Raw genomic sequence first — 72089 nt, forward strand, 5'->3', positions numbered from 1 at the left:
TTTTTCAACCATTGTCTTATCCCTAAAATCGCTGAAATGGTTAGTGACTTGTTTTTCTTTCGTATAGAATGTACGCTTCAATAATCTATTTCAAATAATCATAACACGACAAGGACGACAACATCTATGATTAGCGAAGCATAAAAGATAACAGATAGACAAACTAAAGAATATAATAGAGCAGATATTTAGTAAAATAAACAAGGATGACAACATCCATAAGTAGCGAAGCTCAAAATTTATTTATAGACATCAGGAAAAAATAATCTTTTGAGTATGTTAAAAAGACATACATGAAATAAATCACGAAACCTTTTAAAAATGTAGAAAATCTTTTGAAGCATGAAGAAAAACATAAAATCTAGGAATTGATCTAGCACCCCAACCCATGGCAAGTCTTAATCAAACTTGGCAAAAATATGTTTAATATTGACTTATTTAATCCTTAAAAATTCCAGCTGTTTATCCTAAACAGGAGTCGAAAAAATCACGAAAACTTTAAAAACTAGGAATCGATCTAGCACCCCAACCAATTATCATATCTTAAAAAAACTTTATAGAAATGTGTAGAATGTTGACTTAATTAGTCCCTAAATATTCCAGCCGTTTATCTTGAACAGGAGTTGAGATATTCATGAAAACTTGAAAAACTAGGAATCGATCTAGCACCCCAATCAATATACAAATTTTAATGAAACGTAGTAAAAATATGTAGGATGTAAATTTACTAAATCCCTGAAAATTTCAGTCGTCTGTCTTAAAAAAGAGTTGAGAAAATTACAAAAACAAAAAAATCTAGGAATCGATCTAGCACCCTAATTAACAAACACATGGACAAAACAATGTATAGATTAGATGCGCATATGTCATGGGAATCTTCACTAAAAATTTCAGCTGTCTATCTTTAATAGGAGCTGAGAAAATCACGTTTCCCCCACTTTGTCTCAGACAGACGGACGGACAGACGGACGGACGGACATTTCGAATTATAGAGTAGCTTCGCTACTAAAAAGTAAGAAAATCACTAAACCTTTTTCATGAAATATTTCTTAGTCTTTTGTAGCTTAACCTACAGACCAACGGACCAAGGTAATTATATCAGGGAGGAAGGGGAAGGTGTTAATTACACTAGTCCCCAAAGTTATATTAATGTTTTCTTCTTCGTTGGCTCAGGAACTTTGAGGACATTCGTTGAATTTTGATTGGTTCATTAACTTGAGTGTCCAAATGTTTATTCCACAGAAGGGTTAATTTTGTGCATCATCATGGGGGGCGAACATTAATTTATCGGCCATTGTCTTATCCTTTTAGATCTTTAGATTGTCTATATTGATCACAAACCACCGAGAAATTGCTAATATCGTTGCTTACAGGCAGACGGATGGACATTTTTGATTGTATGTATAGTAGCTTTGATATAAACAAGGATGACAACATCCATAAAAGCGAAGCCCTGAAGCGGTAGGACAAACGGACATTACCACTTGTATAGTGTCAAAACTAAAAATTAAAATATAAATGAATAAGAGTCAAAGCAAAATTGTGAGTAAATTTGTTGAAAAACTTTATGATACAGGATAATGTTTATGGACATACTTACATTTTTAGGACTTGATTATAGAGTTGCTTTGCTTATAATATTGTCCTTTGTTGTCCTAGAAATCAGTATACCAAAAATCAGAACTATCGGATAATAAGATCACAAAAAAATTAGTTGTTAAAAATGTAAAAAATCAACATGTTTGAAATGGACGTGAGGTCATTCTGGTAATGATTATAGAGTTGCTACGCTTTCTAAATCGTACCTAACTACTACAGAAATCACCATGCAAAATTTAAAATCGATAGGACAATTCTAACATGCCTAAATTAATGAAAAAAGCTATCCATTTCAGACGTACGGACGGACCAACCCTAATTATAGAAAAGCTTCGCTTTTAATATAGAAAAGCTACGCTTTTAAAAATAATAATTTAACGGCCGTTTGTTCCGGCAAATTATTTCTAGCAGCTACGAACCAAATATTATATGTACGATATTTTTCCATGACTTTGATTTTAAACGCTTTCAACGCTTTGAATTCGAACAACAACAAAATTTGTCGATAAGGAAAAAGATGAATTAGTCCAACATTGGTCGATGTTTAATCAGCTTATCAAAATCCTTTTAAAAAGTAACAGGTTTGTACTAAAGGATCTGTTTACAGGGTAACATCTCATAGGCCCTGGGAAGGTTTATAACTATTTTGGGGGACGGTACCACCACCCTCTTAATAGAAATCGCCGCTAATTTTATTAAATTTAATTTCCACACTCCTCAAGTGCCCCTAGAGGCCTCTAGGGGGCGTAGCCGCTAGTAATGAGTAAATTGTAAAGCTTTTCTGCATTTTAGGACACTCTGTCCGTCCGTCCATCTGTACATATGTAATTTGATAACATTATTGCCTAAAACCAGGGAAATAATTATTATAGGGTAAATTTTTCTTGTAGGGTATTGTTGTATCCTCCTCCAAAGTAGGTATAAACTTTAACTAAACATATAAAAACTTTATTGTAAAGAAGAACCATATCAGTTTAGCAGTTGGTAATACCCTCTCACACACTGATATAAAAAGATTATTAATTGATAATTTTTTTCTTCAAGAAAATAAAAATGCGAAAACGAAATATTATAAATTTTTTGCTTGTAATCCTGGTGCTTAGTGTCTACATGTATTCTTTACATTCAAACAGGTAAACTAAGATTTATATTCATTATAGAAAAATAACAAGATGTTTGTGTGTCTGTCTGTACTGCAAGGATCTCGCTAACCCCTTGACCGATATGGTTAATAGTTATCCTTTACAAAGTAGCCTCTCATAGGTCTTGGGAAGGTGTTTAGGGAGGGTACCATCACACTTCCAAGAGAACTAGTACCCAGAGGTCTCTAGGGGCGTAGCCACTATTTAGAGTTATTGCTAAACAGTCCATGGAATTATTGATTTCTTATATCTAATAGTTCTAATAAATTCCTTATTTCAGCTGTTTTTTTTTGGGCAGTCTTATGAAATATTAAAGAGACACCCCCTAAGCCAGTGAAATCTCAAAATAAATCAATTTGTATGTTGGTTACACCTCTCTCTTCCCCAATTTAAATAATTATTTTATTTTAGTATGCCTGATAATGATGTAGAGTATATGTTAAAGAATCAAGTTAGTCAACAAAAACACTGTAAAAAAGTAAAGAAAATTGGATTTGCTAAGCTACACAAGGTAATTTCTTCATTTCGTTTTTTTTCTGCGGGGCCATTTCCTAACCCTGAGGGGTAATCCTTAACATTTCTTTAATACCTAACCTAACCTAACCTATAATAACCTATGAAAAGCTACTGTGAAAACACGAAGGAACCCGCAACTTCGTTTTCTTTCCATGATCCTAACTTTTTAAATTGTTTTACCAAACAACATATTTAAAACAATTGAACGTTTTTTTAAAATTCCTATACTTAAGTTTTTACAATTTTATACATTTCACACCAAGAAATGAGGGGTTTTACCCCCCCCCCAAAAAAAAAAATAAAATTAAATATTTTAGGCTTTGCCCCTCGCCCCATGTATGCATATTTTGCTGGATAAGCATGTTTGTAAGGGAGGGAGGGGACATTGGGTTGTTTATTCCAATAATCCCAAAAGTTTCATATTAACGATTTCTTATTCATTGGCTAACAACTTTGGGGACTTTTGATTGGAGATTTTTTATTTGTTGACTCATTAAGTTGATTGTTCAAACGTTTCAACCACTACATAAAAGCTACAGAATTGATAATTTTGTGTATAATCATTTGAGTTGTACATCAATTTATTGGCCATTGTCTTATCCTGTTAGATCCCTAAAATTTTGTTTAGTGTGGCAGCTCCTCAATCCAGAATATCCTGCTCAGATTTGCCATGGCAAACAAATTAAATGTTGTTCTACCTGATGATCTATACCCAACAACTGACTTTGGCAAGCCACATCAGCTTTTCACAAGGTAACTAAAATGGGATGTAGTCCCTTTCGTGCCAACGCCCCTTAAGGGGCAATTCGTCGTATTTTCAAAATGGTTATTTTAGGTTAGATTAGGTTACATTGGGTTAGGTGATTGTCCCACAGAGTTAGGCAATTGGCACTGCAGGGTTAGTGCTTCCCATAAGGGGTTAGAAATAGGAGAAAAGCTACTGTGAAAATACGAAGAAACGCCCCTTAAGGTATACCCCTAAAAGGGTATTTTTAATAGGGTTGGGCCGGATACATATTTGGCCGGAAACCGGATGCTGGATATCTGGCTGATTTCTAATACCGGATACTACCATTTGACTTATCTGACTTATTTACTAAGTATATTTGCGATTACTTTTATTTAATGAAATCTTCCAATTTTTAACATGTACAAAACGGCCTGCTTAATTGCTTCAAGATCCATGTCAGATCTATATAGGAAATAAATGTCTATAAACGAGCTCAAGTTTTCCAAGGAATATATGATTAAAACTCATAGTGCTCCAATAATCCATAATAAACTCTCATTGCCCAGAACGATAAGACCCATTATTTTACTTTATTAAAAATAAATTCATTTTTTTCATTTCATGTTGCTATTTACCTTATATTGATGTATTTAATTTCTAATCATAAAAAAGAAAATTTAAATTTATAATATGATAAATTTAAGAAAACTATGTTTTAAAAGAATTCGATTGTGCCGACATTTTGTGTGTTCAAATATTAAACTAAAATTGTAATCATCATCATTAACCCTTTGGTGATGGTAATGTAAAGAAAAAAATATAATTTAAAAAAATCTTTTAAAAATCATTTAAATTATTAAATATTTACTTTCTTTTAGATAGTAATGCCGGGTGAGGAAAATAGATTTATTGAGAAATAGATATGCATATAGAAAACTAGCCAATAGGGAGATAATTATATCGAGCCAACTCTAGTCTATAATATAAATGATGAATGATGTGTTACTTACTTGTTGCTATACAGTACCAAATTTTTAAGAAATAATGCTTGTGACTGTTTGTTAACAGGGATTTTTGCCGGATATCCAGCCAAATCATAAATTTTGTAATTTTAACAAGAATGTCAACATCCACTAAAGCTTCTCGAAACTTATCGTCTGACAAACAATAATAAGGAACCTGAACCAATATTTTGTATGGGTCTATCTCAAAATTACTTACTTAAATAGGGACATATTGACATGTTAAACTTGATTATAGAGATGCTTGGTATTTAATATGGTACTTAATTGTGCTTTGAACTAATTTTCAATAAATCTAATTATCAGGATAATCATATCATTTGTCAAAAAGAAATTGCTGTCAAAAGTTTTTAAAATCATTATTTTTAAAATGGACATAGAGACTTTAGTACTGATTTTAGAATTACTGCACTTACTAAATTGTACATTGTAAACTGTTAAAGGATTAATTATGCCAAGTTTGAAATTGATAGAACAATTAATAGGCCTGACAGTCTTCTTAACAACATGAAAAATAATTCTTATTATTCTTACATCTGAGTAGTTTGTGTTGAGAAATAAGTTGAGTGTTCAAACATTTCAACCAGAAATATTAATCTACAGAAGGGGTAATTATGTGTATCATCATTGGAATGTACATCATTTATCGGCTGTTGTCTTTTCCCTTATAGATTCCCAAAGCTAATGAGCTTCCATCTGCTGCAGTTTATAATTTCAAATATGTCCTGTCACTATACCAGTAATAGTAATTGTTACAAACAAATTAAATAATTTCATAGGCAGTTGATTGCTGAAACTGCCTGGGAACAAGCTGGAGTTGACTATGACATATTTTGTGTACACTCAAGATGGAATCAGGTATGTACAATTATAATTATTTTATTTTTAGTAGTGAAGCTACTATATACTTCACTATGTCAGTTCATTGGTCCATCACTGAGTCAGCCCTCAATGCTGTGATTTCTTGGCTGCTACATAAGATACAAGGCTGAAACTTCTTGTTGATAATCCTATCATTATGGAGCATAATTAACTATAAAACATCCATGGCAATCAGACTCCTTTTTTTAGCAGATTTTTGGCTGCTTTTGTATTTTTTGCACATTTTCCTCCATTTTTTTGGTCAAAATTTTTGTTGATAAGGATTTTAAAATTAAATTTGATATCTGTAGATAAAAGGACATCTGACATCTGACTTATTTTTCATATATCTCTTTATATCTTTATATGTTTTGGTTTCATTTTTAAAATTTTGTGGATACTAGTATCAAAATTTATTTTTCTTACATGTTCTCAGCATCCAGTATTTAGCATATTATTTTTACATTTATCCATTAACATGTAACAATCTTGAAAATGCATGAATGTAAGTTTAAATAGAAAGTTTATGGTTTAAAATAATAATAAAGTGACTTGCAAAAAATTAATAGCTCCTTAAGATAATTTAGGAATGTTAGAATTGGCAAGCTAAACAACTCTATAATCGTTACCAGAAAGTATGTACGTACATTTGAAGCATGTTGCTTTTTAACCTTTTTAACCTTTTTAACCTTTTATGTGATATAATTATCCTATTCATCTAAATTTGGTTATTCCATCAGAAACGTATAGCTCTTATCGATAATTTAGGCATGTTAGAATTTTCCCATCAATGTCAAACTTGGCATGGTGATTCATGTAGTTTTTATGTATAATTTAGAAAGAGCAGCAACTCTAGAATCGTTACCAGAATGTCTGTTCATTTAAAATATTTTTATATTTTTTTTACAATTTTATTTGAAATAATTATCCTATCAATCTGATTTTTGAAATACTGATTCCTTAGACAACAAAATACAATATTATTTATAAGCAAATCATCCCTATTTTAAAGTATGTAATTGAATATCATCTTGCATTTACGCAGTTTTGCAACAAATTTACTTACAATTTTGCTTTGTTCTGCTTATTCAGTTTGACACATATTAACATCGTTTGTCTTGCCATTTCAGAGCTTTGTTTTTATGAATGTTGTCATCCTTGTTTAGAAAGAAATATCTGGATTGCTTGGAGAGGAGACTGTTTACTTCACGATGATGCGGCATCCTGTAGAAGCGGTCATCTCTTTGTATGACAAACATGTGCCTAACAAGATTATGTCTCTGGAAGATTTGCTTCAGAAATTGATGAAACAAGAACAAGATGAGGTATTTCAGTACGGCTTCGAAACTGATTAATATCCGCTGGATAAGAACCGGTTCACAGCCATACTAAAAAATTATCTATAGCAGCGTATTACTGAAAATTTTCCAGGAGTATCAAATAATTAATGCTAGTTTTGTTAGCCCAGGCCCTTAGCCCCTCGTGCTAACAAAACTGATTTCAAACTTTTAATTTTTAATTTTTGTTATCTGCAGAAAGCTAGTCTCTAGTTCTATTAAAATATATATATTTTATTCTAGGGGTGATTTTTCTGGGTAGGGAAGTTGTACCCTCCACTTAAATGGTTGTAAACCTTTTGAGAGGCTACATTGTAAAGGAGAACCATATCAGCGGTTAGCGATATCCTTCAGTACACACAGATAGACACACAGACATCCTGTTATTATTATATAAGGATAGATAGATTTAATAGTAATAGTAGATAGTTTATAGTAATACATTGTACATAACAAAATCTAAATATGCTTTGTCATCCTGTTTATTTTTGCATTGCGTAGGATATTTCAGCACTTTCCTATATCTTATGTCCACAGTATGGTGGGTACACCCCACAAACGTATTTGGGGGAATAATGCACTAGGCTAAAACGTACTAAGGGGAATAATGTACTAGGCTAAAACTACTAGGGGGAATAATGTACTAGGCTAAAACTACTAGGGGGAATAATGTACTAGGCTAAAACTACTAGGGGGAATAATGTACTAGGCTAAAACTACTAGGGGGAATAATGTACTAGGCTAAAACTACTAGGGGGAATAATGTACTAGGCTAAAACTACTAGGGGGAATAATGTACTAGGCTAAAAGTACTAGGGAGAATAATGTACTAGGCTAAAACATACTAAGGGGAATAATGTACTAGGCTAAAATGTACTAAGGGGAATAATGTACTAGGCTAAAACGTACTAAGGGGATTACTAGGGGCAACTCTTAAGTAAAACCAGAGAGACAGATATGGGACATTGAACTGTTTATTTCAATAGTTTTATATTAACGTTATCTTTTTCTTTGGCTTAATAACTTTTGATTGGTTGATTCATTAATTTGAGTGTTTAAACGTTTCAAAGACTAATTTTAATCTAGAGAAGGGGTAATTTGTGTATCATCATTGGCCTATGTCTTATCCCTTTAGATCCCTGAAAAAATCGCACTATGATATTCTTTAATTGGAAGATTTTGTTTTATCGTTGGAAGTTTTTTTTCTTCATTTCAAAATTAATTTTGGATAAAAACAAATTTTTATTTCATCAAATCATGTAAAATATTAAAAAAACATCTTTAGTTTTGAAAAAAAGTAAGCATTTAATTTTTTTACCCAAAACCATTCAAATTATTTTTTTTTCAGTGATTTTCATGAAAAAACATCAAAACATGTATTAAACATCCATAAAAGCGTAGCTCTGAAATCAGACCGTAGAACAAATGAACATAAAACTTAAAATTATTAAAAAGACAGAAAAATAGGATAATTATAACATACAAAAAAATGTCAATAAAGTAAAAAATCAGCCTGTACGGACTTTCTGAATCCGATTTCAGAGTTGCTACGCTACTTAAATAGTATTTAACTGTTATAGAAATCACCATACAAAGTTTGAAATCATTGGACAATTTTAACATGTCTAAATATAATTAAGGAATGAGCTAACCGTTACGGAGGGACGGACTAACCCTAATAATAGAAAAGCTTCGTTTCTGAAAAGTTAATTAAAAAAAACCTATATTAAATATTTTTTTTAGTACATTGCTGAAGTAGTAGCTTATATGCGGAACAATAGAATGTTGTATGATCTTGGTTTGGAACATCAACAAATTAAAAATGCTACAGCTGTTGAGGAAAAAATTAAAGAGATTGATGATAACTTTGATCTTGTCCTGATCATGGAGAGGTATTGCATTTTCCAGTATGGCTGGATTAGAACGGGTTCCTAGTCATACTAAAAAATCGTGAATAGCATCGTATTAGAGACAATTTTTCAGGATTATTAAAATAAAAATAGTAAAGAAGTTGTATCAACTTTTTTGCTTTTTATTTAAGATAGCTAGCCGGTTCTTTCAGTAAGTAGTAGATGTAAAATTTTTCATAGAATTCAGATATGCAATCGGTTTTTTTGTAGACCTCTTATTTTTTAAGTAATTTAAGTTTTTAAAAAAAATAATTAAGTCGGTTTTAAGGTACTAAAACGCAACAAAATAAAAGAAGAAAATGGCCAGTATGAACAAAAATAGTAAGATCTTTAATTTGACACCTTACTTTTAAAATTCTGTTGAGTAATTATTGAAAAAATCTATTTTATTAAACTCGGTTTAATAAAAACTTTAGACCTAAATATTTTCTCAAACAGACATAAAAAACATGGGTTCATATATACCTTTAGAATCAGAAAAATATTACGAATCTATTCTAAGCAAAATTGAAAAAGTTTTATAAAACTATTATAAAAAAAATAAGTTTATTTTAAGAATCATAATTTTCGGCTTTAAAGGGTTAGCTTGAACCAAACCTGAACAAAACCTAAACAAAAGACAATGCAATGTAGCAGATATTTTTTAAACACAAGAAACAATAATGTATTTTTAACTGCATTGTTTTGAAGTTTATAAACAGACTGATGCATATTTGTTCATAATTTTTCATTCTTTACATGTTCTTTAATATCACAATATTTATTGTAGTATCTATTGTATATATTGTATGAACATTCTCCTTTTTTTCTGGCAATTCTATAGGTTAATTTTATAGATTAAGCTTCCCGATTCGTCAATTTTTGCGATTTGTGATTGGCTAGTTTAGTAGTTACAATTCTTAAAATAAACTTTTTATTTTTTCTATTTTTTATTACAATTTTTTTAAACTTTTTCAATTTCGCTTAGAATGGATTCATATTATTTTTCTCATTCTAATGGTATATATGAACCCATATTTTTTATGTCTGTATGAGAAAATATTTAGGTTTAATGTTTTGATTAAACCGAGGTTAAAAAAATAGATTTTTTCAACAATTACTCAACAGAATTTTAAAAGTAAGGTGTCAAATTAAAGATCTTACTATTTTTGTTCATACTGGCTATTTTCTTCTTTTATTTTGTTGCGTTTTAGTACCTTAAAACCGACTTAATTATTTTTTTTAAAAACTTAAATTACTTAAAAAATAAGAGGTCTACAAAAAAACCGATTGCATATCTGAATTCTATGAAAAATTTTACATCTACTACTTACTGAAAGAACCGGCTAGCTATCTTAAATAAAAAGCAAAAAAGTTGATACAACTTCTTTTAAATTGTTTCTAACATGTTTTCTACCTTCACATAAAAAAGACATACTTTATTTTTGCAACAATTGTATGTACATTTTTTTAGACTTACGAAATTAATGACCTGCTTATTAAGTTCTTACACTCTACAAGTTTCTTATTAGGTTGTCCTTCTTTCTGATTGTAGATCTTCACTTCTATGGATGTTGTCATCCTTGTTTATATATAGGTTTCCAGAATCTTTGGTGCTACTCCAGGAGCTCCTTTGTTGGGATGACAGGTAAGAGAAACTTAGATAACAGCTGATTATGAGAAACTTAAATATCAGATGATTATGGGAAACTTAAATAACAACTGATTATGGGAAACTTAAATAACAGCTGATTATAGGAATCTTAATTAACAGCTGATTATGGGAAACTTAAATAATAGCTGATTACAACCATAAACAACTGAAGGGGGGGGGGGTGTACATTAGTATCAGGATCTCTCTGTGTCTGTACCGAAGGATCTCGCTAACTGTTGAACTGATATGGTTTTCCTTTTCAATGTAGCTTTTCATAGTTCCTGGGAAGATTTGGGGAGGGTCCTCTTCCCCCGACTGTTCTTTTTAAAACCAAAATAAAAAATGGGAAGGGGGGGGGGGGAGTCAAATTTTGACATCCCAGCACTGCAAGTACCTCTAAGGGCTTATAACATGTGGGTTTGAGTCCTGACCACATCATGTCAAACTTAGGAATGTAAAATAAGTAAATACTGCTCTTATGCCAGAAAGCAAAAAAGGAGTAAAGAATTGCAATTCTTGCACAGGAAGGATTTCATGGCAAGGGCCGGTCAATCGAAGGCTTGGTTGTCTTTTGGGTCTTCACATAACCCTTCTCAAGTTTATTAATGATTTAAAACTTATTTCAGCGATATGGTGAGCTTGCCAATAAACCAGATTGATCCAAGCGTAAAGTCAAAACTATCACAAAATACAACTCTGTTTTTAGGTAATAACACATTTATATACTATAGCAGTTTCAAAATGTCTTAAAATATAGGTCCGTTACTAACTTTCTTCGTATCCGTCATATATGGCTGGGCTAAATTTTATATTGTATTGTAGACAATTTTCTATGACCATCAAAATGAAAATTTTGTAAGCCCCGAGGGATATATGATAAGAAGAAAGCTGACTCCCACTCTTAAACAAAAACTTCGGAGGGTTGTATTATAGACCACAACAGGGGTGTTATTATAATTTCCGGGGGGGGGGGGGGGGGGTTATCCAATCTAACTTTCTTAAATTTTTTACCTCTCTATATGATTCACATTCTTAAAAGTAAAAAAAACTCAAAAAAGGCACACTTCCCTTAAGGGGGGGGGGGATTATTTTAGAGGGGTGTACTAGGGGATGTAGATCCTTGTCAAGAGGAGGAGACATTTAGGGGGATATATCAAACCCTTTTAATTTTACCAGAGAAGTGTACTAAACCCCCTTAATTCACCGCCCTCTTGCACTACTCTATTTTTAATGAATAAGAACCATCGATAAATGATAACCTTATTTTTTTCAAAATCAAAAGTAAAAAATATATTAAAAAATATAAAAGTTTTTTTTTATGTACCAGAAGAGTTCCTAGCTGCAGACATAAAATTATATCAACATTTCAAACAAAAATTTCTCAAAAAACTGAAAACTTTTGGGAAAGAAAAAATGAAGGAAAAAATGCTAAAACATGAACAAAATAATTTACAAATTAAGGTAATGTATTTTTATTTCAAAGTAATAGGATGTCCGTATGTCTGCCTTTAAAAAAATGGGAACTTAAGGATAAGGAAAAAAATGAAGAAATTTGAAGGGAATTACAGACAGAAACATTTATAAAGAGCTTTGTTACTAAAATTGTCATAATAATAATAGATATATTTTTACTTGGATGTTGCACTAGATTTTCATTTACTCTAATAAAGTAATACTCGCAGCAGGCTAAAATAACAATACTCCCTTTTCCTACACCCCCTTGACTTCTACTGGATTAACAAACTGACCAATATGATATCTTATTAGCAAGCTAGATTGACGATAAATTTCCTCCTGTCAATATATCCACGTATATCCTATATCCATTGGCATAATTTAGGAGGAATGTGGAATTAAAGCTGTGCCATTAAACTATACAGATGCCAATTTACAATTTATGCATTATGTTTTATCATCTGGTCATCACCACTGCAGGTAGATAGATAGATAGATAGATAGATAGATAGATAGATATATAGATAGATAGATAGATAGATAGATAGATAGATAGATAGTTAGATAGATAGATAGATAGTTAGATAGATAGATAGATAGTTAGATAGATAGATAGATAGATAGATAGATAGATAGATAGTTAGATAGATAGATAGATAGTTAGATAGATATAGATAGATAGTTAGATAGATAGATAGATAGAAAGATAGAGAGACAAACAGACAGTCAGATAGACAGACAGACAAACAAACAGATAGATAGATAGATTTAATTGTCTTGTATTTAGATTGATGACCATGAATAATAATGATATTCTGAATGCAGCTATGGACGAGCAACAAATAAGGGCCACCAGGGCTTTGTCAATGAAAAAGAGAGTGTAGCAATTTCAATAATTAATATATAATTATAGATGAATTACCCAGACAACTATTTGGCCCTACTGGTGGGGGCCTTTTTCGACTGCTAGCAAATTGCTTTCTGCTCCTTTGTAGCGACTTGGCTGAATTTATATCATTGACGCTATTGAATAATATTAAAATAATCTGATTTTAAAAGTCGGTATTGGACCCCAACCCGTTGGTTGGAGTTACATATAGCTTGTGCCCCTCTATTCTTTTACTTTAAATATTACAATATTGAAATTGAGATTTCTAGTTTTCTCTTTGCCATCAATCTTAAATTAAAAAACGAAGTTACAATTTGTTTGAATCATATCACGCAACCTTTTCTAAGATTCTATAATTGTTATCCTATTATAAAAAAAGCAAGCTTTTATTGTCAGTAGCGAAGAATCTCGCTAATCGTTGAACCGATATGGTTCTCCTTTACATTGAAGCTTCTTATAGGTCCTGGAATGGTTTTAGGCTATTTCATTTATATAAAAAATCTAATTACGGTTCCCTTCCATATCCCTTAGAATAAGGCACAGCCGATAGTATTTAGTAAAAAGTAATTAGTAATAATTCTTCTAGTTGCTTCTCCCATCCCAATACATTTTAAATCTTCCCTGAAAAGCAAAACCAATATTTTCAAATACCTTCAGACGAAACAACGTTGTACTTTATATTAAAGGTCTCCAGAATCTAGGGGCTCAGTATTCAAAGTGCTAAATCTGGATATGGCGATTTTCAGGGATCTAAGGGATAAGACTGTGGCTGATAAATTGATGTACATTCCCAATGATTTTACACGAATCTACCCTTTCTGTAGAATACAGTTAGTGGCTGAAACGTTTGGATACTCAACTTAATAAAACAAACCAATCAAAATCTAATTAAAGTCCCCAAAGTTGTTAGCCAATGAATAAGGAAACGTTATTTTAAAACTTTGGGGACTAGTTTAATAAAGAGCCCATTGTCCCCTCTCTCTCTCTGGATAATTTTGCCCCTTCCCTCTATCTATATTTCTAGAATTGGGAACCAAAAATAATCTAAATCTTGCATGTTATATTTCATGTATTGTAGTTACCAGGATCTTAAAATTCATCCGGACGGACAGACATACAGACATCCTTCAATCCTAGTTGTATTATAAATAGATAGTGGCTACATCCCTAGCTTCTAGGGGCTTTGTCCTGTAATTAATTAATTAGCTATAGATGGACAATTACACAAAAAGACAGACGTACAGATATCATTCTTTTTACTTATTATAAACTAGCACCTGTGCCCCTAGCATCTAGGGGCTCTGTAATTGTATTTGGGGGTCTAGGGTTAGAAAATAGCCTAAAACAATCCAAGACTTTAACAAAATAATAAATTTACTAAATCAAAACTAAATAGAAATATTGTACCTCATCACCTCGGTAGTCTTTCTAACAGACTATATCTATGAAAAGAAATGTGTGCTTTCCCATAAAATGGACATCGAGCACTGAAACCCCCTCTTTCTTATTTTTTAAATAAATTGAAAATATTTTTTACCTATGCCCAACCCGTGCGGTGGGTCTTAACCCTGTGGGCTTACACCTGCGGGGATACCCAGTACCTAATATAACATAACCTAACCTGACCTGATTATTTATCAATTTATTTTAAAAATAATGGAATAAGGGGATCAGTGCTCGACAACACACTTTGAGGGAAAACGTCAAGAAATGAAATGTAAACTGTGATCTTTTTTTTGTTGTTATTAATTTGATTTTTTAGTCTGATTCTTAACCCTTACAGATCGGGGGGGGGGCTCAAAGAGCCCCCCCCTCTAGTTTTTTCAATCTCATTTTTTTTGTAGGTAAGATGGAGAGCTGTAACTTCATGACTTTTTAAGTTTAGTAATTATACGTCGGCAAGAGTTGATTTTATTAGGATATCTGGTCTGTGTCGGTCGTGGTGTCCGGTCAAAGTCGGTTGGGTAGCAAAAAAAATTAGAAAAAATTCTTAATAAATCTTAATTTCTACATTATGACTTTTGTGTATAAGGTAGAAACCTAAAATTTTTTTGGTGAATACTTAGATATCAATGACCATCTGAGAAAAGTGGTGTTATGACCGTTTGACCGCTCCCTGACCGACTTTATGACCGATTTTTGTCCGGCTTTTACTACAGTAATATATCATGAATATCGTGGCTTCTATTACAGCTAGAGACCTATATTTTTTTTTGGTAAATCCTTGAGCAATAATGAACAGATAAAAATATTAATTTGTGCCGCCAATCGCCGTTTTACCGCCGTAACCGCCGAAAATGGCGGTTTCCGTTATTTGCCGTTTTTCGGCTATGATCAGAAAAAGTAATTTTTTTGTTATGAAAAATAAAAGTTCGTCCTAAAATTTGGTCATCATAGCTGCAAAATTGGCCGCTCTACAGCTGTTTTTAATTTAGCGGCTGGCTGCTAAAAAGCGGCTAAGGAGCGGTCTGACTGCTATGACTAGAAAAAGTAATTTTCTCTAAAAATACACATGAACCACCAGAAAAAAAAATTACGTCTTTATCTGTACCAGGAGCCGAGATAGAGGGGGGGGGCTCTTTGAGCCCCCCCCCCGATCTATTAAGGTGGGAATTGGGGCCCGATCTGTAAGGGTTAAAAAATATATATCTGCTAAACTTTAAAATATTTTATTCTTAATACCGAATTTGTATATTATATAGTTTAAAATAATTCCGCTAGGTGTCTATCTTAAATTGTTAAAAGACAGTCTAGCTGCCATAATCATAAATATAGTATTATTTTTTTTGTAATTCCTAATTGTATACTTTTATGTTTTTTTGGTTTTTAAGAAATTTTAACCAAAAAAAAATGTTTCAAGAAGGGGTGATGAAAAATGTTCAAATCAAATTATTAATTAATCTTGGATAAATGATTAATTAGTGCTGCCATTTATACCATGGTGCGCCTGACTTTGAATCTGGGCTTCATTTCGGGCAGTCGTGGTATGTTCGGAATTAAATAAAAATTGTTTACATACACCAAAACTTTGCTTTTTCTCGGCGTCCAGCAGAGAAAAAGATACTATTTTGAGCCAATTCTGAAATTGGCATTTAAGTCTAATGAACTTTTTACTACAAATCATGAAGAGCTAAAACAAAGATGATAACATCCATAAGTAGCGGAGCACAAAATCTATTATAAAAATAGACAAACGGACAAAGTGATTTATAGATCAGAAAAGAAAGAGAGAGAATATGCAAACACTTTAAATCACGAAACCTTAAAAAATAAGATTTTTGTCTTTGAAAGTTGTAAAAAGGAAAGCAGCTAATAAGCTGCTTTAAAGCAGTTGGACTGCCATATATTTTTTATACCTAATTATGGTGCATAATAAAAGGAATATTGGCAAGAATTTTTAGCCATGTATCTTTTTTGGTAGCCGAGAAAATCTGTTTTAAAAAGAAAAAGCGGCTATGAAGCTGCCGAAAAGCAGTCCGTCAGTTTTAGACTTAATTATGCTCGATATTGATGAGAAGTTGACAACCAGTTTCAGCTTTCTTTCTTTTATAGGAGCCGAGAAAATTACGTTTCCCCCAAAACTTTTCAGACAGACGAACATTTCAAATTGTAGAGTAGCTTTGATACTAAAACTGAGGAATGCATCGCAAGCAATTTTACCTACATGATTCCCCACACCCCCCGCATGATGAAAATTCGTGTACGTATCTTAGTTACATTGTAAGGCCTACTGACCCTTAAAAGTGAGAAACAACTATAACAAATAAATCTTTGCTTCGGATATACAATCGAAATAAGTGTTTCATTTCAGGGATATATAAGACAATGAACGATAAATTGATGTACATTGTACATCCCCAATGATGATACATAAAATTAATCTTTCTGTCTAGATAAAAATTAGTGGTAAACACGTCTGAGCACTAAACTTAATTAATCAACCAATCACAATTCACTAAATCCCCAATGTTGTTCAGCCAACGAATAAGAAAATTAGATTATAGGGACTATAGGGCAATAAAAAACAGCCCATGCATTGTACTCTCTCTCTGGTTTCATTTCGCGGTAATTCTAAATTGAGTTTTTTTTTCTGGATAAATCGTTCACTTACAATTCTCTCCCTCTATTTGGGTAATAAAGGGATAGATAAACATATATATTATTATATTTTTTTTTATACATAGACATTTTAGAAAACCTGGTCCCCTTTCATTTTGAAATAAAAAAAATAAAAAACTATTTATATTAAAATTACATATCCTTTATTCCCCGCTTTCTCTTTAGCTAAGATTTAGATCTTATCACTATGGCACAATAATGGTTAAAATTTGTCTTAGTTTGACATAAAGGCGCAATCAACGAATTTGAAAAATTACCTAATTATTTGTGCTATTTTAAGACTGTAATATAAATGTTAAATAATATTTTAGGTGATTTGTCTTTATTTTCTTCTTCAGTATTTAAAACGTTTTTTTTACAATATTTGGAATATTTCAAGGGCTTTTCAAAAGATTTTAAAGCCTTAAAAATATATATTGGTACTGGAAATCTTCAAAAAAAAAAATCATCTATCAAATGAACTAATTTTTATTGAGACTCAAGTAAATTTCTTTTAATCATTGTTATTATGAGATTTTTTCCTATAAAAATTATAATGATTGATTAATTTCTTTATAATTGTTGACAAGCAGTTGCAGTGTAGTTCTCATTTTGTTCAATAATACACTTCTTATTTGGTTAAATATTAACATTTTTTTTCATAGCAAACCAGCAACATTGTAATCTTGTAATCTTGACAAAAAGAGTGAGCAATGTGTGTATCAGTCATTTGTCTTCCCTAACAAATGTACAGCACAATTTGTTTTATTTACACTAACATTAAATCAAATTTTTTTTTAGTTTCACATTTACACTTTGGAATTTTGGTGTTGGAGTGAAGCTATTTTACAATACAATTCTTTTTGCATCAGGCATTTTGTTAGTCTATAGTCTGTATCCCATGCATATAATTTTACTTCTTTATCTTTTCTTATTTTAATAGTTAAAATGTAATAACTTAATTTACATAAACAAACTTTCACAAATTTCTACTATTTCTACTCATGATTCAAAAAGATCTCTTCTCTTTATAAATACTAAACTCATTATTAATAATTAATCTTTAATAGCTTATTCTTTTTTATTCCAATATATGTCCATGCAATTGACTTTTGCTTATTGTAAAAAGCTTTGTTGATATTTGACAATCAGCTTGAGTTTGTGCTAAAAAAACTTTACATACTTCCTATTTTTATACTATTCATACTCTTTGATTTTCTTGATGATTTTTAGCAAAGTACAATTTGTGTAATTAAATGTTTGAAAGTGCATTTCTTATGAAGTACAAATATACCAAAAGAAAATTATTTCTTTTTATAAAAAAAATTATACATTGTTTTACAATGACAAAATTTATGCAATGAATTCACTTGGGTAAGTAACAAAAAGTATAATCTATTTCCTAGATTATTCTTTATAATTGCTTTATCTTTTTGGGATTACTTGAGCTAAACATGTTAAACTTTTGTGCTCTTTTTATTAACATAATTTTTAATAGTTATTTGGATCATGGAAAGAAAACAAAGTAGTGGATTCCTTCTTATTTTCACAGTAGCTTTTATAATATTTCTAACCCTTTGGGGCTAATTTCCTAACACTACGGGCAATCAAACAACTAACCTAAAACAACCTATCAAAATCTACTGTGAAAATACAACGAAACCCACTACTTTGTTTTTTTTCCATGATCCTGTCATTTTCTAAAAACATAGAAAGATTAATGTAACTATACATGAAAATAAATAAATATTTAACTATTGACAAAATTATTAAAAAATGTGTGTCAATACAATACCTCCAGGACCAACTATGTAGTACAGACAAACTTTTGTTTATTTTGTAATAAAAAGGAAGATTGTTAAGGATGGTCCCCTTGAGATTTACATGTAATACATTATACAATATAGTACATATACAATACATATAAGCAATAAAATAAATCTAATCTTATTTTTTAGCACAGCTATATTATTGGTCAATTGGTCATCCTTTCATGTATTTGTCAATTGCCCACAAAAATATAACTTGTTTAGGTTAACCTACAGGAAAAATCAGTCAACCTCTAAAAGTTAATTGTGAACTGGGCAAAAGACTTTTTCTCTGGAAAACTTGCATTTATATATGTACATGAATTATACATAATATATAAAATGTGAAAGATACAGTTTTTAATGTAGATCTGCAAACTTTGCTCTTCATTTATCTTTCTTTAAATCAATCTTTTTTTAGAAAATATGAAATATTGTGAAAAATATTTGACTGAATAGGTGAACTGTTGATTTATTAATTCATTTCTTTGTAACCTTTTACCTAAATGAAAATCTTTGATCAAAAGATTTTTAGAATTATTAAACTTTTGTTCTCAATTCATTCTTTTTTTTCTCCACATTTTTAAACAAAGATTACATCATCCATAGAGGCAAAACTTTAAATCTACACATCAATGATGGCTTTCAAACTTTTATGGTACAATTTTAGAATATTGTCTGTCCTTGCATACCTTGATAATCCAAATTACCCTAAATCTTATTATTAAAAGGTAAGATTCAATAGTGTTATATTGCACTTTGCGTTGTAGAATGGCATATATAACATCCATTAATTTGACCTAAAAGCAAGGCAGCATGCACCTTTTTGTGACATACTTATAGAGAGTCTTTGCTACATAGTTTGAAAGATTTTAATATATAACAGATACTTATTTCTATAATGAGCAATATTTTCGTGATATAAATCACAATAGATCAACTATTCCTGACTGAGCTTGTAACATAATGATGTTGTGAGTTGAGATGAATAATAGAAAATATTTGCTACAAAAAAAAACTGGAATATTATCAATGTATTCTTAAACAGAAAAATATTAAATAAAAAATGTTGTGAAATGTGCAATAATTGTAAATCTGGGAATGGAATAGGCAATTAAAATGTCAACATCCATCTTGTTAATTGCTCTAATTGGTCTGCACATAATATGTGGTTCATCTAACTTGAACTCTAGGTGAAAATTTTATTTTAATTTTACAAATAGAAGTGTCTGGATATTCTAATTTGATTAATCTTTTATATTGTTTATTTTCCATCAAAAGAATGAATTGATGCACAGTTTTATAATAAAATAATTTTTATTTAATAGTACAACTGAAAAAATCAGAAAATAAATAATAAATAAAATTTAATCATTTCAAATATTTATTTAGATTTAGACTAATGGTTTTTTTTAAAGACATCATAATTAAAATAAAAAATAAAATTAAGTTTTATAAAAAATGTTCTTCTTTAGCCTTTTCTCTCTCATTAAATAGAAACCTAATATTATGTCAAAAGAATTTCCTTGTTTTGAATCAAATTAACTAAATAATTATATTCTTGTTTCAAGTGACAATCAAACTAATTAATGTTGACAAGTTTGGTATTTTCTCAAGTTAGCAAATAATTTTGTGATATTTTCCTCTTTTGTAGTCTGGGGCTTATTTACCTTCTAACATACAACAATAGCTGTGAGATATCAATAACATTTCTGCCTTGAACCTTGTGACACTGTAATTAAAGTTCCTCACGAATAATATGGAAAGAATGTTCTTGCAGTGTTTCAATTTTAAGGCAAGCTGAGCTGAGATCTTTGTATAATATATGGTGTATCCAAAACCAAATCATCAAGAAATAACATGTTGCATTGCAGGGAAACCATCAAGTGTAGAATTGACAAGGGCAACCAAAACTTTCAAAATTTCAAATTCTCCAAACTATAAGATATTTGACCTTTTTCTTAGGCAAAGTTTACATTGGAGATTTGACAAAGTTTGATTAGTTGGGTGAAAAATATTGAGTGCCAGAGAAAGCATAAGGAAATATTTGAAAAGGAACATGTTGGTTTTCTCTTTTAAAACAGTATATCTGTAAATAAAAGAACATTATTATAAATACATAACAACTTTACTACCAAGTATGATTTGATTATGCCAAGTACCTAAAGCATTTTATGTTAAGGATAGAGAAACCTCTCAAAATTGTAAATTTGTTATAGTAATCTTAAAGAGAATGGACTAAAGAAAAGCTGGTCTGAAAAGCATAAGCAAAATCCAAAGTGTGAAAGATTAGATAAATTTAAGACATTACTATGGATTCTTAGTACCAAAACAATGAGGTTAGATACCACATTATCAATGAAGATCTTCAAACCTGTTCAATTGTTACATATGATTCTTTGGTCAAGACTAATGTATATCAACATAGATATTGTAATTTACTTATCTAAATATAAAACTATTAATAGAAATCATAGAGTTTCCTTTTAGAGAAGAGGCGCAGAAATGATTTCTGAGTCTAGTTTACAATTTGAAGTTTAAAGTTTGGATTTTCCAGGAATGAGTGGGACATTTGACTCCAAATTACTAGGAATAAGGTATTGCCAACAAGCAAAATAAATCTAAAATAATATTTGGGAGGCAGATAAAAAAGTCATCAATTCTACAAAGTACCCCCCAACAACAGCAGAAAATCATAAATAGGTTTTGTGATTTTTTTGAATTAATTTTGTTGTTGGTTGTTGGCTGACAAATTACACCAGTTCCCAGAGTTTAACATGTTATTTCTTTGGTTGATATAAACAATTTGGATACTAGGGTTCAAATTAAAAGTGTTCAAACTTTTTAAAAGTGAAGCTTTACTATAATTAGGGTCAGTCCGTCTGTCCGTCCGTCCGTCACAGTTAGCTCTTTTCGTTAATTTAAACAGGTTAGAATTGTCCTATAGATTCAAAACTTTGCATGATGATTCCTGAAGTAGTAAGGTACAATTTAGAAAGCAAATCAACTCTATAAGCGATACCAGAATGTCCATATGTCCATTTTGAACATGTCGATTTTAAACTTTTTGACAACAAATTTTTGTATGTTAAAATAATCTGATTCTTCTGATTTTTTGAAAACTGATTCCTATTACAACAAGATACAATGTTATAAGCAAAGCATCTCTATTAACAAGTCCCAAAAATGTAAGTATGTCCTTCAACAGTATCATCTATTTATGCAGTTTTGCAACAAATTTACTTACAATATTGTTTGTACTGATGCATTAATATTCTGCTAATTCAGTTCTGACAATCTACAAGTGTTAATGTTTGTCTGTCCTTCCATTTCAGAGCTTTGCTTTTATGGATGTTGTCATCCTTGTTAATCAATATGTTTTCATCGTTGCAGACTTACATTAATTTATCTTCCATAGTCATATCTATTTATATCCTTCAACAAATTTACAAATATATCTAATTTCATAATTAACACGGTAAATAAATATTCTTGAAAATTAAAAACATGTATATTTTTAGATTTTTAATTTTGGCACTAGTTTTGACTCAAAAAGACACCATCCTTACCTTTATGTAAGAATATGTAACTATGGAATTAAACAAGAATATTAAATAAGCGTTATCCATAAATGTAAACTTTTGTCAATAAGTAGAACATTGTGAAAAGAGATCGGTGATAATAAAAACATTTAAACAAGGATGACAACATTCAAAAGTAGCGAAACACAGAAAATGACAAACGGACAGTGAATTATATATCAGATGTTCAGTGGTTATAATGGGATGACATATAGAAAATGACGAAACCCTTATATAAAATAATTTGTGGAATGATCGACAAACAAAGTAATTAATATGGGGAATCTTCACCAAAAATTTGTATTTTCCCGAAACTTTTCTGAAAGACAGACACACGGACATTCCGAATTGTAGAAATCGCTCATAAAACCCAAGTTCTTTTTACATTTCATACAATTTTGACTTCAGCGCAAAAGATTGAAAATTCATGTTAGAAAATTCATATTAGTTGAAAGTTATGTTGAAGAAACTTGTACAAAGAATTAAATTTCATTCAAAATCTTGATAATAGGATTTCAAACTTTATTTTCAACCAAAGACAAAAGCTTAATATTTTTCATTGTACGTCAGAGTTATTTTAATAAACTATTCCTAAAAAATACAAAAAGATATTTCTATTTTATATTAAATAGTAACTGTGCTTCGTAAGACTTCTAGAGCCACCTGTTGGAAAGGGGATTGGTTACTTTAATTTTAAGAAGTAAGTCTATTTGATAGTTGACAAAATAATGCCATTTCTCCCAGTCATATGCCGTCATGCGTCAGGTTGGAAGGGTGACGCAAATTTCAGATTCCGGATTTCGCGATTTGAAAATTTTTTTTATTTATATTATAGCAAATTAAATAATCTTGCAAGCATCGCTTTTATATTATAGAGAAAAATAGTAAATTAAATAGAGAAAACTGAGATCTGAAATTTGCGTCACCCTTACAATATAACGTACTAGCGGCTTTGCCCCTAGCCTCTAGGGGCTTTGCCTCAAGAGGGTTGATCAAACCAATTTTTCGTATTTTAGTTGAAAAGAAAAATAGAAAAAAGAATTTTCTTTGGGGGGGATTTTTTAAATTTTTTTTTTGTGGGGGGGGTAGTCGACCACACTATTTTAATTTTAGTTTTAAAAAGAATTTTTCATTTTTTGGGGGGGTTGAGGGTGACCCACCCCCCAAGACCTATAAGAAGCTACCCTGTAAAGGAGAACACGACCGGTTGTGCGGTTAGCGAGATCCTTTGCTACAAACAAACAGACAGACAAACAAACAGACAAACAAATAAACAGACAGACAAACAAACAGACAGACAAATAAACATCGTTCTACTTTGTATTATAGATGACCGCTACAACGGCGAGACGTGGCATTACTTGGTCCACTATCAACCATGTCGTTTCAGCGGTTTGCAAGATCCCTTTGCTACAGACACACTCACAAAGAGACATCCTGTTACTTGTATAGAAACAAACAGTATTAATAATGAAAATAATTTTGTACCCATACAAATATTCCTTGCATTGTATTATGGAAACAGAATCATAATAGCGAAATAACCAGGGAGGGAGGAGACATTGGACTTTAAAATACATTGGTAACCAAAGTTTTATAACATAGATTGTTTGGGTAATTTTATTAAATCTTAATTTAGAAGTAAAAATGTTCATTGATTTTAATCTACAGAATGGGTATGTTTAATGTTTAATGTTTATGGTTATTATGTTTATAGTAATCAGTATTTAAAACAATTTATCGTGCAATATCTTTTATCCTTTGTCGTCCCTGGAAACAACAAAAGAAACTAAATGAGCTAACAATATAGAATACAGAGGTGGATTCTTAAAAAAATGCTCCAAAATCACATAGAAAATCTACAAAAAAAATAATAAAAATCATAGAAGGGTTATTAACATAAGATTTTATTTAGTTTTTTGTTGTTGTAGATTTTCTATGTGATTTTTGAGGATTTTTTTCAAATACAATTTTTGTGAGGCAGCAATGAAGCGAGCCTAATTTTTTTAAGAATCAACAATTCTATCTATTCAAAATTTCTGTCTGGCAAAATTGCATAAAATAAGATAAAACAGATACTGTTCGTTGTGAGCGAAATATATTTTATAATATAACCCCTAAAAATGCCTCTGAGAGGGCAACAACGAACACTTTTTCTGTCGATCTGTCTGTAATGCTTAAAAAAATAGTATAAATTTTAAAAAGGTTTCATGGTATATTTTAACAAGTTTAAAGTTTGTTTTTAAGACAGTGCGATATAGTTCATCCTTGTTAATGAATCCTGCCTATCCTATGACTATTCTGTCAAATAGGTGCAATTCCACGTTTACAATACCTACTGACATTATTGTCAATTATTTGGGGTTTCTGTCTTTCTAGTAAACTGACAGATGGACAATATATATGTATAGTTATTAAGATATATAAGTTTTCCGGAATTTTAAAGTTAGGGGGAGATTTGAAATCTGCATCAAATTTTGAGGAAATGCAATTTAAGTTAATTAATTTTGGCATCTGTGATTGTTGGATTTAAACAATCTGCGCTCTGATTGGATGGCGTACATCATTCAACCAATTAGAGCGCAGGTAGTTTAAAATCCACCTATCCTATATGTCAAAATTAATTAACTTAAAATGCATTTCTTCCGCTTTTAGATAAAGAATTATACAAAAAACGAATTTTATAAAAAATCCTTAAAATTTGATGCAGATTTCAAATCTCCCCCTACCATTAAAATTCCGGAAAACTTAAATATCTTAATAGTTATATTGATTGTTGTCCTATTATTATAAAAAAGTTATATAAAATTTGAAAGTTAGAAAGGCAACGGAAATTGTACTTGAAATTTTACTGGAACCCAGAGGTTTTATGAGTACGTTATCTCAATATAAAAGCTTTGGGTACATTTATTAATTCTTGATTTGTTGTTACAAGCTATCAGTGTCCAAACTTTTCCATCAATAATCCTAATCAGCAAAAGGGGTAATTTAATTCATCATAATTGCCTTATGTCGAGACTTACATAACGTCGACATGTTAGTTACTTTGACTTATATGGCTCTAAAAGAAATATCAGATTATAGAAAGAAAACGAAGTGGTGGATTTCGTCGTATTTTCACAGTAGCTTTTCTCCTATTTCTAGCTAATCACTGAACCGATATGGTTCTCCTTTACAGCGAAGCTTCTTATAGGTCTGGTGAAGGTTTTTAACTATTGCATCTCCACTCTCCCAAAAAGTGCTCCTCCCACAACCTACCTTAAAGGCCCCTAGAGTCTTCTAGGGGCGTGATCAACTGAAAGTAATAAACCAACTGATGATTTGTTAAAACTAAATAATGAAATACCGTGTATTAAACTTATTAGAATAGAAATTCCTTTAACATTTAAATATGAAATAAAATGAAGACCAAATGTATACTTTGGGTTTTATTAAAACATTTTATTGCAAAACTTTTCTTTAACTTTTTCAATATTCCGCTGAAATTTTGGTCTTTATGTGGTTTTTGCCTCAAGGATATTTTATGTAAGGTTTTTTCTTTTCAGGGGCGAAGCTATTCTATCATTTTTCTTTGTCCGTATGTCCTTTAGTCTATTAGTAAGGCTGATATGAAAATGTGACTTGTTTGTAATGATCCACCTTTTTAACGAGCATCCAGTATACAACTCACTTGGGAGTGTAGTGGTTAGCGCACTACGCTGTGATAGGGAGAAACCGAGTTCAAGTCCCCACATAGACTTTGCACTTGGTTGACAAATGCTGTCACAATTTGTCAGATTATGATCACACAACCTACCCTAAGATGCCCTATAAGAGGTTGTAAGGGGAGATTTGTAGGAAGTTAGAATTCTACCAATCATGCAGCTCAAACCATGCTTTTTTTCGTCCATGCTCCTCGTATGAGAGTGCCATTAATTAGGGTGGCTTAATATGGAACACCTGCCAGTGTGATGTAATGATTGAGTAGCTTCCACGAGAATTGCGGGTCAGCTTGTAATGTAACATAGAATACAATCAGCTGTGCGCAAAGCTTACCAATCTAAGATTGGCCAAAGGATTCTCACTTTTAGTCTCCGTGTGCATTTGAGTCCTAACTTCAGAGAATCATGGCCACAACAACTACTCACTTGGTCCGTCGGTCATACTACCAACAACCATTTATTTTCTTTACAATGCAACATGGTTTCGTGATTTTCTTTTATCCTTTCTCTTTCTTTTTCTCCTTCTTTTTTATATAACCAGTTGAACATCTGATTTAAAATTCACTTTGTCCGTATGCCTATGCTTGATATGTGTGCTTGGCTATTTATGGATGTTGTCATCCATGTTTCTATTTTAAACATTCATTTATGCAAGATCAGTAATATATTAAAAGTCAAGCTTTTCTAAATCCAAGGTCAGTCCGTACGACCGTAAGTAAGTATCAGAATAACTCATCATTGATTAGGGCATGTTAATATTGTCCCATCAATTCCAAATCTTGCGTGACAATTCCTGTAACAGTATTGCACACTTTAGAAAACGTAGAAACGTTAAAACAATTGCACAAGAATCTAAAAAAAACGGTATTATGAACTGAACATGTAGATATAACTCTTTTGACTATTATACACAACAGACAACCATCCCTTTGATTGCACGGCCTTAGTCGACTATGCATTGTAATGAGTTGGTCCTGTTTATGGGCCAAGGCATTCCCAATACTATGACGTCACCTGCCGGACAAAGCAGTAGAAGGCACGAATTTTAATATTTTTCGAGATGGGCGTTTTCTGATAGCGGCGTTTTTTGAGATGACCCTCTATTATCACGAAAGCACGCTACAATTTACGCTAATGACTTAGAGGCTAGGGACTAAACCGCCAAATCCTTTTAAAGCCACAGTTTCTTTACATTCAAAACTTAAAATTAAAAAGTTAAAATTTTGATTTCTCTTTTCTTATATTGTTTTAGTAATGGTTGTAGAATATACGTGGACATTATGACAGGCGGAAAACTTTAATTTAGAATACTATTTCTCCTGTAATTTATTGGTCAGTTCGGTCAGGAGAGGATATCGGGTAAAAAAGTTTCACTTTATTACAGAACATTAAAATCTGCTGTAGGGTCCATGTAATAATATATTCATTTTTCAGTCAAGGAAAAAAGAAAATATTGCATTACGTTTATTGAATTTAAGTTTAAGAATTTCTGTACTTTTATATCAATATCATATTTAGCCAGTAGCGTGCACATGATTTACTAGAAAATTTTTACTAAACTAAAACCGAGTGGGGTATAGTAGGTTGTGAGCTTTAGGGGGGGTGTAATCAGAGAGATATGTTGATTCTTTAGGTAGAGAGTTCAAACGTTTCAACCACTAATCTTAATTTCCAGAAGGTATAATTTTGTGTATCGTAATTGAGGATGTACATCAATTTATCCGCCATTGTTTTATCCCTTAAGATCATTAGATATTCTTGCTTTTGTACAACATTTTAGCGGTGATATTATTTTCAATTGCTAATATTTGTGCTGAAATAATCGCACACCCAAAAGAAAATATTTAAAAGACAGAATATCAGGAAATATTTAAAATACAAATCTTTCTACAAAATCAATAATTTTAGAAATGTTTTCTTTTTTCTTTCTTCTTATTCTAATATTAGAAGCTTAGTTTTCTTTGCCTTTAGACATTCAAAGGGGGGGGGGGGGGCGGAGTAAATAAGTGTTTATCAACTTTGAAACCCCGTCACATTATCCCTCTGAAAATTTTTAAAAATGCATTAGATTACCCTCTGAAACCCCTCATTCATCCCCCCCCCCCGTAAAAAACATGGATACAATTTATATGTTTAATTACATTATGGAAAGTGGTTTTTGCTCGCTAACTAAATCAAAATTATCAATATTAAAACCAAGTTCAAATAGCCATTAAAATATCGAATAGATTTGTATTTTAAAATGTGTATATTGCGCATTTTTAAAATAAATCCAATACAACTCTATGACTCACTTATTATAATTAATGTAGCATATTAGGAGAGATTATCGCTACCCTTATAAATTGTTTCTTTCAGCTGGCTAATATACCGATACCCCCCCCCCCCCCCCCGCCTCCCCATCACTCTTATGACTTTACCCTATCCTCTTCCCTGAACATGGAGTAACGTATTGTTCAATAACTGAGGACTATGTTAGCAACTTAAATGGACGACAAAAATTCATTGTCACAATATCCACGTATTCAATCCACGTATCAGAGAGATATAGGGGATATTTGGCTGTTTGTTACAATAGTCCCCAAAGTTTTATAATAACGTTTTCTTATTCGTTGGCCTAACAACTTTTGGGACTTTTACTGAATTTTGATTGGTTAATATATTAAGTTGATTGTTCAAACGTTTCAATCACTATTTTTATTTACAGAATGGGTAATTTTGTGTGTCATCATTGACAATGTACATGAATTTATCGGCTATTGTCTTACCCCTTTAGATCCCAGATTCTATGTATATTCTAGTTATCATACCAGAAAGCTATGCATATTATACAATATACCTATGTTGTGGCTTACATAATATGATATGATATTATTTTTGATACAAATTCTGACACTTTAAACACGTAGGCTGTTGTATCTTATCTAAAATAGATTTTAATTGAATTTAAAAACTTATCGAATATAATCAATGTCAATGTTTTAAGCATGTTTCTTCCAGAGAGGTTTGATAAAAATTGACTTAAATGGGAACAGAAGTTAATCCTTGTGCAATAGTAACCAGATCTGTGTCTGTCTGTCTAAACTGAAAGATCTTGTTAACCACTGAGCTGATAGGGTTCTCCTTTACATTGAAGCTTCTTATAGGACCCGTGGGAAGGTATATAGATTCTTTGGGAGTGAGTACCAAGAAAAATTCCCAATAGACAAAATTACCCACTTAAAAAAATAATTATGTTTAAACTAAACATATAAACTTTCTGGTAATTATTTTAGAGTTACCACTCTTTCAAAGAACACCTCATTGTTACATGATTCATAATGACTGGATTAACTATTATAGCCTACAGTCGGACGGACATACCGAAGGCTTCCAAATGTAAAAAAAACAAAACGTCCTTTAGACAACCAACCCTTTGATTATACATAGCTTGTCTGAAACTGTGCATGATTATAAATTGAATCTGTTTTTGGGCTTAGGCATTCCCAATTTACATACTTCTAGCTATCTAGAATAAAATGAAATGTTTTTAATATTAATAGATTTCTTTAAATTTATGCGCGAAGCAAATCAATTTAATTTACTCTTTAAAATTTAGATAATGGAAATATTTTTACTTGGATGTTACGCCAAATTTTCATGTTATTTAATACAGTGTAACTCATAGCGGGCTAAACAACGATACATCACATTCACATCCACCCTTTTTTATCCCATCCACTCCCCTCCTACTGGATGAATGAACTAATGAGTTCCTTGATAGTAACTTAAATAACGCTAATTTTTGTCCCCTGTCATAATATCCATGTCTATTCTATATTCATTTCTAGAATACACGCCCAACTTTTACTTGCTTCCAAACAAAATATAATTTGACATTTTGGTTTGAAAGGCGGGCAAACTATATCAAATTTAATTTTGGTTAATATTTTTAAACATTTTATAATCTTACTAGTGGCTTTGCCCCTTGCCTCGCTAGGCACTGATTCTGAAAGTTGAGGGGGTGTAAGCAATTTTAACCCTTTACAGTCGGGCCCCTTGCCGCACCTTAATCAGTCGGGGGGGGGGGGGCGTTCAACGCCCCCCCTTATTATCTCAGTTCCTATTAGAGCTAGAGGGCTAAATTTTTTTGTGCAAGTCCCCTGTTTGATAATGAATTTCCGACCTTTTACAAGTCTAAGTCAATTTTTGCTTCCTTCACCCTTTTATTTAACAACCTTTGTTTTTAGGTCCTTTTTTACTTAAAAATTTCAAACGGCTGTAATTTTCTTATTTTTGAAGCTAGAAGAAAATTTTTTTTCCAGAAAATGTTTATCTTTATGTAAATTTTACATTAGAAATATCAAAATATAAATTTCAGCGGCCGCAGCTGTACTTGGCAGCTGCCAGCCGCCGCAGTCGGAGGTCGGCGGGAAAACGGCGGCGGATCTTCATGAAATTTTAATACGTTATGTAGACATGTAAGAAAAGCTTAAGTTTAAAATTTGAAGTCTCTAAGTCAAAAATTGCGGCCACAGGAGCCTTTTAAAGATTTCTGGAGACCTGGAGGATCAGGACCTGCAGGATCATACCTGGAACCTGAAAGTGACTTGAACACCTGTATTTCATATAAGGATGTACTACTAGAGGATTTTTTAGTATTTTGGTATGATAAAATGCTTTGTTTTAGTCAAAAAAATATTTTTGCTCTTTACCTGGATGACCCTGCCAGGTTTGCTGGCATCCTGTGCCCGCCAGGATAGAGATATTCAAAAAATTCCAACTCTCAGTCATGTGTCATACCCATACTTAAAAAGTCAAGCAGTTTGGGCTCTTCATCTTTCACACACAGAAAATGAGATAGAAAAAACCGGATGGGGGGGCGTTCAACGCCCCCCCCCCCCGACCGTTAAGGGTTAAGGGTTTATTTTGGCTATTTTGTCAATGACTGACTTAATATCGACATATAGAAATATTTTCTATTGACAAAATAACGACACAATTCTTAAAGCCTGTTATATTTACTCCGAGTAGCTTTAATAGTTAAAACAATAAAGTTAAACACTATTTACAGGAATCTAAAGGGATAGACAGTAGCTGATAAAATGATGTGCATCCGCAATGATGATACACAAAATTAACCCCTTATGTAGATTATTATTGGTGGTTTAAATGTTTGAACACTTATTTTAATGAAGCAATCAATCAAAATTCCATAAAAGTTACCAAAGCTGTTAAACCAAAGAATAAGAAAACGTTATGATAAAACTTCGGAGAATAGTGTACACGATACATTTTCTTTTAGATATGAAAATATGTAAATAATAGTGGATACGCCCCTAAAGGCAGCTAGGTGCACTTGATAGAAGTGGGGTGATGAAAAGTCAAACCACTAATTTCAATTTTAGTTTTAAATGAAGAATTCAAAATACATTTTTTTGGAGGGTACAATTACACCCCTCCCAAAATATTTATAAACCTTTATGGACCTATAAGAAGCTTCACTGTACAGGAGAACCATATCGGCCAATCTGTAAGATATATTAATCTACAGACAGACACACATTACTTTCTTATGAGAATATACTGAAGTCAGAAAATAGTAATTATAGTTGTGTAGAGGTGTTAATTAGTATTCTCATTCAGAACAAAAAAAAGAGGGTAAAACAAACTATTTACACAATATTTCCTTTTCCAGTATGGCTTCAATATCCGCTGGATTAGAACTGGTTCTAAGCCGTACTGAAAAATCATGTATAGCATCGTACTACAGACAATTTTCCACATATATTAAGAACAAAATCATAAAATTATTTCCAGTTTTATTACCACGGGCCTTCGGTCTTTGGGCTATCCAAACTCGTAATCTTAATTTTTTTTATTTTACTATCCGTGGAAAGCTGTCTATGATACGATACAATAAATTACTATTACAGGATTATTGCTTTTTCTAAATCAACATCCTAATATACCCCCAGTCCCCACCAGTTCCTACTTGTACATGTATCTGGATGTCTTTATGAATGTCTTTATGTTCGCTCAGATCTCGTTAACGGAAGGACTGCTAGCATAGACGTCCAAGGGGGTGGGTAAAGTGAGGATTACCCCTCCCCAAACGAATTTGGGGGTGCCGTAGGCACCCCCAACCATTTTAATACTAAATTTAAATTTGCGGTGCGCTTCGCGTGCCATTTTACCCACCCAAAAGACGAATTCCCCTCCCCCCCACAGTGGGATTTTTGGTCATTTTTTAAATTTCCTCAATTTTGAGTTAAATGTCCCAGGGGCTAGTATTACCATTCAAAAGTTGCCATGCAACAGATTTTTTTATATACTACAAAATTAGGCAAAATACAGCCGTTTTGCTGAACGTGGTCAAAGGAATATCTTTAAAATATGAATTTTTTCATTAAAATCATCATACATTGCTTTTCCTACTTTTTCCTAGAATAAATTGGTGTAAAAATCTGATTAAATGATATGTAACAATATTTCATTGATATATACAGATGTTTCTACTTTAAAATGCAAAGAAAAATAAGAAAAGTTGTCATAAATCTGTAATTTAAAATCCAAGAACACCTATTATTGCATCTTAAAATAACATGTATTTTTTACGTTTAAAGGTTTTTCTCACTTGGGGCTACGAGGTGCCAAAAGTTATTTAGGCCCTGATAAAATTCAAGTATTCATAATTCAAGATTAGTTCATAACTCTTGGCACCTCGTAGCCCCAAATGAGAAATCCAGCTTAGAAAATAGATACTGTGAAGTTGTATTAATATGAATTAAATACCATTATGAAGTCAAACTACTAAAAATTGATATAATTTAATAACACACATATTTAATCTTTAAAGGTTACCTTTCCGTTTTTAATAGTGAAGCTATTCTGTGAATGATACGTCCGTCTGTCGGTACATCTGTCCGTTAGAAACATTATTAGGGAAAACGTGAATTTCTCGGCTGCTATTTAAAAGACTTTATTACCATACTAAGAAGCATCCAGATTATAATTTACTAAGTCCTTCAGTCTATCGGTAATGGTCTGACAACCAGTTGATTTATATTTGAACAAGGATGATAACATTCATAAAAGCAAAGCTCTGAAACGGGGTGACAGACGAACATTAACTCTTGTAGGGCGTGAATATGTAAAATATATATTAATAAGTCTTGTCAAAATTTTGCCTAAATTTGTTGCAAAAGTTCTTAAATATAAAATACTGTTTAAGGGTATACGGACATTGTTAGGAATTGATTATAGAGATGCTTCGCTTATAATATTGTACTTATAATATAATTTAAAAATCAACATAAACGTATGGACATTCTGGTAATGATTTTAGGGTTGATACGCTTTCCAAATCGTACAGAACTAATACAGGAATCAATAGAACAATTCTAACATGCCTAAGTTAACAAAAAAGCTAACGTTACGGACGCAGGGAGACGTACGGACTGACCCTAATTATAGAAAAGCTTCGTTGTAATTTTAGAAAGACAGCTTTTTTTCTGGGGGGGGGGGGTAAAGATTTACCTCATTGATGGTAATCTACTCTATATAAAACTAACGTTTGCGCCCCTAGCATCTAGGGTATTCGAAGGGATATAGAAGGGCAGAAAAATAGCTTAAAACAATACCCAGGCTTATTTATAATGCCTAAAACCATCCTATAAGAAGAACCATATCGGTTCAGTGGTGAGTGAGTAAAAAAAACTTTATATTATAGGATATACTGAAAACATATATACAATGATTATTATGAATAGTTTTAGGAACAAAGCTGCTCAATTTTATAAATGTGTGATGTATGTCTTCCTTTCTGTATTTCTGAAACATTTAAATTAAATTTGATTTATAAGCCACTATGTCTGTCCTTTAACTTTGTTTAAAATACTTGATTTATATTGTTCTTTCCTTTCAATGGCCTTGGTTTCTAAATTTAATAGTAGTCCCTGAATCCACATTCATTTACTGTAGGTATTACTTAAACTCTCCATCCAACTATTAAATTTGAAAATAACAAGGATGACAACATCCATTAAAGCGAAGCTCTGAAACGGTGGGACAAATGAACATTAACACTTATAGATTGTCATAACTAAATAATCAGAACATTAATGTATAAAAGTTTAACATAATTGTAAGTAAATTTGTTGAAAAACTGAATAATTACAGGATAATTATTAAGGACATTGTAATAGGGCTCGGCAGCCTGTATACCTCAGGCAAACCTTTTACAATTTTAAATATCAACTAAAAGGTCAAACCTGACCCAAGTATGACAATCCCTCTTATCAAAGAGCTTAAAAATGGGTTAAAGTTTACAGATTAGTCACAGCTGATGCGCAGCTGCCGAGCCCAGTATACTATTTATTGAAAACTTAGAAGCATATAATATGTATATTAATCATATATGAACACCTTAAAAACTCTCCAAAAGTTTTAATTAAGGTCTAAGTCGATGTTAAAAAAATTATCTTTTTAACAGAATAATATAAGAAATTTCGAATTTTTAACCATATGAGTAGAATAGTTCTAGGGACATTTTTCTTATTGAAATCACAATAATATGTATATAATATGTTATATTACATAAGCTATAACCTGTATATGAAAAGTTTTAACTTTATTTTTAGATAGAATAAGCTTTTATTGGCATTTATGACTCATAAAGTTAAAAAATCCCCAAATCAGCCAAAAAAACCACTGTGCCCCCCCCCCTTAAAAAATGTAGGTAGGATTGGTTTAACCAACCTTTTCTCTCCCCCACCCCCCCCAAAAAATGTGTAGGGGGGGGGGGTGCAAATTTGTAATATTTAGCGGAAAAGTAAAGTACTTTGGGATAGCTGAACTTTAAGACAAAAATTGCGCTTAAAATATTCTTGTATCTAAGCTATAGAACTTTTAGTTTCAACCTAATCTTAAAAAAAGGAACATTACGGACGTTTTTTATATCACAAATTCTGATACAGAAGGGGAGGGGGAATAAGGTGGCCAACATGCGAAAAAAGGATTTTCCCTGCCTCTTCTATCTTGATTCATTACACAAACACACACACTTAAGCTAACATATAAAGGATTTTTCTTTTCTGTTTTGAAGCAAATATACTTGTATAAAAGTAACAGGATGTTGGTCTGCATGTGTGTCCGCGTCCTAAGATATCGCTAACCACTGGACCGATATGGATTCCTGTTAGGTTTCTTTTATGGCCAAAAAGGTTTTATAACTAGCTTAGACTACCACTGGGCCGGTGAAAATGTAGTGCGCCGGCACAACACAGTGGGTTCAAGACATGTACAAGTTTATTCTATGAAAGTCAACACAATACTAACTAATTTACCTGTTCATTTTAGGCCAGGTATAAAGTAATAGGATTAAACACATTCCCCCTATGGTGTATTTTTGGGGAGGTCTCTATCTACAAATGGTCAGGGCTTAACATACAATATCATTAAAACATTCTAGTTATACAACAGTTATTATTGGTTTTCCCCAGGGAGCGAAGCTACTTCATTTTTAGGCCTGTCCGCTACAAACACCTATGGACCCCAGGGGCGAACAAACGAATATCCTAGAACAATTTCTTTAAACTTGATTAAATGTAAATGGTAAATAGTTATTTCTCGCATAGTATTATAACCAGTTTACCGCGGATATAATAATTATAACAATTATAAAATTAAAACCTGTTTTAAACCCCGAGATGCCGAAGGCACGAGCTAAAAAAAACTAGTTTTAATCTTATGATTGTACATTTTTATATTCGTAGAAAACTGGATATAATACAATGCTAGCCATAATCTTTCCGTTTGGCTGAGAACCGGTTCTAATCCACAGGATATTAATCGGTTTCGAATGAATCCGGGAATAGTTATTTCTCGCATCGTATTATAAAAAGCTTTCCGCAGATATAGAATGTACAATTATAAGATTAAAATCTGATTTTAATCTTATAATTGTACACTTTTATATTCGCAGAAAGCTGGATATAATACGATTCCAGACATAGTTTTTTCGTATGGATGAGAACCGGTTCCTATCCACCGGATTCGAATGAATACGAGAATAGTTATTTCTTTCATCGTATTATAAACGGCTTTCTCGGGGCTAAAAAAACTGGTTTTAATCTTATGATTGTACATTTCTATATTCGTAGAAAGCTGGATATAATACGATGATAGACATAGTTTTTTCGTATGGATGAGAACCGGTTCGTTCCTATCCACCGGATTCGAATGAATACGAGAAAAAATGATTATACATTGCACGTCTCTAGATAAAAAGATAGTGTACATTCACTTCCGTACATTTTTCATCTACAAAGTCTTTAATATTAGGACTTGAATCAGGCCTTGGCAATTGGACAGTGGGATTAAGATAAATATGAGTGAATAATTGCAATGCCCCAAGAGGCTTATGTAAACCAATCAATTGACAGGGAAGGGGGGGGGGCATTGAACTGTAAATTTACTAGTACCCAAAGTTTTATAACCAAGTTATCTTATTGGTTGTCCTAAAAAAACGTATGGTACCTTTATTAAATCAAACGTTTAGTGTCCTAACATTTCAACTAATAATTTCAATCTATAAAAGGGGTTATTTTGTTTATTTCTATTTGATACGTACATAGATTATCGTCCATTGTCTTATCCCTGAAAATCCCTGCAAGTTGCATACTCAATGATTATATTATCTCATTATAATAAAGTAATAGGAGGTTTGTCTGTCTGTTTGTCTGTCTGTTTGTCTTTCTGTTTGTCTTTCTGTTTGTCTGTCTGTTTGTCTGTCTGTTTGTCTGTCTGTCTGTTTGTCTGTCTGTTTGTCTGTCTGTTTGTCTGTCTGTCTGTTTGTCTGTCTGTCTGTTTGTCTGTCTGTCTATTTATCTATCTGTCTGTTTGACCGTTGAACCTGTATGTATCTCATATGTCCTGGTAAGGTTTATAACTCCTTTCTCCTTAAGTGCCCCGAGAGGCCTCTATGGGGCGTAGCCGCTTGTATTGTCTAAAGAAATAAAAGATGTTAGATATTTACTTATATAAGTAATGATTCTTTTATATTTGTCTATTTTTGATAAATAAGCATAATAATTGTTCTAGCTATACTTCAAGTGCTTTTTATTTATGTTTCATAAATGTGATTAATGATTATGCAATTAAGCTTTTATACATTTCTAAATATATTTCTAAATTTCCTTCAATCTTTTTTTTTTTGGTTCATAAAGCTAAATATTGTGCGCGCGGCTTGTGTTAATAGAAAAAGAAAAATGTTATGCATTCCGCTAGAACCGTTATGATTAAAGATTAAAATTATTGGTTGAAAAGTTTGTAGTATATTAGTTTTGAACCAACCAATCAATTAAGATTTCTCAAAAGTACCTAAAGTTTTTAAGCAAAGGATTTCCTGAAGAGATTAAAATTTTTAACATAATTAACAGGTTTTTTTTTCATGAATGATATTAAAATATTTCTAAAAGCGAAGCTTTTGTATAATTATTAAAAGCGAATCTTTTCTATAATTAGGGTCGGTCCGTCCGTCCGTACGTCCGAGATAGTTAGCTTTTATTCGTTAATTTAGGCATGTTAGAATTGTTTTATCGATTTCAAACTTTGCATGGTGATTCCTGTAGTAGTTAGGTACGATTTAGAAAGCGTAGCAACTCTATAATCATTACCAGAATGTCCGTACGTCCATTTTAAACATGTTCATTTTGTTTACTTTTTTAATAACAATTTTTTATGTGATAAAAAACATCCGCTTGATATGATTTTTTGATTACTGATTCCTATTACAATAAGGTACAATATTATGAGCGAAGCATCTCTATAATCAGAATTCTGTATTTAAGAAGTTTTGCAACAAATTTACGTATAATTTTGTCAAACCTTATATTTTCATATTTTGTATATTCAGTTCTGAGACACTCAACAAAAGTTAATGTTCGTCTGTCATATCGTTTCAGTGCTTCGCTTTTATGGCTGTTGTCATCCTTGCTTTAATTAAGGTTATTAATTTATTTTTCTGTTTTTTTTCTTCAAAAAGTGATCAGAATTATGCTTTTAGAAATTGTATAAAATGTTATGGGTTAGAAAATAAGAAAAAATCTAAGGAAATAGAAATAGAAAAATCATTTCTATCTTCAGTTGACCAATGATGCCACCCTCCTTGATTTTTTTTTTTGAAAAATAAAACCTTTTTAAATACTTCTTTTAGATTAGATTAGGTTCCGGTACCATGGCTCAACTCAACACAAAGAGCATCCGCTCATCGTCGGGGAGAGATCGGTTCGAATCTTGGCTTAACACTGAGTCATAACTAAAGACGTTATGGTTCCTAATGCAACTATGTAAGTTGCGCAACATTAATAGTTAGAGTAGGCGGAATGTCTTGGCCCCAAACAGCCACAAATCATTACCATGCAAAGTTAGGACTTATCAGAAAAAGGTCGTGCAATCAAATGTTTGTTTTGCCTGATTGTTGTTTCTTAATCTAATACCCCAGGTGTTTGGACAAAAAAGGAGACATTTTTGGCTCCCCTCACAGTATGAGGTAGGATCTTTAGAAATGGTCAGGTTTAAATCCAGTATCTAGAACATAAGTATTATAATGGTAATATTGTCAATAAAACATTAGAGCAAAACACTAGAGGGGGGAGGGGTCAAATAACTGTATGTCCTCTTCCCAGGGACCCTGTGCCGACTTTCAATTGGTTGTTTAAAAATCAACGAATAGTGTCGGGAATATTAAAACAGCACAAAAGAGCAGAAAGCAATTTGCTAGCAGACAAAAAAAAGGGGGGGGGGGTATGTAAGTGGTCAAGACTCAAATTGAGGGACAACAGCAAATGAAAATATTTGAGTAAATGTTAAAGTGGTATATTTGGTAAAATAAAAGGAAAGGTAATAGTCATTTCTCGCATTGTACTATAAACAGCTTTCCACGGATAAAAATCGAATTATTAGATTAAAAAACGTTTTTTTAACCACGAGATGCCGAACGCACGGGCTAAAAAAACTGGTTTTAATCTTATGATTGTACATTTTTATAATTGTAGAAAACTGGATATAATACGATACTAGACATAATTTTTTTGTATGGATAAGAACCGGTTCTAATCCACCGGATATTAATCGGTTTTGAATGAATACAAGATAAAAAAAATCTATCTTTAGTACATTTGTAATATACATAAACAAGGACGTTCAAGCTTTTTATGATGGGTGGGAGGGGGGTAGAATAATTTTGAATCTTGTTTTGTTCGTATTAGGTGGGAGGAGTAAATAGGCCTCCAAAAACCTTTATACCTCCCTTTAGATCATTGGATATAAAAAAGTGTATTTTACATCTAAAATTAAAACAAAAATAGATTTTCAAAAAGAACATCGGACTTGCTTTGCTCTCTAAATTGTACCGAGCTATTACAATTACAGGAATCTTCTATCACAATTCTGTCTAAATTAACGATGGACGGACCCTTATTGTAGAAAAGCCTTCCATTAAATACTTTTCTCTTTATCTCATATTTTCTTATTCGTTTCAATACACTAACGTTTTCCTTTCCTTATCTATTTCTAACTCACTTTTTCATATATACTTTACACCAGGGAGGGAGGGGACAATGAGCTGTAAATTACACAAAAACTCAAAGTTGCATAACTGGCGTTGCTACAAAAGACCAACTCTACAAAAGACCAATGCCTACAAAAGACCAAATCTACAAAAGACCAACGCCTACAAAAGACCAACACTACAAAAGACCAACGCCTACAAAAGACCAACAAATATATGTAAACATCAAATAAAGGTCATGGTCGCAGCGCTCGGCCCCCTAGCCTATAACCTAACCTAACCTAACATAAAAATTGAAAAAACAATATTAAAAATTGTAAAAACAATAATAAAAATTGTAAAAATCTACCAACCACTTTTTGTAAAATCCACGAAATTCTAAACCACCTATGTATTAACAGTTGTGGATATTTTTCTTAAATAAATGTCCTGGATTTAACATAAGTTAGGTTAGGTTAGGTTATAAGCTAGGGGGCCGAGCGCCTGCGGCTAGGCAGGTCAGGTACATCATTTGCAGCTATAGACCTTCCAGCTCTACGATTTTTTGTAGGCGTTGGTCTTTTGTAGGCGTTGGCCTTTTGTAGTGTTGGTCTTTTGTAGGCGTTGGTCTTTTGTAGAACCGACTAGTTGGTCTTTTGTAGGCGTTGGTCTTTTGTAGAGTTGGTCTTTTGTAGCAATGCCGCATAACTATCTTATTTGTGAGCTTAAAAACTTTGGGTACTTTTAATGAATTTTATTTGGTTAGTTCCAATTTTGCAGTGTCTGAACTTTTAAAACAAATATTTTAATCTACAGAAGGGGCAATTTTGTTAATCATCATTAGGCATGTATATTAATTTATCGTTTATAGTCTTATCCCTTAAGATCCCTGATTTTATACAGAAGAGTAGAGTATATCTAAATTTAGAATTTATTCTTTGAAATTTTTTCTTTTTCTTCTATTTTTTTAGCTTTCTTTCTTTCTCACTTTCTATCTATATATATTTTTTATTGCTGATACCTTTTTAAGCTTCTAGGGGGAATTGAGTAAGGGGAGTTGGGTCGAGCCCCAACCACTTCATTTATGATTTTAGTTTTAAAAAAATAAGACAAATAGTTTTTTTTTTTTTTTTGGGGGGGGGGGGCATTTTTCTATAAGGGATTAATCTCGGGAGGGTTGATATACCAACCATCAAAAATGTTTGTTTTTCTGAACCTTTAAGACCTGTAAAGGCTAACCATAAAGGTTCAGCGATTATCAAAATCTTAAGTTACAGACAGACTGACATTTAGACAGACATCCTTTTTTATGAAGATAATATATCCTTTAAAAACTGCTTACATATTATTTTTAGAATTTGTGTTTTCATGACAATAGCAAAGCAGTAAATGCAAACGCTCAAAATTGAAGTCCTAGTTTTAGTTTGCCAGCAGGAGCAGGTTTTTTTTTACTTTATTCTGGAGGGGGGAGAGGGGTCATATTTACACCCAAAATGTCTTTCTCATTTTAATTATAATAAAGTACAAAGTATAGAATTTTTACTTTCTAATATTTAACTATGAGAGAAAAATCTGTTTTTGGATACATCCATCCTGGCAACCACAGGAGCCAATTAAATCCAGGTAAATTTTTGCTTCAAACATAAATTGATGAAAAGCTTAATAAAACCGATTGTTGACCTTTGAAAGGCCAGTGACATGTATACCTGGCACCAGACATACCTACAGACAGATGGACATACACAAACACTTTCTACCAACTAAAACTCTGTTTGCATTGAGAAGTAATAATAAGGATAAATTGTTTAATTTAATTTAAACTTTTAACTCTTAAAGTTTTAAAGTTTAATTGTAAGAACCGAAAACACTGACATGTATTTATAATTTTTAGTCAATTTAATTCAACCCTTTGATTGCACATTCTCTATTTAAAGGTCTGTATTGTACATTTTTATTTATTTTATTTATTTACATAAGTTTCGACATTGCCGCACGTTTGGTCTAATAGTTATAGATACATCTTTAGGGTAAGCTGCGTCCTTGGCGTTTAGAGGCTTTGGATTGGAATTAAAGGGTAAGCAAACTTAGACAAAAAACTTTCCAACGCTCCCAAAACTGGAATAATGACTGAAGTGAGAAGCTTCATCCCAACTGAAAGTTCAGTAGTTATCTACATATGTTACTACTTTATGTTCCAGTACTATCGGCTAGAATCAATCCCTGCCCTTTTCATCTTAAGTTTTAAAAAGAAGTAGCCCAAAAAATGTTTTAGAGTATCATTATTTTTGAGGGGATATTGCTCATGGGAGGGTGGTGGGTGGTACCATAGGCGTCCAAGGGGGGGGGGGGGTAATGGGCCATTTGGCACCCCCAAAATTTTTTGAATAATACCCCCCCCCAAAAAAAATTACCCCTACCTTGGGGGTGCCGTAGGCACCCCCCAACGATTTTGGGGGGGGTATTTACCCCCCCCCCCCAACGATTTTGGGGGGGGTATTTACCCCCCCCCCCCCCCCCCCCCAACGATTTTGGGGGGGGTATTTACCCCCCCCCAAACACGAATTACCCCCCCCTAAAATTTTTTACCCCCCCCCCAAAAAAAAAGCTTGGACGCCCTTGGGTGGTACCCTCCCCCAAAATGGCCCGAAAAAACTTTCCTGGTGCTATGATAAGCTATATTGTAAAGGATAACCAGCCAGACAGACAAATACACAGAGAGATATTCTGTTACTTTTATATAAGGATACCTCTACCTGTGGCTGTTTATATATAAGTTTGTGTTTATTCTCGAAATTTACAAGAAATTGCAAAAATGAAATTCAGATGTGTGTTTTGATAAATCCCTTTATACAAGTAAGTAACAGGATGTATGTATATGTAGCGTGAGTGTAAATATGTTTATAATAGGGTTGGGCCGGATATCCGGTTTGGCCGGACATCCGGCCGGATATCCGGCCATTTTCAATATCCGGCCGGATACCGGATATTGAAACTATCCGGCCGGATATCCGGCTATATACTTTTTTATACTTTACACCAAAAATCTCTGCTTTTTAAAATTTTAAATGGCTATAATTTTCTTATTATTGAAGCTAGAAGAACATTTTTTCTGAACAAGTTTAACTTTATGTAAATTTATATAAGATTTCTGAAGAAATTTATTTTTGCTACCTTAGTATCTGGTAATTTGGCCGGTTATCCGGCCGGATATCCGGTAATTTGGCCGGATACCCGGATATTTGCCGGATATCCGGCGCTAGCCGGATATCCGGCCGGTTACCGGATATCCGGCGTTTGAAATCAGCCGTATATCCGGTATCCGGCCCAACCCTATATAACGTCAAAAAAGTTTATAGGACGATTGCGAATGAAAACTTTTGTTTTTTAAATATATACAGGGTGTCCCTCGTAAACTGTTTTTTTGAAACGCTTATTACTCCCTTAATATTTCAACTAGCTTAGTAAAAAAAAAGTATTTGGCAGCCTACTACTGACCATTTATTGATATAGTGATGAAAAATCCGCAAAGTTAACAGAAAAAAATCTACAAGGTAATACATAACATGCTGATTTTAGTGATTGACTAATCCACAAGAAAAATATGCCTTAGTTAACTTTTAAAGCAGCTGGTGGTCAAACGGTGGATCACAAAGACTTACTCCAGTCATTATAAGAACTGGAATTGTAGTCTAATTAAAATATCTGGTATATTTCAGGTTCTTGTGTGCATTTGAAGCGAGCTCACATGAAAAATTAACAAATAAGATCAATATTATGCCTATTTTTACATATTGTTTACTTATATTACACTTCAGATTCTTGAATATTGAGAATTTCTTGTATGCCATGTCAAGATTGTTCTATTTTTGTGCTTAGAAAGTCTGAGCGACCAGCAGTTTGGACCCTAACTAATCTTAAAGTTCACAAAGCAAATATTTTCTTGTGGGTTAGTCTATATTCAATAAAATGAACCTCTTATGTAATACCTCTTAGATTTTTTCCTATTTATTTTGTGGATTTTTCATTATTACTCCATAAAATGGTCAGTAGTAGGCTGCCAAATACTTTTTATTTTACTAAGATAGCTCAAATATTAAGGGAGTAATAAGCGTTTAAAAAAAACCCAGTTTATGAGGGACACCCTGTATTTGGCCTGAACAAAGATGTTAGTTTGATAAAGTAGTCTTGGGTTGAGATGGATAAATAGCTTTTAAAAGTATATGTGTGTGTCATTAGAGTAAAAGAGTAAATCTGTTTGTGTGTCTGTCTGACTTTATCGAAGGACATCACTAACCGTTGAACCGTTATGACTATTTTGGGGAGGGTACCATCACCACCAAGAAAAATAAACTCTAGAAAATATTACAACACCCCCCCCCCTCCTTATTCTATTACTTTAAAAAACATCTTAAATTGAATTTAAATGGTGAAAGATGCCTCTAGGTGCAAAGCTACTGGTAAAATATCACTAAAGTGTTATAATAATTTTATGTGCCTACTCTCAAATGGTTTTTACTAAAAAAATCCTAGAATTGACAAACGGACAAAGTAAATTTTAGATAAAATGATTAATAGTCACAAAAAAGAAAGGAAGAAAAAGAAAGAGAAAGAATAACATACAAATAGAAGCTAAAAGAATCACGAAACTTTCATGAAAAATATTAGGCTTTATACCCCAAAAAATTGGTCATCTATCGTTATTAGCAGCCAAGATAATCACATTTTCCCCACGGGTGGACGGACAGACAGGAATACAAAGCTACGCTGCTATAAAATTTGTAATTTAGAATAGACATTTTTGTATATCACCTTATAAATAATTTATTTTTTTACAAATTGATAAAGTCTAAATGTTCCCTTTAAATTAAAGTTTAAGTTTAAATGAATTATTACATTTATAACTAAAAATCCATTAAACTTTTAATTTGTTTTTGTTTCAATGTAGCCTACTTACATTTCTTCTCTAGCATCTAGGATAGGAAGGGCGGTAAAATAGATTAAAACAATCTTAAGACTTTAATGTAATAACCAGAGCTGAATCTTTAAATCATTTTGATGGTGCGCTAAATCGGGGCGCGCCGAATTTCAGCCAATCACAGCATAGCATTATATGATATGCCGCGCTGTGGTTGGCTGAAATTCTTCGCGCCCCGATTTAGCGCACCATCAAAATGATTTAAAAATTCAGCTTAGGACGACAAAACATGGGAAACTCATTTATATTCACAGTTAGGACTTCCAGATAAAGATCGTGTAAACAAAAGGGTGGCTGTCTGAAGGGCGTTGGATGTATAAACATGTGCTTCATTAGCAAAATTTTGCTTAGAGACACACCAAAAATAAGATCTCGTGGTGTATCAAATGCCTCTAACTGCCACTAAAATACTGCCATAAGTAGGCACAATACACCAAATTTGAAGCCTTCAACTTTAATAACAAAACAGTTGTAGCAATTTTAAAGTGACATTTTAGGTAAATAAAAAATTGAAAGTTTTCGATTGCTCATGATAGAAATTTTGAAATTAAATTACGACACCTAGAAACAAAATTATAAGCTTATTTTCAGCAGAATTTTAAGTTGCCTATAACATTTTGGCCTTTCAAATTTTTCATTTAGCTAAAATGTTATTTAAAAATGCCTAATACTTTTTTGTTATTGAAGCAGAAGGTTTCAAATTTGGGTTATTGGATTTACTTGAAGCAGTCTTTCAGCAGTTGAAGCAGTGTATTTTTTTGCAGGCTTCCTTTAAATGGAAATAAAAAACACACTAATCTATACAAATATAATCTGTTGCATATAATTGGTTTATCCCTGATTAACTAAGAATCAAACAGGGGCAGTTTCCCTCATATTTATTTGTTGAACACAACCTCCCCCCCCCCCCACCTCCTCTCTTATCTATTAAATAAATTCAAGATAAGGGGAGGGGTTAGTTAGTCGTTTTGTTGTTGCTGTTTACTTTATGTTATACTAGCGGCTTCGCCCCTAGCCTTTAGGGGCTTTGCCCCAAGAGGTTTGATCAAACTAATTTTTCGTGTTTTAGATTTTAAAGAAAATGTAAAAAAAAAAAAATTTTGGGAGGGGATTTTTATTAATTTTTTTTTTTTGGGGGGGGGGTTAAGAATGGTGTCCCAACCCCCAAGAAAATAGTTATAAACCTTCCCGGGACCTATGAGAAGCTACCCAGTAAAGGAGAACCCGATCGGTTCAGCGGTTAGCGAGATCCTTCGCTACAAACAAACAGACAGACAAACAGACAGACAAACATACAGACAAACAGACAGACAAACAGACAGACAAACAGACAGACAAATAGACAGACAAACAGACAGACATCGTTCTACTTTGTATTATAGATTATATTGGGTACTGGGTAGACATGCAAAGTTAGGACACCGCAGGTAAAGCCTGGCAGGGTTAAGAAGACCCCCTCCAGGGGTTAGGAATAGAAAAAAATCTACTTTCCCCCTAATTGTCAATATGAAAGGAGGGGGGGGGGGGAAGGGGTCAGTTCACTTTATGAACTTTAAGGGAAGACACCTCTAAATAGATTAAGGAAGCTAATAATATAAATAAATATATACAGATTTTTCATTCTTTAGTACCTAGCTAAGTAAGTAAGTAACTATATAAAAGATGCATCCATTAAATAAATCTGCCTGAGAAATAATAATGGATAAAAATGATGATGCTTAAAACGCTGAAAAGTTTGTATATGACGTTGTGTATAGGGACATTTATTATACAATCTTTGGCAAACTCTGAGAACCAGAATAATTTCCTTTTTGGGCCGGTATCATCAGACAGTGAAAATAAAAAAAAAACTTTTTTCCCATTATGGCTTTGAAACCGATTAATATCCGTTGGATTAAAACCGATTCTGAGCCATTTAAAAAAATCATGTTACGTATCATTATTTAGACAATTTTCCTCGAATGATGCAATGCAAAATGATAAAACAAATAAAAGTTTGCCCAGGCCTTTGGCACCTTGGGGCCAACCAATCTGGATTTAATCTATAATTTTTCATTTATACTCTTTGCGGACAACTGTCTTTAATACGATGCAATACATAACCATTTTTTTCATTAAACGCCATTCTAAAGTTCAATTTCATATAAGTATTACTTCAAAGCCTCTAGGGACTTTGCCCCAAAAGGTAATTAAAAAAAAAATTAAGTACCTCTGATGCTACCACCACTAATTTCAAATAATTAAAATAAAATGAGGGAGATTTTATTGTTTTTTGGTGGGGTTGGGGTTGTCCCATCCCCCAATAAAATAGCCTAAAACCACTAAAGGACCAGTAGGTATATTCCCTGAAAAGTAGAATCCAATTGGTTCAGTGGTTACCGAGATCATAAGGGATGGACAGATGGATAGACGGACAGACATCAAGCTACTTTGTATTATAGATAAGAAATGTGAATATTAGTCAGAATTCCTAGGTTGGGGCATGAAAAATGTTCTAAATAATGAAAACTTCTTCCCTTCTTTACCGTGATAATAACGTTTTTACGAAACTGTCCGTCCTTTAGTCCATCTGTACGTTCGTCCGGAATGAATAGCTTTTTTCGTTAATTTAGGCATGTTAGAATTCTCCTATTGATTTCAAACTTTTCATGGTGATTCTTGTAGTAGTTAGGTACGATTTGAAAAGCGTAGCAACTCTGTAATCATTACCAGAATGTTCGTACGTCCATTCGAAACATGTTCATTTTTTTACTTTTTTAACAACAAATTTTCATGTGATCAAATTATCCGATTGATCTGATTTTTGTGTATACTGATTCTTGGGACATCAAAGTACAATAATATAAGCGAAGCAACTCTATAATCAAGTACTAAAAAATTAAGTATGTCCATAAACATTATCCTGTATCAAGCAGTTTTTCAACAAATTTACTTACAATTTTGCTTTGATTTTTATACCTTTATATTCTGACTATTCAGTTCTGACACTATTGTAAATGTCCGTTTGTACCTCCGTTTTTAGAGCTTCGCTTTTAAGGGAATGTTGTCATCTTTGTTTTTTCTAAAGTCAATAGGAAACAACTGTACAATTTTTAAAATAGAATATAAATACTCTATAAATTTATTTGTCCGTCATTATGTTCGTAGTGCTATGTAAATTTGTAAGGGGAATGTTCACTAAAAAAATTATGTAATATCTTCCGAAACCCTACAGACGAAAAAAAAAAGAATATAGAGAAGTTTTCATGGCTTTCTCGTCTAAAAATATTTTTACAAATTCAATAAATATACCATAAATATGAATAAAAGTTATTTCTCGCATCGTATTATAAACAGTTTTCCGCGGATATAAAATGTACAATTATAAGATGAAAACAAGTTTTTTAGCCCCAAGATGCCGAAGGCACGGGCTAAAAAAATTTCTTGTCTAATGATATTCTTACTTATAAATATACCATAAACATAAATAATATGTCTTAATATAGTAAAGAAATTACAATTTTTAGCTTAGCTTTTGTGCGCTAGTTTGTTGGCACGCTAGTTGAAGGTGTTGGTAATAGATTTATTGCCCTAGATGGTCAATCAGATACAATTAGATAGGAATTTTAGCAGAAGATAATGTTTGTTTAATTTCATTTCATTCAATGGTGCAAGGGTTAAAAGCAAAGCTTTATCATAACTATTTAAAACTGACTTATTACATAGAAGACATGGCAAAATAACTTATGAACTTTTGTGCCAAAATGTGCATACTATTTAACTAATAATGTCGTCAGATCCTTTCTATATATTGTGTTTTCTATTGTTCCAATCTAATGATTGATCATCTATACTTTGTATATTTATTATGTGGGTAAAGTTGGATAATAAATCATAAAGTTAAAGTGGTGAAGACAATATTAAATGTTTTATTACTCCTTCAGAAGCCATTTTTTTTACATAAAAGCCAAAAATTTGAATTTTATGTATAACTATTGGCTTCGCCCCTAGAGGCCTCTAGGGATACTTGAAGAAAGGCAAGGGAGTAAAACTTCCTCATTTGTTTTTAATTTTAAAAAGATAAAGTATTTTTTTGTGAGGGGTGATTTCTCTTGAGAAGGTGATGGTATCCTCCTGTAAGATAGTTGTAAACCATCCTTGAAAGCCTTCACTGTAAAGGAGAAACATATCGGTTCAGGGGTTAGCAAGTGAGTTCCTTCGCTAAACTTACACATACATCTCACCAAAAGACAACGTGTTGCTTTATATACTTTTTCAGTAGCGAAGCTACTCTATAATTCACTTTGTACGTCAATCCGTCAGTCAGTCAGTCAGTCCGTCAGTCCGTAACGCTATGGGGGAAACGTTATTTTCTCGGCTCCTATTCAAGATGGACTGATGAAAGTTTTAGTGAATATTCTCATGACATATGCCCATCTAATCTGTACATTGTTTTGTCCATTTGTCTGTTATTTAGGGGGCTAGATCGATTCCTCGATTTGTAGGTTTACAATGGACTGTTTATTACACTAGTCTCCAAAGTCCTATGATAACGTTTTAATATTCAATGCCCTAACAACTTTGGGGACCTTAGTGAATTTAGATTGGTCAATTCATTAAGTGGAGAGTTTAAACGTTTCAACCACTAATTTTAATCTACAAAAGGGGTAATTTTGTGTATTTTTGTGTACATAAATTTATCGACCATTGTCTTATCGCTTAGATCCCTGATTCCACACAAAAGTCGAATTTGAATTTAGAAAAATGTTGAATATTCTTTTAAATTTCTGAATGAAATTCCATTTCATTTCAATACCAACAGATTTAGTTTTAAGAAAGTTGAGAATTCGAAGCAGAAGTTTAAAGCTAAAACTGTATCATGCTAAAGATGAAAAAAAATTATGTCTTTTATTATCTTAAATAATATTTTTTTTTGTAAGAGTAAGAGCCCAATCGGTTCAGTGGTTACAGAGATCTTAAGCTTCAGACGGCCTGACGGACGGTCAGACATCATTCTACTAATTGTATTAAAGAAATTTTTCTCTATGATACAGTTTACCTTAAAGATGAACTTTATTTTTAGGCTTTCAATAAATATTCTTTGAATTGAATGATCATTATTCAAAGCAAACCAAAGAAAAATAAAAAGTTTTTTTTATTAACATGTACAACCCAATAAATTGTTTAATAAAGTTATTTAAATTTTCATACCAAGCATATTCTGGCGCCGCCCCTATCCTTCGGGGGTAATCCTGAACATCATAATCTTACCTAGGGATCTAAATGGATAAGACAATGGCCGATAAATTGATGTACATCCCCAATGATGATACACAAAATTAACTATAAGAATATAATTAGTGTGAACAATCAGCTTAATAGCTTAATTAATCAACCTATCTAAATTCACTAGGGTCCCCAAAATAGTTAAGCCAGCGAATTTTAAAAACTTTGGGAACTAGTGTAATAAACAGCCAATTTTCCCTTTGAAATACGCTGGTGTTATTAATCAGTTTCAATGCCTTCCCATTAATGTATCCCCAAATCCCTTTTATTGAAAATAGTTTCTTGTCAATTTCTTAATTTTCCAAATCATTTGTACCTTACTCTTTTTTCTTTTCCTTTTTTGTAACCAAAATAACCTGGCTATTTCTAGTTGCGAATTTGTTTCATGGGAGATGGGGGAGATCGTTATTTTAGCCCGCTAAGCGGTTCTCTTTAATAAAGAACATGAATATCTGGTGTAAGATCCAAGTAATAATAAACCAATTTTTTTTTGCTAAAAGTTCAAAGAATTCATACTTAATTGCAGGAGCCAATGTTGTCCAAATGTGGTAATACGACACCCAGACGGACAGGCCGTTTACAGAGTTGCTTCGCTGTGACTTATGATAACAAACCCCCTGCACTAATCTTATATATCACCATCTATCTCATGACCGCTGTTGACCCCGCAACCCAGCGGTCAAACTGGCCTGCCTAAATGTGGGGAGGGGACTCAAACATGCAACTATCACGCGTCCCTCACGCGCTTATATAACCGGGAGGCGCTGCCTCCCCTTTTACCACCGCTGCCCCCACAGCCTGTCTACCGCCGGGAGCTAAGCCCTAGCGTCCCACACCCCCTTCAAACCTAACCATTGTTATAATCTGTTGTATATATATAGTAAACATAGCTTGTAAATATTATTCAGTTTAAATATATAATTTCTGTATGATTGAATCCTGCTTGTTTGTTTGGTAGAATAATTAAAGGCTAGGGCTCGTTGAATCCGAACTCGTTACCCCGTGGGCCGAGAACGCTCGGCTTACCAGAACTTGGTGTCAGCGTGTTTCAATCGAGCCTTACAGAAACTAGCCTATTCTACCTCTGATTGGACCCTTTGGCAAGTAAGGGGACAATCAGCCGCCAACTGAGAAGCCAACTGACCAGTGAGACGGCCTTTTTAGGTCGAATTTCCATCATTTTGAACGCAATATGTGGGCCTCTGGCCTACGGCAAGCAGATTTAGCCTGCTAAAAGCGCCAGTTAAGACGCTTTTTCCGTGCCGTGTAGGAGTAGCGCTAGGTGCGCAGCCACGGCAATCGGATAATTTAGCTCAGACGGCTACAGAACTGAGTCTAAATTGGCAAGTGTAGCTGGGACAAGCCCCAGGACACCCAGGCCAAGCCTACGAGACAGACAGCTGGGTGCTGGTCTCCTTAAGAAGGCAATGTGTGGCTGCGAAGCTTCAGCACACAAGTAAGCCCTACCACTGCGACGGATAGCAGATTTTGAGCCACAGGCACGGCAGGACGGGACATTCCCTGCCGCTGCCTCCCAGGATTCGAACCCGAGGCGCTGCAGGACGGGCCATTCCCTGCCGCCATTTTCGGGATTCGAACCAGCGGCGCTGTAGGACGGGTCATTCCCTACCGCCGTCACCCCTCTGAACCTTGCAGGACGGACATTCCCTGCTGCCAGTGCTTCCAGAATCACACCTAGAGCTCCTAGTGATAACAACATATAAGTGTGTGTAAATGTCAACCAAGTGATAAAAAATAAATATAAATTGTTGACCCAGTGATAATTAATAAGCTCTAGTGATTCGAAGCTACAGTCTAAGCCACCATGGTAAGCGATACCACCATAGCTGCGGTTCGGCCACCACCGAAGTTTTTGCCAACCCCAGCCGAACGAGAGGCCCCCTTGTCTCAAGGGCAGGACCTCCACTTCCCCTGCCATGTCAGGGTGAGGTTTCCTACTCCTGACCCTGCCCAGCACGTACAGGTTGATGCCATGATCGATTCTGGCAACCGTGTACCAGGGTCTGCTGTAAATTCTGAGCACCTCATGCACGCGATGGGCGTGCAACGCATGTTGATTCCGGACAACACCCAAATCCTGACTGCTAACGAGGAAGGCCAGCCCCTCCAGGTAATAGGAAAATTAAAAGAGTTATATATGGCAGTCTCACACACCCTTATACTCCATCTATACCACGTGACTGTGGTCCGGAACCTCTCACACCCTCTGAACCTAGGAGGGTATTTTCTCAAGGAGTTCGGAACTAGGCTCTGTTTCGACATGCAACCACCTTGCTTGTGGGTGCGTGGGGAGTTTATCCCACTCCGTGGCGTCCCCATTGACCGGGAGACAGCCGAGAGAGAGCTAAGTTATGAGGGGCCTCTGCCAGGCCCCCTGCCCGAGCAGCCGCGTGTGGTTGAGAAAGGCACACACTGGGTGGACGCTGAGCTCAACGCACACAAGGGAGCTAACCTGCTAGCCATGGGGTTGCCCCCAGTGCCCAAGGTGCCGAGGGAGAGCCTGCCAACAACGTTCCCTGAGATTGCCAGCCCTCCAGAACCAATCTTCTCCGTCGACACCTTTATCAACGGCCAGCCGTGTCCACCTGGCCCCCTCTACCTGGGACCTCCAGCCAGTCCACCAGCCAAGCCCGAGTCCAGACCCGTCAAGTCGCGGTCTGATGTACCCGGAGCCACACTCAACTCTCAGGCCTCAGCCTCTCCCGGCGCCGTGCCCGTCAAGTCGTGGCCGGCTGCCTCCGGAACCATGCATGGCTCCACTACCTCAGCCTCTCCGAGCGCCGAGCCTGTCAAGTCGCGGCCGGACGCCCACGGAGCCAAGGCTGGACCCAGCACTTTGGCCTCTCCCAGCGCCGAGCCCGTCAAATCGTGGCCGGACGCCCTCGGAGCCACCCCTGGCTCCGACACGTCAGCCCCTCCAGAAGCCGAGCCCGTCAAGTCGCGGCCGGTGGGTCCCGGAGCCAAAGCTGACCCCGCACCAGCCACGTATAAGCTAAGCGCTGTCACTCCAACTGATGGCCAGCCACCCCAGCTCCGCACAGCCAAGCGGGTGGTCCTGCCTGGCCGCGGGGTCATGGCGGTCCCTGTTGAGCTAGTAGGCCATCGCACCAAGGATGCCATCCAACTAGCTGCCCCAGAACAGAGGTTTGGGGAGGATCTTGTTATCCCAGAGGGCCTGTATGCCCACAGGCCTGGCTCCGCCACTGTGTTTAGAGTACTGGTGGTAAATGAAGGGGAGATGCCCCTCTTGCTGGATGCTGGCCTCCCAGTGGCTGGGGAGCTGGTCAAACCTGACATTCTAGAGGTCTCAGATACGCCTCCCCCGCGTCTCCACTCGTTCCAAGAACCTGCTGAGCCTCCAGAAATGCAGGAGTTGTGGGAGGCCCTGGAGATGGAAGACAATGAGTTCCTACGCAAGGACCCCTTGCTCAAGAAGGAGGTCTGGACTATGTTGTCAGAATACAGAGACGTCTTCTCCAATTCTACCCCCGGCTGCACAGATGTGGTTGAGTTGCAGCTGCGCCTCAAGCCAGGGACCCAGCCGATCCGCCAGAGATTTAGGGATCTGAACCCGCGGCAAGAGGCTGAACTGGAGAAACAACTGGACACCTGGCTACAGGAGGGAGTCATAGAGCCGTCAGACTCCGCCTCGAGCAGCCCCCTGGTGCCCATCAAGAAGAAGGACGGGAGCACCCGCTGGGCCGTCGACTACAGAGCCCTCAACAAGTGCCTGGAACTGGACAGCTACCCCCTGCCTAGGATCCAGCAGTTGGTAGAACGAGCTGGCGGGCACCGTGTCTACAGTGCTTTAGACGCGGTGGCCGCATACTACACCATCCGTGTGTCCGAGGACAGCCGGCCCTGCACCGCCTTCACCACCCCCAGGGGCTTGTATCAATGGAAAAGGATGCCCTTTGGCCTGGCTACGGCACCGTCTGTCTATTCCAGGTTTATTGCAGGGGTCCTAAACCCACTAGGCACAGCCAACCTCCAGTCATACCTTGACGACGTCCTGACTTTCCACCAGGATACCTGGGCCCACCTGGCCAGGCTCCGAGAGGTCCTGGAAGCCCACCGCAGGGGAGGGATCCGCCTCAAGCCAGCCAAGACCAAGCTGTTCCGATCCAAGGTGGATTATCTGGGCCACACCCTCAGCCGTGAGGGGATAGCCATGCAGGAGGACTATATTGACCGTATCCTGGACTGGCCAGCCCCCAGCACCCCCAAGGATTTGCTGGCGCTGCTGGGGTTCTTTGGATACTACCGCCTGTTCATCCCAGAGTATGCAGACCTCACCTACGAGATGAATCGGCAGAAGACGGCCAAGACCCTAACCTGGACGCCTGAGATGGAAGCCCAGCTGCTGCAACTCAAGGACAAGTTCCGCAAGGCCCCCATCCGAGCGCCGCCCAGGTTTGATTTGCCAGCGGTGTTCCAGCTCACCACAGACTTCAGCAGCCGCGCCATCTCTGCCATACTGAGTCAATGTCAGGATGGCAAGGAGAGGCTGATTGCCGCCGTGGGGCGCAAGACAACCGACCCTGAGACGCGCTACCCGTCCTGGAAGGGAGAGATGGCCGCCATTATGTATGGGATCCGAAAATTCCACGGCATCTTGTCCTACCGCAGCTTCCAGATCAACACTGATTCCTCAGCCTTGCTACAGATGAAATCACTGAACACATCCACAGGGATGGTGGCCCGCTGGCAGGAGGAGCTAGCGGCCTTAGACTTTACCGTCTGCCACCGGCCTGGCACCCAGAATACCAACGCCGACGCCCTCAGCCGCCGGGAAGATGCCAACATGCCAACGGCTAGCGCCGAAGAATTAGCAGAGCAGGCTGAGTATATCCACAACCTTTGCCAGCTAGGGGAGTCCGCAGCTAGCCGGCCCCCTGCCGCCCGACTGGACCCAGCTAGAGTATTGGAGGCCCAGACACAGGACCCCCTTCTGCTCCGTGTCCGTCAATGGGTGGCTGATGGCAAAGCCCCAACTAAGGCTGAGCTGCGTGGCAAGGAACGAGACGAGCAGCAGTACGCCAGCCGCTTCCCAGCCCTGGGGCTTGACGAGCATGGCTGCCTCACCACCACTGACCAGACCCTGACAGGGGAGAGGACAAGATACCTGCTGCCTTCGGCCCTCCAGCAGGACGCGTTCTTTCTAGCCCATGGGACCCCCATGGCTGGGCACTTTGGGATGGACGCGACTATCGCCCGCGTTGCCATGCACTTCTGGTGGCCCAACCTGGCCCGTGACATCCGTCTGATGGTACAAACTTGCCCTGAGTGTGTCCAGAAGGTTACCAAGGAGAGACTGAAGCAAGGGATCCACGTGCCCTCCCGGCAGGGGTATCCACAGCAAGTCCTATTTATCGACCTGGTGGGGCCACTGCCAGAGACCCCAGCTGGGAACCGCTATATCCTCACCTGCCAAGATGGGTTCAGCCGGTTTGTCAGCCTCTACGCCATCCCCAACAAGCGCACTCTCACGGTGGCTGAGACCCTGTTGCACCGCCACCTGGCCACGTTCGGATGCCCCCTGAAGATCCATTCCGACAATGGAATGGAATTTACCGGCCAGGTATTCCAGGAACTGGCCTCCAGGCTTGAGATTGGCCTGACACATCCACCACCCTACAACCCGCAGTCCAACCGAGTGGAGAGGTTTCATAGGACGCTCAACACAGGCATGCGCCTGTTCCTAGACAGAGACGATAACAACTGGGAGCCCCACCTGCCTGCCATCGCCTTCGCATACAACACCAAGGCCTGCAGATCCACTGGCGTGACCCCGTTCCTGGCCTTCTTTGGGAGAGAGGCCAAACTTCCGGTGGACATGGTACTACGGCTGCCAGAGACCAAATATGCTTCAGTTCCAGCCAACGTCCAAGCTCTCTTGCAGCGCTACTATGCAGTGTATGATGCCATCCAGCAGAAGGAGGAGGGAGCCATCCGGAGGAGCGCGGCAGCTTACGAAGGCACGGCCAAGTATGAGGTTGGAGACTTGGTCTGGTACCTGGCCCCCCGCCTGGTGCCAGGGAAGGCAGCCAAGATTACCAAGAGATGGACTGGCCCCTGGAAAGTAGTGAGGCAAGCTACAGAAGTCCATTATGTCATCAAACCTGCCTCTCCAGTAGCCAGGATCTCAGAAGTTACCGCGCATGTAGGCCGACTGCGCAAATACACTGGAGATGTGACTGCCCACCAGATCCCAGCAGACATCCAAGTTGATATGGACGGCGACGAGGATGCCACCGAGCTGCCAGTTGGAGCGGCGGCGCCCGCAACTAGCGACCCAGGACAGCTCCCAGTGCACCAGCCAGCCGCAGCCGCCCCACAGCCTAGCGGCCAGGACCGTGACCCAGTAGAGGAGAACCTGCAGGAGCAGCCCAACGAACCACCGCCGCCGCCGCCCGCTCCAGAGCCACCCAGAGATGCCATCTGGAATCCTGACGCGGACATGGAGAACCTGCCAGCCAGCAGCGAGCCTGTAGGAGAAGAACCAGCCACTGCGATGGAAGAGGCCGCCCCAGAAGACGAAGCTGAAGCCATGTGCCCCCTGTTGATGACAGCCATCCCCATCCGGGTAGGAGCTAGGAGACCAAGCAACCTGAATCAAGCAGGCGCCCCCATGGAGTTCTATGCGCCCTTTGCCATCGTCATTCCCCCCTTAGGAACCACCAGAGTCCGCCTAGGCCTCCGTGTCCAGTTACCAGCCGAGGCAGAGCTAATCCTGCAGACGAGGCAAAATTTCCAGCGGCGGGGCTTGGCCGTCGCCAACCCACGCCTAGAAGCCAACCAGGAGCTGACAATGCTGATAACCAACCACAGTCAGACCGAGCAACGAGTGTCCCAGGGAGCCTGTGTAGCCCGAGCTGTCCTCCATCGAGCTGTGCCCCAAGAACTGCCTGTCCTGCGCAGGCATAGGCTGTCGTATCCCCAGGTTCAAGGCCTGGTGGCTCAGGAGCCACGCAACCCTTGAAGGGGAGGTTGTGGTAATACGACACCCAGATGGACAGGCCGTTTACAGAGTTGCTTCGCTGTGACTTATGATAACAAACCCCCTGCACTAATCTTATTATATCACCATCTATCTCATGACCGCTGTTGACCCCGCAACCCAGCGGTCAAACTGGCCTGCCTAAATGTGGGGAGGGGACTCAAACATGCAACTATCACGCGTCCCTCACGCGCTTATATAACCGGGAGGCGCTGCCTCCCCTTTTACCACCGCTGCCCCCACAGCCTGTCTACCGCCGGGAGCTAAGCCCTAGCGTCCCACACCCCCTTCAAACCTAACCATTGTTATAATCTGTTGTATATATATAGTAAACATAGCTTGTAAATATTATTCAGTTTAAATATATAATTTCTGTATGATTGAATCCTGCTTGTTTGTTTGGTAGAATAATTAAAGGCTAGGGCTCGTTGAATCCGAACTCGTTACCCCGTGGGCCGAGAACGCTCGGCTTACCAGACAAACATTGCAAATTTTATAGCGCAAATAAATTAGCGTCAAAAAGTTCATAAACAATTAAACATTTTCCTGTTTGTTTATTTTAAGAATATAATCCTTTTTTTCCTTTTAATAGTTATTGTTATATTAAATTTTTAATTGCTTTCATAATAATTTTCAAAAGTCTATTTGTCTATTTTAATTTCATTTTTTTTCATGGCCTTTTCTATATATTTAAATTCGATAATTTTTACCAAAATTTATTGGTGATATAATAATCAATAAAACATTTGTTCACGTGTTTAAAATATTCTATTCATAGAGATAGAACAAGGGAACAAGGATAAAAACATCCAATATAAGCGATAATTAGTTAGTATATTTTAAAATTTATTCATTGGGCAGTTTATTACACTGGTCCCCAAAGTTTATAATAATGGTTTCTTATTCGTTGGCTTAACAATTAGGGGACTTTAGTAAATTTTGATTGGTTCATTAATTAGGTAAAGTGTTCAAACGTTTCAACCACTCAAACCACTAATTTTAATCTGCAGGAGGGGAAATTTTGTGTATCATCATTGGGGATGTACACCAATTTATCAGCCATTGTCTTATCCCATTATATTCCCGGGAAGCTTTATATTGGCTCTAATTAGGATTATGATGAAAAGTTATGTATAAGATTTGTGTTAATAACTCCCCGCACCCCCTTCTTTAGGAATACTGTTCTTTAAGATCTATTAAACGACATAACCGATTGGGCTCTGGCTTTTATTAAATTTTATCGTTAATTTAGAATATGTCTAAAGGGTGTTTAAATAAAAACCAATCGCTTCACCTTTTTCAATATAAACTTTACAGTTTTGGTCCAAAACTAATAAAAAAATAGTACAATTCATGCCCAAGCAATGAAAATAATAAAACAATATTGAATCTTAAATCTACTCACCCTTCCCGAGCACTAGAGCTCGAAACCTAGCCCTTGCAGAGAAATTTGCCCTACGCCGAAAGTGCATATTTTATAATAAAATTAAGACAAATTTGTCTCTTTAAAAAAAGAACAAACCGTCTTAAGTACTTGAAATCTTGTAGATAGACCCCATAATGTTTGGGGTTTTTGATGGGGCATGTAAAGATCTTTCTCTAGACACCTTAACAAGGTTTCTAACATAATCCTAGCCAATTTGGCATCAAAAAGAAAGACCTGACAAACATCAAGAACTAGATTTAAACAGAGCCGCCATGCCTCAATGTTGGATGGGTCTGCCTTTTTTATCCCAAATCGGCTAGGATTGAGGTAAAAACCTATTTAAGGTGTCTAAAGAAAGGTTTTTACATGCCCCTTCAAAAACTCTAAACATTATGGGGTCTATCTCCAAGATTTGAAGTACTTATGGTGGTTCAAATTGTGAGCGATTGGTTTTTTTTTAAACACCCTTTAGTAATAACACAAAAAGAGTATGTAGTATCATAGTTTTGCTAATAAAAAAATGAAGAAATAATCCTTATCATTTATTTTTATAGTTTGAGAAAACATGAGTTTACACTATGACCTCTAATACAAGCTTTGCATAGATTTTGGAAGCGCATCAACCCTTTTTCAGTAGCCTATATGTACGTATCTGTAAGTCTATACATACGTTATGATTGTTTGTCTTACTGACCGTTTAATGAATTAAGTACCTTTTTTGTCTGCTAGCAAACTGCTTTCTGCACTTTTGAAGCGACTTGACTGTGTTTATATTCCCGACCCTATTGGTTGATTTTCAAAGACCCAATTGAAAGTCGGCATTGGGTCCTCGGGAAGGAGACATACAGTTATCTAATCCCTTTCCCTTCTATTGTTAAAAGCGAAGCTTTTCTATAATTAGGGTCGGTCCGTAACGTCCGTCCGTACGTCGGTCCGTCCGTCCGTCCGTTCGAGATAGATATCTTTTATTCGTTAATTTAGGCATGTTAGAATTGTCCTATCGATTTCAAACTTTGCATGATGATTCCTGTAGTAGTTAGGTACGATTAAGAAAGCGTAGCAACTCTATAACCATTACCAGAATGTCCGTATGTCCATTTTAAACATGTTGATTTTTCTACTTTTTTAACAACTAATTTTTATGTGATCTAATTATCCGTTTGATCTGATTTTTTGTATATTGTTTCTTGGGACAACAAAGAATAATATTACAAGCGAAGCAACTCTATAATCAAGTCCTAAAAATGTAAGTATGTCCATAAACATTATCCTGTATCAAGCAGTTTTTCAAGAAATTTACTTACAATTTTGCTTCGACTCTTATACTTTTATATTCTGATTATTCAGTTTAGACACTGTACAAGTGTTAATGTCCGTTTGTCCTACCGTTTCAGTGCTTCGCTTTTATGGATGTTGTCATTCTTGTTTAACTCTAATCTTTTTAAATAAAGAATAGTTATTTCTTTCATCGTATTATAAACCGCTTTCCGCGGATATAGAATGTATAATTATAAGATTAAAACTGGTTTTTATCTTATGATTGTACATTTCTATATTCGTAGAAAGCTGGATATAATACGATGCTAAACATAGTTTTTTCGCATGGATGAGAACCGGTTCCTATCTACCGGATTCGAATGAATACGAGAAAATTGTTTAAGATATTTTTTTCAGGGGCGAGTTTTCGTGGATGATTATGGCAACCTTCCCACAAAATAGTTAAATACCTCTCCAGGAAGTATAAGAAGCTTCACTTTAAAGGAGATACATATCAGTCCAGCGGTTAACGAGATTCTTCGCGACACTCACACAGAGAGGCAGACAGACAGCCTGTTACTTTTATATGTATATGTTTACTCATCAGGATGCAGAACTGACTTATATGCCATCCAATATTTGAATATAAATGTACTTGTTAAATTATTAAAAGTTATAATCATTACAAGGGACAGTCGATATTTTGTTATATATATTAAGTCTATATCTTTAATATATATGTTTAATCAATGAATTATTTCGTCTAATATCTTTTTATGGTAGTTTCCCTCAAAGTGCATAGAGAGCACAAAAACTTCACCCCTTATTTTTGTACCCTATATTACATAACATACCCTGACGTAAAGTAAAACCCAAAATCAGAAAATCCCATTACTAAACGGCCCCCTTTATTTAATTCTAATTAAAAATGAGGGTGGGGGTGATTTTTTCTGTCCTCGACTAGGGTCTTTGAGGGAAACCAACCTTAAAAAAATGAAGATGATTAAAGTCCCTCAACAGATTATGACGTCATACGATAGAATAGCCAATGAGAGGCCAGTATACACTGTGATTGACCAATGGTAAAATTTATGCTGGCCTCTCATTCGTTATTTTATAATATGATGTCATAATCTGTTGAGGGACTTTATTCATCTTTAAAAAAATAACTGAAATTCTTTAGCCCAATGCCAAATTAGTAATTAGATCTTTTTATTGATAAAACTAAAAAAAACTTATAAAAATACTACTTCAAATATTAATGTCACACATCTAACTAAGAGCAATGAACAGGCTTTTTAATTTCTAATTTATAAAGTTCAGGAGCCAGGTCTTGAACTTTTGAATTTAATCATTTTAAATTCATATAAAAATACAATTTTTAAATGTCCTTTTTTTGTTTACTTTAAAAGTTCTTATCTTTGTATATATATTTAACAAGGATGACAATTTCATTGACTTGGTAGCCGAAGCTAAAATGGTCATTTATCCAGCTATTTGAGTATTGACCAATGATCCTAATAAGATAATGGAGAATAAATTTATGTATATCCTCAATGATGATGAACATATTACCCCTTCTGTAGATTGAAAGAAGTTTTAACACTACTAGTTTGGAAGTAACCAATCAATATTTAGTACCCAAAGTTTTGTGCAAGCGTATTAGGTAACATGATTAAAAATCTTTGGGTACCAGAGTAATTTTTCTTCTCTGCTTACAACCCTAAATTGTATAAAAGCAGTGCTTAAAATACTGATAAAAAATACATAGAAACTGTTTGAAAACATTTTCTCTATACTAGTAAATTCAAGTTCGGCTATAAGCGTGGTGATCAACAGTTTTCTTTTTTCTAGGGCATAGATATCTTTTATATAAAAGTAACAGGATGTTTGTCTGTGTGTCTGCACTAAAGAATTTCGCTAACCAATGGACAGTTATGGTTTACCTTTACGGTGAAGCTTCTTACAGATCCAGGAAGGGTTTAAAACTATTTTTGGGGCGGATATCTCCATACTTTTAAGATAAATCGTTCATGGTAAAAATATCCAAAACAATTTTTTAAAGCGAAGCTTTTCTATAATCATCGTCGGTCCGTCCTTCCGTCACAAACGAATAGCTTTTTTCGTTAATTTAGGCATGTTAGAATTGTCCTATCGATTTCAAACTTTGCATGGTGATTCCTTTAGTAGTTAGGTACGATTTAAAAAGCGTAGCAACTCTATAATTATTACAAGAATGTCCGTACGTCCATTTTAAACATGTTAATTATTTTTACTTTTTTAACAACAAATTTTTATGTGATCTAATCATCCGATTGATCTGATTTTTTGGTATGTTGATTTCTGGGACAACAAAGTATAATGTTATAAGCGAAGCAACTCTATAATCAAGTCCTAAAAATGTAAGTATGTCTATAAACATTATCCTGTATCAAGCAGTTTTTCAACAAATTTACTTACAATTTTGCTTCGACTCTTATACATATATATTCTGATTATTCAGTTCTGACACTATATAGGGGTTAATGTCCGTTTGTCCTACCGTTTTAGTGCTTCGCTTTTTTTGATGTTGTCATCCTTGTTTTCCTTTTAATATAAAAGTTGAGGGTCGACATACGAATCTCTCACAATATCCACATATCTTATATCCATTGAAACAGGATTTATATAGTTATCAACGATGAAAAAATAGTTAAATAAGCGATACTAATCAGACAATTCCAAAACTATATATTTTATATATTATTTAATTTTGTGTGTATTTTGAATTTCATATTATTTTGTCTTTTTCTCATTTTCAGCTGCTTTTAAATGATTCCAGTATGGCTTTGAAGCCGTTTAATATCCGCTAGATTAAAACCTGTTCTGAGCCATACTGCTATTCTGAAAAATGATGTATATCTTATCGTATTATAGAAATTTTTAATGAATAATAAAATAAAACTCATAAATTTAATGCCTGTTTTCTTGACTCGGGACAACAAAAATTGAATTAATCTTATAATTTTTCATTTTACTATCCGCGGAAAACTATCTATAATACGATGCTATATATAACTATTCCTTATCTCTACTTAAATAGTATGGGTTCATAGAGTATAGAGAAGAGTATGAAATTACGTCAGTTACAATTCTTAACGTGATATGCTTATACACATTTGTGAAAACAAAAAATATTCTGCAATGACATGATACAAAGATAATGAATATTTATCAGGGATCCTAAGTGATAAGACAATTGACGATAAATCAATGTACATCAAAATTCCACTAGCACACAAAGTATTTCATATTTTATTGGGTCAAAAACTTTGGGTACTTTTTTGATTTTGATTGGTTAGTTTCAGACTTGTACAGTCCAAACTTTTCAACTTATAGTTGAAATCTACAGAGAAGGTATTTTTGATTATCACCATTAGGGATGTACATGATATTTATGTCATTTGTCTTATCCCTTAAGATCTCTGGAAGATATAAAATTTAAATAAATTGTGCAAGTAAAGCTATGCAAATATTTATGAACATTAATTAAGATCCTGGTGTCTTATACTCTTTTCGAGGAAGCTTTGAGTTTGTCAATCCAAATCAAATTTCTGATTTTTTCCTTATCCCAAATGCGAAATGACATCTTTGGTTAAGAGCGCATTTTTTGTGTTTGGTGCGGCAATGTTTGGCTTCCCTTCTAATGAAATTTTGAAAGGATAAACGTATTCGAGACTAAAGTAAAGCCTCTAGTGAGTCACAGAGTGCGGAGCGAATCTACTAGTGAGTTGGGAGTTTCACCAAAAAAACACTTCAGGTACAAAGGGGTTTCTTTTGTGTGAAATTGTGTAGTATATAGGATAAATGATAGGCCAGGTAAACAAAAAACTTAATTATGGTTCCATGAAATTATGTTTCTATTTTTATATACCTATTTTGATACATTTTTACATGCTTTATTAAACCAAGTAATATTCCCTTTAAGCTTCTCTTAAGCATAAGTACCCAAAGTTCTTAATACTGTAAATAGTAAAATTCATAAAAGATGTCCAAGTTTTTAAGCCAGCGAATAATATTATATAGCTGTTTTTAATGTTTATCTGATTATTAATTGAATTTGTATTTTCAGGACAGTGTTAATAGACTAAAGTAAAAAAATCTATGTCCATACCTGTTGTTGATTGGTCCTAACTCTGAGTAGATGTCTCCAGCTTAAGATCTCTAAAACTTCTTTTGTTTTTGGAAGTGGAAGTCATACTTGACCTACACTGATATATGGTCAAGACACTTGGGATTAAACCATTAACCCTTAACGGTCCTGTGCACACCCCTCCGTTTTTTTCTATCTCATTTTCTGTGTGTGAAAGATAAAGAGCCCAAACTGAGTGACTTTTTAAGTATGGGTATGACACATAACTGAGAGTTGGAATTTTTTGAATATCATCCAGGGCAGGTTCATTCAGGTAAAGAGCAAACATATTTTTTTGACTAAAACAAAGCATTTTATCATACCAAAATACTAAAATATCATCTAGTAGTACATCCTTATATGAAATACAGGTGTTCAAGTCACTTTCAGGTTCCAGGTATGATCCTGCAGGTCCTGATCCTCCAGGTCTCCAGAAATCTTTAAGAGGCTCCTGTGGCCACAATTTTTGACTTAGAGACTTCAAATTTTAAACTTAAGCTTTTCTTATATGTTTACATAACGTATTTAAATTTCATAAAGATCCGCCGCCGTTTTCCCGCCGACCGCCGACTGCGGCGGCTGGCAGCTGCCAAGTACAGCTGCAGCCGCTGAAATTTATATTTTGACATTTCTAATGTAAAATTTACATAAAGATAAACATTTTCTGGAAAAAAATTGCTTCAAAAATAAGAAAATTACAGCCGTTTGAAATTTTTAAGTAAAAAAAGACCTAAAAACAAGGGTTGTTAAATAAAAGGGTGAAGGAAGTGAAAATTGACTTAGACTTATAAAAGGTCGGAAATTCATTATCAAACAGGGGACCTGTACAAAAAAAATTTAGCCCTCTAGCTCTAATAGTAACTGACTGATTAATGTGCGGCAAGGGGCCCGACTGTAAAGGGTTAAATTTTCATAGATAGTTGAACCACTCCCAGAAAAATCCTGTGCATACCCTTTGTCTTATCCCTTTGGATCCTTGCTAAAGCCCCCAATTGCAAGTTCTTGTAAAATCAAAATAAAGTGTTCATATGAATATTTATGAACATTAATTTAGATCCTGGGATTAGACCATTAAATTTAAATAGATAGGCGTGCACAGGAGTTGTACTATCAGGTAATACCCCCCTCTTGTGAAAAAGATCTAGTGGGGGTAAGAAGGGATCTAAAGGTTTAAGACAATGGCCGATAGATTGATGTACATCCCCAATTATGATACCCTACATGTAGATTACAATCAGTGGTTAAAACGTTTGGACACGCAAATAAATGAACTAATCAAAATTCATTAGAAGTCCCCAAGGTTGTTGAGCCAACGGATAAGGAAAAGTTATTATAAAACTTTGGGGGCTAGCCCCTTGTTCCCTGTCTCTCATGATGGGGGAGGTTAAAATATGATGATATGTTTCAAAAATTAAGGGTTTGTTGGGATTTTTGTGTTAAAAATTTTAATTTTACCACTGAGATCCCTAAGGCATGGGCTAAAAATATTAGTGTTAATCTTATGATGCTAGACATCATTTTTCCGTATGGCTGAGATCTGGTTCTAATCCACCAGATATTAATCTGTTTCAAGGAAATGTATTTTAAAAATTGAGGGTTTGTTGGCATTTTTGGGTTAAAAATTTTACCATAAACTTTTCTATAAAACAATAAATAAAAATGAGTCAGACAGATGAAGAGAAAATGAGAGAAGTCTAATCTAATAATTATTGAATTAATTAATCTGCCAATATCACTCATCCTGCTGCCATCCTGCCAGCAGCTGCCAGGGACACCTATTATGAACAAGGATTTAATATTTCTGATATTTAATTAAAAGGGAAAAAATAACAACTTTGCTTTAGAGTTTCACCTTATGGATTTTGTCATCCTTGATTACTAAATCTTACCAGAGCTGGATCTTTAAATGTGAAGCCGTTGCCGTAGCCGTGGCCATAGTCGTAGCCGTAGTCGTAGCCGTCGCAACTGCCAGTGCTGCCAAATAACATGGATTTTTAAATGTTTGAAGTTTTTACGTATTATTATTATTTTTTTTCTTCATATGTTTACTGAAAATTCAAAAAGTGGTTGTGATTTGAAGATCGCATATAGTCGTGGCCACGCGTAGCCGATTTGATTTAATGATCGGTATTAAGTTAGTGGCTGCACCTCTTGCCACGGCTACGGCAACGGCTACACATTTAAAGATCCAGCTCAGCTGTGTTTCAAAGTTTTTTTTTCCATAAATTTTACCCATTCCTAGTTAGTTAAGAACCAGACCAAAGCTGTCAATATCTATTTTAACTTTTATGATGGATACATGAGGACTTTACTAGTCTTACTAAGATACAAGTTTGTCTTATTAATTAAGTCATTTTTTTGTCTTTTATAAAAACAGAATTTTTTTTATGTCTCGTAATATCCGGTGGATTAGAACTGGTTCTCAGCTATACTGAGAAATTATCTAAAGAAGTTGTATCAACTTTTTCACTTTTTATTTAAAATAGCTAGCCGGCTCTTTTAGTAAGTAGTAGATGTAAAATTTTTCATAGAATTCAGATATGCAATCGTTTTTTTTTGTAGACCTCTTATTTTTTAAGTAATTTAAGTTTTTAAAAAAAATAATTAAGTCGATTTTAAGGTACTAAAACGCAACAAAATAAAAGAAGAAAATGGCCAGTATGAACAAAAATAGTAAGATCTTTAATTTGACACCTTACTTTTAAAATTCTGTTAAGTAATTATTGAAAAAATCTATTTTGTTAACCTCGGATTAATCAAAACTTTGAAATTAAAAATATCCTCTCACAGGCATAAAAAGTATGTGTTCATATATACTTTTAGAATGAGAAAAATAATACGAATCCATCTAAGCAAAATTGAAAAACTTTTATAAAACTAAAATAAAAAATATAAGTTTATTTTAAGAATCATAATTTTCGGCTTTAAAGGGTTAGCTTGAAAAAAACCTGAGATCGGTTTTTAATAAATGCCGCGTTTTTTCGACAATTTTTTAGACATTGATTGATTGAACGAAGACGATGGGAGAGTATACAACATAAGAATTCAAAATTTTAAAATTATTATTTTAGCCATTTGTATAATGTCTAATACAACTTAAATCCATTTTCGCTGCATATTTATTAATGCGTCTTTTTAGAGCTGTGTTAGACATTATACAAATGGCTAAAATAATAATTTAAAATTTAAAATTTTCAAGTTTTGTATACTCTGTTAAAATCGATGGAATAAGGTTTTTAGCAGAGTATACAACTAAAGTATTCAAAATTTTAAAATCATTATTTTGGCCATTTGTATAATGATTGATAAATATGCAGCGAAAATGGATTTAAGTTGTATGGCTAAAATAACAATTTTAAAATTTTAAGTTCTTATGTTGTATACTCTCCCATCGTCTTCGTTCAATCAATCAATGTCTAAAAAATTGTCGAAAAAACGCGGCATTTATTAAAAACCGATCTCTGAACAAAACCTAAACAAAAGACAATGCAATGTAGCAGATATTTTTTAAACACAAGAAACAATAATGTATTTTTAACTGCATTGTTTTGAAGTTTATAAACAGACTGATGCATATTTGTTCATAATTTTTCATTCTTTACATGTTCTGTAATATCACTATATTTATTGTAGTATCTATTGTATATATTGTATGAACGTTCTCCTTTTTTTTTTGGCAATCCTATTGGTTAACTTTATAGGTTAAGCTTCGCGATTCGTCAATTTTCGCGATTTGTGATTGGCTAGTTTAGTAGTTACAATTCTTAAAATAAACTTTTTATTTTTTTTATTTTTTATTACAATTTTTTAAAACTTTTTCAATTTCGCTTAGAATGGATTCGTAATATTTTTCTGATTCTAAAGGTATATATGAACCCATATTTTTTATGTCTGTTTGATAAAATATTTAGGTTTAAAGTTTTTATTAAACCGAGATTAAAAAAATTGATTTTTTCAATAATTACTCAACAGAATTTTAAAAGTAAGGTGTCAAATTAAAGATCTTACTATTTTTGTTCATACTGGCCCTTTTCTTCTTTTATTTTGTTGCGTTTTAGTACCTTAAAACCGACTTAATTATTTTTTTTTAAAACTTAAATTACTTAAAAAATAAGAGGTCTCCAAAAAAACCGATTGCATATCTGAATTCTATGAAAAATTTTACATCTACTACTTACTAAAAGAGCCGGCTAGCTATCTTAAATAAAAAGTGAAAAAGTTGATACACCTTCTTTTCATATTATATCCTGTTTTCTTTGAATATCAAAATGTACAATTATAAGATTAAAACCAGTTCTTTAGCCCGTGCCTTCGTCATCTCGTGGCTAAAAAACTGGTCTTAATCTTAAAATTTTTTCTATAGCTCAAGTAGACATTCCTCAGCACTTAAATAGCAGGATGTCCTTCATTATGCATGTTTGTATGATAAGATCTCATAAAAGGCTCAGCTGTTTGACCTCAATTTTCAGAAAAGTTTTTATACTTTTCAATAAAGGTTTTTTTTTGGCTATTTGGGCGATGTGGTGCGATGCCCTCTACTTCCCTCACCGGCCCCTTCCTCACATAAAGGGTGAAAGCTAATAGGAAAATCAAATAATATGAAATTGTGAAACTTGATATAATTGTACTTTTTTGTACTTATTATACCAAAGTTATCTGAAACTCCTTTTTAATCAATATCTAATTTCTGAGAAGAAAGGGATTAATTACATTTTAGAACTCTTAACAAAATTAAAGTGTTAAATTTCTTCAGTGTTAAGATAATTTAATCTATTTCTTTAAATTTAACTAGCCTTTTATTACATTAATAAAATTCAATTCTTTATGAGAACATAAGTTTCATTTTCCGGTTGGAACTCAAAAATATATTTCCAGTTAGGCCTCGAAACCGATTAACATCCGCTGGATTAGAACTGATTCTAAGCCATACTGAAAATCATTTATCTCGTACCATGTTAAAGATGATTTAATAATAAATAAAAATCATAAAATCAATACAAGTCTAGTTGGCCCGGACCTTTGGCCAATCGGGGCTAACAAAACTGGTATAAGTTTTGAAATATTTCATTTTAATATTCGCGAAAAGCTTTCTGAAATATAATGCAATAAATAACTATTCTAATTTTCAGAGACAATGCCAAGTCTACAAGGAAAGGTTTGTGTTGTGACCGGAGCTGCCAGAGGAATTGGACGCGGCATTGCGCTTCAACTTGGAGAGGCGGGGGCTACCGTTTACATCACAGGTCAATCAATCAATCATTTTTTTTAAAACAAAGAAATTGGACGCGGCAATGCGGCAAGTGGGGGCCCACTGTTTAATAATCTATAATACAAAAACTATATGTTCAAATAAAACATGAACTTATTTTTAATTTTAAGGCTTTAAGGGGAGGGGGGGGGGGGTGGGCAAGGGACACCCTCCCTCAACTTTATAATGAAGATTATTGGATTCGCCCTATCATCTATTGACTCCAAAATTTTAAGAGAGAAAGAACAAACCACCAATGTACTTTTAAAAAAAGTTATAAAATTGTATTTTTACTGGAGAATCATAAGGGATGAGCCATTGCAAGATAGATTAATACACATAACTTATGATGTGATACATAACTAATGATGAAAAGTTAGTGCACTTATAGTTTAGAACAAACCAACTAAAATTCAAACTAAAGTACAAAGTATTTGAGCCAACAAATTAGATAACTTTGGGCACTAGTATGATTTACACTCAAATGTCCCCTCCCTCCCTCCCTGATTTTCACTTGACTTGATGTTTGTATTTAGGTAGAACTGAAAAGAATCTTGCAGATTGTGTACAGGAAATTAACAACAGGTACACTTATATAATAGATTTATTACTCTAGATGTTTTTGCAACGGTTTTGCAACATAAATAGTAGGGGGAATGCCTTGGCCCACAAACAAGCAAAACCTCATTACCATGCACAATTTGGACTTCTCAGACAAAGGGCATGCAATCAAATTGTTGGTTGTCTGGTGGATGTTACTTAACCTACTATCCACCATTGGGCGTTAAAGTATTGCATCCTATTATAAGCAGATGATGCCCTTGGGTTCTCTAGATGAAATAGAAGGAGAATCCCGCCTCAATTAGGTAATAGATAGATGGTCAATCAGACACAATCATTTGCTCTTTACCTTGTTGAGCAATGACACCCATCCCCCCTTTATTTTAAACTAAATTTAAAATAAAGTGATGAGTAGGTTTTTTCATTATTTATTTCTTACTTGTTAGGTTTGCAATTAAATTGGGTATTTGGTAGCCCTGTAGGGTTACCTCCCACAGGGGTTAGGTAAAGGGAAAAAAACTAGTTAGAACGGTCTAATCATTTTAAAACTTTATTTCAGAGGTGGCAAGGGTATCCCCATAATTATGGACCATGGGAATGATTCTGATGTTGAGGCTCTGTTTGAAAGAGTCAAACAGGAATTCACTTTTAAAATCTAAATCTGACGGTTTCCCTCAAAGTTCTATTTCATGCACAGAAAACCACCACCCCCTCATTCTTTTTTTGAAATAAATGGAAAATAATAAAAGAAATTGCAGGTTCTACAATCACGAACTTTGTTTTATACCCCAGTACAAATTTCCCCCCAAGTAGGGACATTCTTGACGCACCCGCCCTTTTTAAAAGAGATCTTACAAGTGAATCCTGGGTAGGAGCAGAAAGGAAGGCTGGATATTCTGGTGAACAATGCTTATGCCGGAGTCAGCCTTATTGATAAATCCTCTGGTAAAAAGTTCTATGAAACTGATCCTGTGGAACAGTGGGATGTCATCAATGGTGTTGGCCTCAGGTTAATCAATTATTTTTTAAGAGATAAACAGGGATTTTAAGGGATAAGACAATGAATGATAATTTGATGAACATCCCTAATGATGAAAAAACTAAATTCCCCCTTCAATAAATTATAAACTGAAAAAAATTGACACTAGTAGAAACAGCAAACAGTATCTAATAAAAATGACGCCATGCAATACAACTGACCAATGATAGGCCAGTAAACATTTTTATTTACCAATGATAGAATATATACTTGCCTATCATTGGTCATTTGTATTTTATGACGTCATTTTTACTAGGAAGCTTTACACCCCTAGTAGTTTTTACCCCTTTTCGGTCAGATTAGAAATCCACAGTCACTAGATTTCAGATTTAAATCTGTCTCAATATGACTCTTTGTTACCAAAGTTCAGATATGACAAAATTTGACCAAAGTTCAGATTTCAATCTGAAATTTAGTGACATTATGTCAGGTTATTTTCTCATTTTTGGCAATGCAAACAAATCTGACACAATATCACCAAAAGTCATATATGACATTTAGTGACATAGAGTCAGAGTTGGGGAAATTACCTAATCTGACACATTTTTTCTAAAAGTCATATATGACATTTAGTGAAATAGAGTCAGAGTTGAGAAAATTACCTAATCTGACACAATATCACTAAAAGTCATATATGACATTTAGTGACATAGAGTCAGAGTTGGGGAAATTACCTAATCTGACACAATATCACTAAAAGTCATATGTGACATTTAGTGACATAGAGTCAGAGTTGGAGAAATTACCTAATCTGTCACAATGTTACTAAAAGTCATATATGACATTTAGTGACATAGAGTCAGAGTTGGGGAAATTACCTAATCTGACACATTATTGCCAAAAGTCATATATGACATTTAGTGAAATAGAGTCAGAGTTGAGAAAATTACCTAATCTGACACAATATCACTAAAAGTCATATATGACATTTAGTGACATAGAGTCAGAGTTGGGGAAATTACCTAATCTGACACAATATCACTAAAAGTCATATATGACATTTAGTGACATAGAGTCAGAGTTGGGGAAATTACCTAATCTGACACATCATTGCCAAAAGTCATATATGACATTTAGTGAAATAGAGTCAGAGTTGGGGAAATTACCATATCTGACACATTGTTACCAAAAGTCATTTATGACATTTAGTGATTTAGGGTCAGAGTTGAGAAAACTACCTAATCTGACACATTGTTACCATAAATCATATATGACATTTAGTGACATAGAGTCAGAGTTGGGGCAATTACCATATCTGACACATTGTTACCAAAAGTCATAGTTGAGGAATTTACTTTACCTGACACATTGTT

General features: G+C 34.6%; 2 protein-coding genes across 3 annotated transcripts in view; both read left to right on the forward strand.

The window, feature by feature from the left end:
* The first annotated feature begins 3156 nt into the window (after positions 1–3156).
* On the forward strand, positions 3157–13168 carry LOC145304045 (galactosylceramide sulfotransferase-like). The gene is made up of 10 exons (XM_080145805.1): positions 3157–3252; positions 3886–4010; positions 5789–5867; positions 7037–7195; positions 8951–9099; positions 10694–10744; positions 11377–11456; positions 12078–12211; positions 12591–12685; positions 12993–13168. The coding sequence occupies exons 1-10, from the start codon at positions 3178–3180 to the stop codon at positions 13087–13089; spliced, it is 1044 nt and encodes a 347-aa protein (XP_080001931.1). The 5' UTR covers positions 3157–3177; the 3' UTR covers positions 13090–13168.
* A 55882-nt stretch (positions 13169–69050) lies between these two features.
* The window catches only part of LOC145304585 (dehydrogenase/reductase SDR family member 1-like), a 24027-nt gene continuing 20988 nt past the window's right edge, over positions 69051–72089 (forward strand). Inside the window, exons 1-4 of one of the 2 annotated variants that reach the window (XM_080146503.1) lie at positions 69051–69171; positions 69713–69761; positions 70297–70373; positions 70608–70746. In XM_080146503.1, coding sequence (XP_080002629.1) covers positions 69063–69171; positions 69713–69761; positions 70297–70373; positions 70608–70746 — 374 coding nt within the window. In that variant the 5' untranslated portion in view covers positions 69051–69062. The remainder of the gene's footprint in view (positions 69172–69712; positions 69762–70296; positions 70374–70607; positions 70747–72089) is intronic. The other variant, XM_080146504.1, reaches the window with a different exon arrangement.

This window comes from Acartia tonsa, chromosome 13, assembly GCF_053477335.1.
Source record: "Acartia tonsa isolate MP-2025a chromosome 13, ASM5347733v1, whole genome shotgun sequence".
Lineage (NCBI taxonomy): Eukaryota > Metazoa > Arthropoda > Copepoda > Calanoida > Acartiidae > Acartia > Acartia tonsa.

Coding starts and splice junctions, on each gene's coding strand:
- LOC145304045 (XM_080145805.1), top strand. CDS start 3,178: ATGTTAAAGAATCAAGTTAGTCAACAAAAACACTGTAAAAAAGTAAAG. Junction 3,253..3,885: donor GATTTGCTAAGCTACACAAG/GTAATTTCTTCA, acceptor AATTTTGTTTAG/TGTGGCAGCTCCTCAATCCA. Junction 12,212..12,590: donor AAAATAATTTACAAATTAAG/GTAATGTATTTT, acceptor GGCATAATTTAG/GAGGAATGTGGAATTAAAGC.